Genomic DNA, 72,089 nt, shown 5'->3' with positions numbered 1-72,089 from the left:
GTGTTGCTAATGACACTAGATGTAGCCTACTCTAATCTAGCCGTTTTTAATTAACGGTTTAATTTGGTTATTTAGAAGCCTGTAGTTATCCTGTTTTTCAAGCCACCGCGGTGTTTTCAAAAGCTTCCTTGGTTTACGCGTCACAAAGTCGCTTTGATTGGTTGAGATGCGCAGAGAGGGTTTCAGAGCAGGAAGCCATGCCCATATATGTCATGGCCATGCTTGTGGTTCTCAACCTGTGGGTCGGGACCCGGACCCGACATGATTTTGGGGAGTTCCCCAGATCACAGTGAAGTGACAATTTAAGGACTTTTACGACCTTATTAATACCTAAATAAAAGGGGGAAAAGACCATTACTGAATCACAAACTATCTAACCAACTATACTATAAAAAACGATCAAACATTGGCCAAATCATCAAATACCATAAGAAGCAAAAATTGTGAACTTAGCAGATCTACAAGATTACAATGCCTTGCAACGTGAGGCGTGGTGAGCTTGTAGATATGCTATTTTCACAACATTTATGTGTGGAACCGAGTCAAACAAAATGTAATGCCTCAAATCCTACATTCCAAGTGCTTGTCAGGTGGGTGGGGGGTCCCCAGTTCAAAATTATGATTATTTTGGGGGGTCAAAAGGTTGAAAACCACTGCTTCAAAGCGTCAACTATATATATATATATATATATATATATGTGTGTACATAAGGGCTTTGCAGGGGCCCCTGCAAAGTTAATAACAGTGATGGTCATGCGGATTGATTGATTGAATATTTCATTATATGTATGTATGTATATGTATGTATGTGTGTATATGTATATATATATATATATATATATATATATATATATATATATATATATATATATATATATATATATATATATATATATATATGTGTACATATATATATATATATATATATATATATATATATATATATATATATATATATATATATATATATATATATATATATGTGTACATAAGGGCTTTGCAGGGGCGCCTGCAAAGTTAATAACAGTGATGGTCATGCGGATTGATTGATTGAATATCTTATTAGGCAGAAATGTAAAAAACAGCACAAGTACAGTCGTTTCCATTGAGGTCTTTGGTATTCAATTCATAAAAATTTAGTAGCACCAAACAGTTCGATATCATTTTTTTTCGTTTTTTTTTAAACATAAAAAAAATAAAATAAATAAATGTAATAATAATAAAAAAATAAAAAAAAGCTCAAGCTCAGCCCAGTCGGCCCGTTGGGTAATCCTCCCCTGGCGCCACTGATATAGAAACATAGGTTTTCAGAAAACTGTTTTAGAAGACATTTGTAGAATCTGCTTCAGGTCTTAATGGGTTAAGTATGCTAACTTTCCAGGAAGAGAAAGGCTGTCGTTTCTATTAGCTTGGAATCACCTTCGGTGATGTCATTGGTAGGCAGGTTTCTGAACTCTCCGTACATAGAGACGCAGAGTGAGTATACAGACATTGTGCCATCTTATCACAGTATATGAAGATAAGATTGAAAATGTGTGAAGTGCTCCTTTAACGGTAATAGGTTATATGGCAGGTTTGACATATTTTATTCAATTTGTCATGTGGTTGAACAATATGTCATGTGACCTATAGCAATGCCCCAGTCGTGCATGGAATAAAAGCCTAATGGTAAGATTTACCACGTTATACAATTACAATTTATGCATTTAGCAGATGTTTTTATAGGCTGAGTCTTATTTTTATAGGCCTGTCACTGTGGTTGGGCACACCTCCTGTCTCCATTTTGTTTGTTGTAGCGCGAAGGCACACTTTCATAGCCTTTTGCTAATGGGAAAGCATTCTCTGGGGAGGGAAATTTAACAACAACTTTAGTTGGTAATGCCTACCTCCATATTCACACTGTCACACTGAATGATGGGCTGTAATGAGGGTGTGAGCGCACACGCACACACACACACAGACACATTAATAACCTAAAAGTGTGTACACACACACACACACACTTGCACATATAGAGCTGCGCGCGCGCGCGCACACACACACACACACACACACACACACACACACACACACACACACACACACACACACACACACACACACACACACACACACACACACACACACACACACACACACACACACACACACACACACACACACACACACACACACACACCTCCAGAAATAGAGGCAGCGACACTCTCGCTGAATCCCTCAACCCACATGTTGATAATGTCACCTTCTCAGTGTTTCATTATCTTGTGCTAACAACCACAGAACATCTCTTTTACTGTTTATCCTCTCTCTCTCCCTCTCTCTCCCTTTTTTCATCTCTTATTCATATCCCTTTCTCACCCTAGCTGTTTCTCTCAAGCCAGCCTCTTTATTTTGGGATCAGTTTGATGTCTGATTGTCATGCGAGAGAAATGATCTCAGCAATGGTCCCAGTGCAGTGCAGTGTGAGTCTGCTCTTTCCTAACTAATAGCACAGGCTAGGTTCCCACAACAGCCGGCATATCCATTGATCGCCATTATGTCCCGCTGTTGCATCCTTAACCACTTAAAACCCTATTAAATGTAGTTGACCGTGTCCCCCCGGGCTCTATGTGGTCTGCTACTTTTTGCCCTCAACACCAAATCTCTTCACCACAGAATAGGAACGCTGGGGTTCATGTGGTGATATAAAGATTATGAACCCCTGCCTGCCATCGTAACAGGCTCTTGGTGAAATAATCTGCCAAAGCATGGCTGAGGGCTCATTTAGACTTTGTAATACAACTAAGTCACGCATCGAAAATAACTGATTTTCAATTGCGAAAACAAAAACAAAACCAACCAAAAAACAGCACATCACAAGGAGAGTGTGGAGAGGAGAGGTGTGCAGATGAGGAGGGGTTGTTATTGGAATAAATATGATTTGAAAATATGTCTGGAGTCACCGCTAAGGGTCCACAGTCACTAATCTTTGATGCTGTTGTCAAGGTAACCTGGCTGTCAGTAGCGGTTTACTCCTCATAATTCATATACATTTCATGGAGGCAGGAAGATATACAGTATCGACCAGGGGAGGTAAAGAGGCTTTCTGGCGACAAAAAAAAAAGGCTGGGGTAAATGCTTTCAATTTGACCCTTTCTTGAAGATAACACCATGTACATAAAGTACATTTTTTCTCTGGTTCTTAAAGGACAGTACCTGCAGTGACAGTGTTGTTATGTCATTGTCAATTCACAGCTTTGGCCGTATATCGTAAATTAAGCATACAGGAGACCAGTGACCACTAATGGGCAGTAATTGGTCGATTTCTTTACTCTATTGGTCTATTTTCGTGATCTTCGTGTTCGCTTACATTTTGTCCAATATTAAATCAAATAATGCCAATGTTGGCCAAACATTGACAAAAAAAGTCCATTTTAATAGAGTTCAGACAGTATTTTCTCCAAGACTTTTCAAAATCAGTCCACGCTTTTAAAATTCAGGGCAGTATAGAATAGGCCTAACAGTAAGTGGTTAAACACAATGTTAACTGTGACAAAAGATAACCATGCAATAAAGTTCACCGTGTTGAAGTAACTATCTCTCTAGCAACCAAGTTTCAAGAAAAGCAAACAAAGGACGTTATGCTTTGGAAAATTACTGGCATGAATATCCAGTTCTGTATAACCTAGGTGATTCATACATGGGCTAAACCTACCAGACATAATGGTCCTCAATTATGACTCATATGTTTTTATTCAGAATTACACTTTGATCAGTAACTGTTATTTTGCCAGTGACTTGGCCCACATTTCTGCAAATGTTCTTACAACCATACTTACTCACTCTTACTTACTCATCCATGTACTGTAAATATGGGTTTCTGACACCATGTGCTCTACTTTATAAAATATACTGAAGGCCCACGTATAGTACATGATGTCACTGTTGAGGCAAAACTGTCATCTGCTTACTACAGTGGTGGAAAAAGTACTCAAATGTTTTACTTAAGTAAAAGTATCAATACTGCAATGTAGAAGTACTCCGTTACAAGTAAAAGTCCGGAATTCAAAATTTACTTGAGTTAAAGTACAAAAGTATTGGCATCAAAATGTACTTAAAGTACCAAAAAAAGTACCAAAAAGTAAAAGCGTTTGAAAATAGCAGATCTGCAAGCTCACAACGCGTCGCAATGCGACGCGTTGTGAGCTTGTAGATCGGCTATTTGCAAATAGCCTAGGTATAAAATAGGGCTAAAGTGGTTAATGTATGTTTTATAATGTAATAATTTATATCTGCAAAGTAACTATTAACTAAAGTTTTCAAATAATTGTAGTGGAGTAAAAGTACAATATTTACCTCTGAGATGTAGTGGAGTAGAAGTAAAAGTATTGAAATGTGGAAGTACATACTTTAGTAAATGTACTTAGTTACTTTACACAACTGGCTTACTAGAACATCATGCTTTATATCTATTCCTATTCCTGTCTTCTTACTTCTGTACCAGCTGTGACTCACAAAGCTTCAGTCATGTCACGTGGCTTGTGCAAGCGTATATACGTATGCTTAATAAACTTTAGAAAATGTCATGCTGCCTCTGTCATCTTGTTCTCCAAGCTTGCCGCTTGTTTACAGATGAGTAACCCAACTGAATGGCACACCCTTTAATAAAGGAGTTTAGTCAAATAGGTTTCTATTCTACAGTGTGTGATATGAACAGCATGGTGTCTGGTTTACCACATCAGGTGAGGTGTGTGGTACACAAAATAACATGATACAAACAGAGTCATCTCAAATATAACAAGTTAAAGTAATACTAGGTAACTTAAAAAAAACTAAAAAAACTAAAAAAACTAAAAAACTAAAAAAACTGACACCAAAGATTAGCTTAAAGACGGGGTGCCATGATTTCCAGTGATCCCCCCTCCCCCCCCCCCCCCTAAAACATAATCATCAGGTATTATGGTTATACCAGGAGGAAGATTTTTTCAAAAAAGTGTACAGAAAGTGTTAAAATTATGTTTTTATGTGGACACGCCTCCAGTTCATTAAGTCTACCTGGTTCTCACCTTAGCACCTCCTCCACCACCTTAGCACCACCCACCTGTCCTAGTCCCTCCTCCTCCTCATGCCCACACCTGTTGTGTTATGATAATGAGGGGGAGGGTATATTTTTACTATGTCACTAAAGGGCTGTTCTTGGCACGTTTGAGCCTCAAGGTTTCAGCCTCCAGGAAGAAACTGAAAATAGTCAGAGAAGACATAAAACACCATAAAAACACCACCAGGGGGCTTAATGAAGTTCTATCAACCTCATAGACACATGAAAAACAGAAAAAGTGCAAAACCATGGCACCACCTCTTTAAACCTTGCAAAAGTTGGTATTGCTTTTGTCTTTTTGGGGGGTGAGGGGTGAGGGGGAGTGGGAGTAAGCACGTGCAGAAGAACCATGCAGTTCAAGCGTCCAGGAAAAAAAAAAATGATTGACTCGGGAACAGATGGTCAGTGAGACTGTAGGGGCCGGGCCAAACTAAACTGTTACTCGTTGGTTGGTTAAATCTCCGGGTCATAATCGGTGTTATGTAAACTGACAACTGAGAGCGCGCCGCCACGGCCTCTGCTTCAAAAGCCCCCTCCCCTGTCTGCCTGGGTGAAACGCCACTGTTGTATGTGACACAGCCAGGGCTTATGAGTGCTTATGTTTATGTGCCACGAAGAGAGAGAGAGAGAGAGAGAGAGAGAGAGAGTGTTAGGAGGATTGAAACCGAGAGAGGGAGCAAGAGAGAAGGAGAGAGAGATATGAGCATCATGGGATGCAGCAACAGACACGGTATAGTCTCATCCATTCAGAGCAGACTGCAGGAGCAGTGAAGTCGTTACATTATGCAGAAACACAGGAGCAACAAACACTGATGCTTTTCAATGGAACTGCTGGTGGCATTTCTTATTGTGCTCGTCTCATGTACAGAAGCTCGTGGGTTGTATGTATTGAAATATTCCACAGTGGTGGAAGAAGTACTCAGATATTTTACTTAAGTAAAAGTGGCACTACCACAATATAAGAATACTCTGTTACAACTAGAAGGCCTGTGTTCAAAACTTTACTTGAGTAAAGTATTGGCATCAAAATATACTTAAAGAACCAAAAGTAAAAGCGTACTAAAATGTTTGAAAATAGCAGAAGAAAATTGTAGATCTGCTATTTTCAAATAGCCTATGTATAAAATTGGGCTAAAGTGGTTAATGTATGTTTTAGAATATAATAATGTATATCTGCAACGTAACTAGTAACTAAAGTGAAGTAAAAGTTCAATTTGCCTCTGAGATGTAGTGGAGTAGACGTAAAAGTATTGGAAATTGGAAATACTCCAGTAAAGTAAAAGATACCTTCAAAGTGTACTTAAGTACAGTACTTGAGTAAATGTACTCAGTTACTTTACACCACGGATATTCCATTACAGATAAATGGAAGTTGGAATGCCTTGCTGTCGGCTCAAGCAGGTTATGCACTGTCTGACCACCTAACATGAACTGCTATCCAATCAGACCGGAGGCCTGTGTTGCAAATCATCCCTCCACTCTCCACTCTCTGAACGCTCTCAAAGCAGAGATGCCGTGTTCAAAAATCAATAACTTATCAGACACATGATAGCAAAAAAAAGTAATCCTTGATAAATATAAAGTGCCGGCCCACTGTGGAGTTTATAGGAGTTTTAATGTAGTATCTGATCACGACTTGGCCGAGTGTATATACACGAACACAACGTTCAGAGGAAGAATACTGGGATGCTTTAGGAACTGAGGAAGAAATTATAGCTGCTTATATCTAACCTTTATATTTGACCATCACTTATAATACTTCTTCAATACATTATGATATTTGACAGCTTGTAATGTCTCCACTAGGCCTGAGAGCTATTGTTTTGGTACAGCCTATCTTGTTATGGTTCAGTTTGTCCTTGAAGCAGCAACAGTATAACTACGATCTCTGCCCTGTGCTCGAGGCAGAACTACCCTACCACTGACATGAGTGTTAATGTACTTCTGACCACGATATCATGTGACATAAAGCATAACCACCACCACCTAGAATATTGTTTCGACTCCTATGTGCCTTATTGATTGCTGATTGATCCAGAATTCCACGACAAATCCCCCTGGAAGCACGATCTGGAACAATCTATTATATCCTTTAAGGTCCAACAAAAAGATATATAACATTTTTAAATAGGTTAAAAATAGATTTCTCTACTGTTGACTGTTGACCTTCCTTAAACAAAAGCTTAAAAACATAGGGAGATGTTACTGTTATTTGTTTTTCTACTTTGCATGTGTACCTTTTGTAATCTACAGCGTTTCTTGTAATGTTTCTGCTTGTTTTTATACACTGCTGTATTGGCCCATATGTGTGACTTGGGTGTGACTATTTTCATGGCAGACCCCTGAACAGCGTTTGTGCCAAGTTTGGTGCGGATCGGAGCAACGGGGTACCTGTGGCCCCCGTGGGGCCCCCAATGTGGCCCCTGGTATGACTATTCTGATGGTTGACCCCTGAACAGTGTTTGTGCCAAGTTTGGTGCGGATCGGAGCGCCTGGGGCCCACATGGGGCCCCTGGTGTGGCTATTCTGATGGCAGAGCCCTGGTCAGTGTTGGTGCCAAGATATGCTGGTCTTCAACGCAAGGCCTGCTTTGTTACACTCATCCCTCTTTTAAGCCACCCCCACCCACCCACCCACCCACACACCCACACACCCACACCCACACCCACACAGAGAGAGAGAGAGAGAGAGAGAGAGAGAGACACTGGAGTATGACAAAGTGGTCCACAGTGTGTCTTGTTATACAGGGAATCAATGAGAGCGCTGTTTTATAGCCATGAGGCAAGGATGTATTGGTCTAACCTTTAACTTTCGGTGTCAACAACACAGGAAGCAGCAGAGAGGCAACAATCTCCGCCTCGGGTCCACAGTCTATCTGTCCTGTTCCACGTGTAGCAGTGCGGCGCATCATCTTTTAATTCCATAATGCATGTGGAGGCTGTTTATAATTCATGGCATTTTGTAGGCAATCATGAATAATCGAGCGTGGAGAGATCAATCGGCCGTGTAGTGCAGGGTTTTTAAGCCAGATTTAGATGTCATTGCACGACGGTGTCACGCACCGGAAATAGCGGATCTACAAGCTCACAATGTGGCATGGTAGCGATGCCTTGTGAACTTGTAGATCTGCTATATTTATTTTTATTAGGCGTTACAGTGTTGGATTTCGCTGTATTGTGCAGTGATTCCCTGTGCTGTGCATGTGTGTGTGAGTGAGTGCGTGCATGAGTGCGTGCATGCGTGTTGGGTTGGGTATGCTCACTTGCTTATACAGGACTGCATGCCACGGTGTGCATACAATGCAACACAGAATATTTGCTATATGTGTGTGTATGCGCATGCGTGTGCATGTTTGAACAGGAATATATGCATTCATGTGAGCTCGCTCTCACTATGTATACGATTTGTGGACTCACAAGATGTGTGCACGTGAGCATGCGCTTACAGTACTGTATGTGTGTGGTTGTGCATTGTGTATTGTGAGTGTCCACACAGGCAAGAGTGTGTGTGCGTGCGCGTGCGTGCGTGCGTGTGTGTGAGATACTGGACTTGGCCTGGAACAATGAGTCAGAGAGATGCCAGCTTATGGCTGATTGCATTGCAGTGAGCAGTGCTGCTCCAAAAGGGAAGCCCCCTGTTGTCTTTTAGAAAAGCCTGATTTATTCCTCACAAAGACTGATGGAGGCCAGTCGCCGCTAATGTGCCACAGAGTGGGAGCTGCGCTGCTGCTGCAGAGTCGTCTGAATGCTAAACAGCCCCAGCACCATGTATGGAGACTCAACACACAGACCACATGTCCGCTTGTCGAAAAATGTCAACCAAAATGTCAAATGCGTCACGAACGCAGTGTGACGTTTGGGTGATACAAAAAAAGTATATATATATATATATATATATATATATATATATATATATATATATATATATATATTATATATATATATATATATATATATATATATATATATATATATATATATATATATATATATATATTATATATTATATATATATATATATATATATATATATATATATATATATATATATATATATATATTGTATATATATCACTTTGCGCATAACAAAATGCAGGGAGGGAGTCCCTGTCAGGCACCCACCGAGATGACGTTTATTAGGCTCGATTCACATGCACGCGCATCGACGTCACTCACACATACACGCCCTCGCACACTCATGTGTAAACAAACACAGTTCTCCCGCACGCACACCCACCCACCTCACTCCGTCAACTCTCTCTGCAATACGTGCAGGGGCGCGCGCACACGCGCACGAAAAGCCCTATGAATGGAATGTGATTTGGTCGCTTCATCGTATATAGCATCGTTTACGAGCCTTAATTAGGCTACTTATGACATGGTATTATAGGCACTTTAGTTGTACAATAACATTAATAATATGCTATTGTACAAAGTGCAAATATAGTATTCGCATAGTAGGCTACACACACACACACGCACGCACACACACACACACACACACACACACACACACACACACACACACACACACACACACACACACACACACACACACACACACACACACACACACACACACACACACACCGTTTCAACTCGTCCGTCCGTTTATTGACTATGCCAACAATGCATAAAAGAAGAGTCTGCATATTGTTTTAAATTCAAAAGCACACTTCGCAGGGAGTGATTATTTCCCACATAACCGGCACATCCCTGACATAAATTACCGTCATCCATCTCTCTCTCTCCTGTTTAGCCCTGCCTGCGCATACACACACCTCTCCAAATTACCACACCTCTCCTATCCGTCCCTATCAGCAGCCTATAAGCAGCGGTGTAAAGTAACTAAGTACATTTACTCAAGTACTGTACTTAAGTACAATTCTGAGGTAGCCTACTTTTACTCTACCGGAGTATTTCCAATTGTCTATACTTTTACTTCTACTCGACAGCTCAGAGGCAAATATTGTACTTTTACTCCAGTGCAATTATTTGAAATCTTTAGTTACTAGTTTCTTTGCAGATAAATGATTACATTATAAAACATACATTAACCACTTTAGCCCGATTGTAGGCCTATACCAAAGCTATTTGAAAATAACCGATACAAGCTCACAATGGGTCACATCGCCAGGCATTGTGAGCTTGTAGATCTGCTATTTTCAAACATTTGGGTAGGCTACTTTTACTTTTGGTACTTTAAGTACATTTTGATGCCAATACTTTTGTACTTTTGTACTATTTTCTTCAGGAGCTGTCTGTGGTGCTGAAGAAGAATTTCCTTCCCCGGCGAATGGGAAACGCCGTGTTTCAAGCATTTAACCCAGTGGTTCTCAAGCGTTTCAGGCCGTTAAAACCCTATTTAATCACATTTTAACTGGGGACCCCCCCCCCCAAAAAAAATAGTCATATTTGAACTGGGTAGTCATATTTGAACTGGGGACCCCCCCAAAATAGTCATATTTGAACTGGGGACCACCTGACAACAAGCACTTGGAATGTAGGAGTTGAGGCATTCAATTTAGTTTGACTCAGTTCCACATTAATATCGTGAAAATAGCAGATCTACATTTGGCCTATGTTTTTAGGTATTAAAAAGGTCTTAAAAGTCCTTAAATGGTCACTTCACTGTCATCTGGGGCCCCCCCCTGGGGGTCCCAACCCACAGGCTGAGAAGCCCTGATTTAAACCACTTGAGACCCACGCAGCAGCATCCCCATTCTGCAGGGGGAGAACATTCTCCAACATTCAGCCGATCTACAAGCTCACAGCGTGTTGCCAAGTTGTCAGCTTATTGTAGATTGGCTATTTTTGGCGAAGAGATTTAGTGTATAGGAGATGAGGGGTGGGAGGGGGGAGGGGGGGGGCCTCCAAATACAGTTACAACTCAGCTCTTTTTAAGATCAGAGGGTTGAAGTGGTTAAACGTCCGGAGAGAGACGACGTGAGAGACTATTATAGTGGCACTCCCCTCCACGCTATATATATGTGCGTCACTCACACGCCCCACAAACACGCGCGCGAGCACGTGTTCAGTATACGTATGGCAACACGTGGCCGCGCGTACGCACGCACGCACGCGCTCACGCAAAGCGAGCACAGCGGTATAGCGTCTGGGAAGTCGAGCGGTCGGAGAAACATGCTTGAAATATACAATGGGTATATTTTACTGTGGCACTAATTCTGCTCTCTCTCTGTGTCTGTGTCTGTGTGTGTGTGTGTGTGTGTGTGTGTGTGTGTGTGTGTGTGTGTGTGTGTGTGTGTGTGTGTGTGTGTGTGTGTGTGTGTGTGTGTCACATGCCTGCAGCATCAAGTTAAAGCCTTTCCATCTATGTTACGTAGTACCACGGTGTCGCTTCAACTGATGTTCAGGATAACAAGCGTGTAGATCAGTTCTTTTTGTCGGCAAGCGACACAGTCGTGCAATGGAGTATAAATTAGGCTTAAAGGGCGACATACGAACGCATTGATTGCTGCGTTGAGCAGCAGAGTGCAGAACGAGCGAAGGAGAGAGAGCTAGAGAGAGAGAGAGAGAGAGATCATTGAATGCCGTCGCATTATAAGCCCATGACGTGCCTCATAACTAATCGTGCACATGCACAATTTTTACCGCACGCACGCACACACACACACACACACACACACACACACACACACACACACACACACACACACACACACACACACACACACACACACACACACACACACACTTTGCATTGCAAACGAGAGGAGTATAGCTATTGCCCCATGATCGTTTGTACAGTCAATTATAACAACGAATACATGACTTATACATCTGTCAAGGTGTTTTTTTTGCCCCAAAACATATATCAAAATCAACAACTGGAATATAATGTCATGATGATTATGATAATAAATTATAGCCTAGGGCTAGTGTTAATACATTTGGAACTCGTGATGAAAATGTCCCCTGATTTGTAGTTTCACTCGAAATGCGCACATGAACTACAAAAATATACGCTTGGTATCATCGGGCTTCTTCTTTTTTTTTTTTTTTCTTTTTTTTTTTTTCTTCTTCCAGATGCACAAAGCGCAGCGCTGCTCGCGGCTCCGTGCTCAGTGTGGAGTGTCGCGGCTCCCCATAGCAGCAGAATATTGGGCTGTAAACATTGCTACACTGGCTGTTGTCTCCATGACGAGAGACGTGGGCTTTTAGGAGACGGTGAGTGATTCAAGGGGACTCTATTCTTTTTTTTTCCGTCTTCTGTTTTTTTTTTAAGGAAGGTGGGGGGGGCTGATCTCATCAAGGCAATCTGGGGGGAGACAACATGAATGTCTTAACAACATCCTGAAGAGTCTTAATATCCGTGGCGAGCTCTGAATTCGTTCATTGTGTTTTATCATCAGTAAGTATAGGCTACTAAGTATTCGCATCGTGATCTTTTTTGTTCTGGGGTCGGGTGTATAGTCGCGTTGTTCCAGACGGCCGTTCTTAACACAAAATATTAAATGCTTGGTTTTGTATTGTATTTTCTCTCTCTCGATGGAAATCGTCGTAGCCTACTACAGTAGTCGGGGGGGGGGGGGGGGGGGGGGGGGGGGAGAGTGACAGAGAGAAGAGGGAAAACAAGGGGATCCGGGTTGAAAAAAAAATGTAAGAGGATTTGATTTTGCAGCCACTGGAAAGAGATTAGAGGCGACAGCAGTGGAAGTTAAATTGTGCTGCATAAAATAAAATGGGGCGGATTGGTCTCTCAGATGAGAGATTGGTGCCACCTTCCATTCTGAAATGATAATTCACCGCCGGGCTTCGATCACTTTAACTTGGGGACCATGCAGGACCGTTGTGTCGTGCACCGTTTAACGACTGTTTTTGGTCTTTAAACGTATTTAGACTCGATTCGTCCGTTTATGTGGGACTGGAGCAATTTCGCTGTGGCGACAGACTGTGTAGAGAGTTCAACTCGCCACAACGCCACCACCAATGAACAGTGTGTGCGTGAGACCTGCGCATACTCAGCACCGTCAAGCAGCCGCTTCTTCTATAGCCTATACCACCAAGCCTCAAGCCGAAAAAAAATCCTCTTGATCTGAGATCATAGAGGATTTTTTTCCTGCCCCCCCCCCCCTTAAAAATACCGCTAGAAAACAAAAGGTATTCACAAAAGTTTGGGGGTGGCGGGGTGGGGGGGACATATAGGCGGGAGTCGACGCCGAATATAGCCGACTCATCTGCCTGGGCTGCCGCGTAAGTGATATGTCTTTTTTTTTTTTTTTTTTTTGCTCAAATTTCTCGCCTTTTATCGGGGGTATGAGACGAAGAGGGGGGGGAGAGAGAGAGAGAGAGAGAGAGAGAGAGAGAGAGAGAGAGAGAGAGAGAGAGAGAGAGAGAGAGAGAGAGAGGGGGGGGGGGGACAGCAGTTGAATTTTAGAAAGGGGGAGAGGCTACTTAGTTGTCGTGCAACACTGGTGTAGAACAGGTCAGTAGTTTCATTGGGAGAGAGCGCGGACTTTTAACGGTGGCGAATAAAAAAAAGCATCCCCGAGAGGCCAATTCGTGACCAAAAAAAAGCGAGAGCCTCGCTGAATGCGTGTCGTCCGTCCGAGGCGGCTGGATTTTCAGCACCACGGACAGCAGCTGGATCTCAGCACCACACCACCACGGACAGCGCTTCCTCGGGAATGAAAACACCAGTGTGGGCATCGCACATTTCCCCTTTAATTACTCGTTGCCATCACGCACGGATTGATGCGCCGTGCATGCGTTAGCAGCCTTGTTGCAGGGATGCCAGTTGCATGCTAAATATTTGGTCTCAAGACAACCGTATAGGCTATGTATAGCCCGTCGGATGATGGGGGAACGGGTTGCCACCACCACGGAATGGTTTAGATAGAAAGTGTGCTTGGTTTTGCGGGATTTTTTCTTTTGCTCTCGCATCTCGTCGTCGTCTCTCTCCGCTCCATCTAATCCCTGTCAACTAAAAACGGAATATTTAATAGAGCATCGCATGCCCTTCGACTCCCAGCCGTTGTTACAGTACGTGCACCTTGGAAGAACACGAGCAAGTAGTAGGCGTATTTGCTACAACACAGGGGTATGTTTTTTTTTGCTTGATGGAATTGTGCAGTCTTTGACGAAATGGTGTTTGTAGATTGCTGTTCACAAGTAGCCTATGATTATTTCAGTCATGGTAACATCGATTATACATAGTCCCCCCAAAAAATGGACTCCGAATTGGGGTTAACGTTTGGTTCTGTGTTCTGTGCTACACCATAGCGCATTATATCGCCTATACTTTATGCTCATGATGCATTATATAGCTGGTTCAGGAGGACGCAAACACTCTTGTTTAAGGGGATTTGTCTTGATATTGCGGTACTGTCGTGTCTCCCATTGCAGGCTGAGTGAAGCCTATACTGTATACAGGTGCTACAAGCCTATATTCTCGGTCTTGTGCTGTCGATGCTGTGATGCCTTGTTAATTCTTCACACCTATTTTGCATCCATAAGACATCGTGTGTGCACATGCACCGAATGCCTTTGTAATCTAAAGCCCTATGCTTACACTATACTGTAGCCCCCTTTGCAGCAGTCGGGTATAATATATCCGGAGGATACAGCCTCTGCATTCTGCTCAGGGCTTCCCAATTTCAACCCGGTCTCCCTCGGTGTTGGGGTGTAGGCTCAACACATCATTCAAAATGAAACATGATGTTGACGGTTTTAACTGCTGCATGTTTGTTTCAGGTGACATGCGATAGCCTACAGTGCTGGTGGCAGGGCCATTTGCTTTGATTCATGAGCCTCCAGTAGATCAGTGGAAGGTTGTTGAGAATGCCTTTAATGTATGTGAGGGAACCAGATCCCATATATCCGGCAGCCAGAGCAACATGGCAAAATCCTGGATGTTAATCAACCCCTGAGAGTATAAAAACTGACATTTAGTACAGCATACACTAAATCAGTGTAAGACCTTCATAGATTGCTCCTTAGCATGTGTTGTTATTGCATAATCATGTGTAACTTGAATGGATGTCTGGTCATGGTGGTGTAAAGTTTCCTTTCATTTCCAACATTCACATAAAATTCAGATTATCTCTGTTTGTTCTCTCTCTTTGGAACCTCCAGCAGTGAGGTCCTCATATTGCAACCATGTGTGGACGGACCAGGGTGGTCTTGCTGTGTTGGGGGGCCTGCTTGCTGGCAGCCAACAGCGTACTTGGTGCAAGCAAAAGGTAAGAGCAAACTTTACCTCTGAAATACAGTATGTACACAGTAAAAGCTTGAGTGTTAATTTAACTCTGACAGTGTAAAATGGACGCCTAATTGACGCTTTGGTTCCATTCATACACAGCTAAACGTCCATTTGGTTCCTTTCACTTAAATGAACACTGAGAATTTCACTGTGTACTTTCCAAAGTATGTATTTCTTATAAGAATAGCTAAGAGTTCATGGTCAATATTTGCCAATGCTGATCGGACCAACCATGTTACGAATACTGCATTCCTTTTAATGGTTTGTGCATGCAGCCTATGCATATTCGTGTTGATGCGAGTTCAAGCCATCATATATATGCATGCGGAAACGTGGACAGGTGGGCAGGTGACAAATGCACAGCGGGGCTCTCTGTGAAGCTATAGGTCTAAATATGGCCTATATATATGGCCATGAGAGAATGCTGCGATGCTCAGTGATGGAACACACAGTTATGCATGCCCGTGGTCTACTTCCAGAGGAGCCACCATATTAATCTCTCAAGAGCCCCGACAAGGAGCAGAATTAGAATAGACTTTGAAAAGCGCAGTCATCTTTTCATGAGGGAGACCATTCCTCATCGCCATGCAGCCAGGCGGGCGGCCAACGTGTTAACACACCTGGCGGTCACGGTCAGTCATGGTCAGTCAGTTAGTCTGTGAGTTAGTAAGTAAGTCAGTCACTCAGTCGTTCGGTTGGTCAGCCGAATAGTCAGCCAAGAGGATAACCAGATATAGACAGCCAGCCAGTCAAATAACTCAGTGGTTCTCAGACCTTTTAATGTTAAGGATATTATGTTTTTGGTTGTGGACCCCCATTTGAAAAGGTTTTGTAGTGGAGAGCCCACAAGAGAAGATACAGTATGTGTTGTTAAAACGTTTCTAAATCCTTCCAAATTGTGCACAATTTGTCAGGATTTGCCCTTCCATTTTTTCTCTGAAAATAGCAGATCTACAAGCTTACAACGCATCGCAACGTATAACATAGGGTTAAAGTGGTTACGCTGATTGTGACGCTATATTAGCTCATTTGGCTGGGGACCCCCTGGAACACCCTCAAGGACCCCTGGGGGTCCCAGGACCCCACTTTGAGAGCCACCGAATTGGCAGATCTACCTGGGAGGGCTTCCCATCAATCATTTTCCACAGAGGAGGGGCTTTTTGTCGTGTAATTATCACATCTTTAAGCCAGATGACTAGATTGCTTTTTTTTTTATCACAGTTTTGTTTGCTTTGTTCTCGTTTTACTCTTATGCTCCACTGTGGTTATAATTGGGGCATCCCTGGATCCCTCCGTGTGAAGGTAACAAGTACAACAAAGAGAGAAGATGGGGGAAGTTTTGGAACCCAAAATAGCAATTATCCATGTTACCCGTCGACCGGGCTGCTTTTTGGCTGGCCATGCCTTGCGGGAGAGCACTGAATCACGTTGTTTAAAGTTGTCCGGGTTGTGGCTGCACAGTCATTGTGTCCCAGACCCTGCTGTTTATGGCAGTGGTTCTCAACCTGTGGGGCGGGACGCCCCTTCCCCACACGGTTTTGTTTTTGGGGGGGAGGGGGGGTCCCTAGATGAAAAAAAAGACCATTGCTGCATAAAACGCAATCAACAAACTACACATAAAAAGCTGGTCAAACATTGGCCAAATTGTTTGCGAGGCGTTGTGAGCTTGTAGATCTGCTATTTTCAGGATATTTATCTGTGGAACCGAGTCTAACTAAATTGAATGCCTCAACCCCTACAATTCCAAGTGCTAGTCAGGGCGGTGGGGGGGTCCCCAGTTCAAATAGGATTACTTTGGGGGTCACGGCCTGAAAAAGTTGAGAACCACTGGTTTATGGCACAGATAACACAGATGCTTTTCTTGTGGCATGTTTGAACAATGGCCATGGGGATAGTAGGCCAGTGTAGAGAGTCCCACTTCCCAATGTCAGCACAGGGGCCACTGGATGTGATCCAAGCAGTGAGGTACTGTATAAAGAGAAAGAGGCGAGGGAGGGAGAAAGAGACAGGATGAAAGATGACAGCAACATGACCCACCGTCATGTGACCGCAACAGCATTAATCCCTGCATGATTCAAGCGGCGACCGGCATTCACGTGCAGCACACCTCACAACATCATAATCCCACTCCCCTCCATGGGATTAATGTGGATAATTTTGCCACTGCGCCCAAAAATCAGTGCGCGGACAAAATCAAGCATTCACCACACGCAAAAAAACCAAACCTGCAACATGACGAAACCCAAACGCAGCGTCTGCTGAGAGCATGCATGCATGCATGCATGCATGCATGCATGCATGCAGATAATGTGGGACTCTCCTTCCACGCTTATAGTGGCTACTCTCGTGAAACATGTTAAGAGATTGGATCCGACTTTTCGGAGAAGGCTGAATAATTCAGCGCCACTGTCAGGAGTTGTCATCGGAGTTGACTCAAACGGTGATCTATTGAGATGGTCCAGGCTGCTCTCCCTTCTCGGTGACAAGGCGCGCACGTGCCTTTCGGAGACACCCGCTTCCACACATACCTGTTCCGGTTTAGATGACACGGCGCGATGTGCATGTGCGCAGATCCCTGATGGCATGTTGCCATAACGTCCATTGCCTTAAGGCGATGGCATCCATCTGAATTAGCTAGTTATATCTCCCGCTGTTGCCATGGTATCAGCTATGTTGTTTTACTTTATTTGGTCTTATGTTTGTGGGGGAGGGGATGGGACCAGCGAACTGAGGGCTCTAATTTACTGGGTTTGATGTACTGTTAGTTGAACAACCCTCTTAGGGGATATTTCACACCCGGCTGGAAAAAAAAAAAACCCTCACTGATTACTTTACTGAATAACTGTCACCAAAACCTGCAGAGCAATTGTCAACAAAAGATTTACTGTATAATCCCCTGCTCTTGGAGTCAAACACAGAAATGCGCACACACACACACACACACACACACACACACCTTGGAGGATTTCAAAGGGGCACAGCAATCAGGAAGAATTAGTGATTTGCCATAATATGTTGCCAAAGAAAGAAATGGCCTCATAATTAGATATTCACAGACTATGGAGGGAGGGGGTGAGAGAGAGACAGAGAGAGAGAGAGAGAGAGAGAGGAGGGAAAGCAGAGCGGGTTGCAGTGAGCAGCACTGTTGCTGTTAAGATGACCTGTAGATGGGGATGGTGTACAATATTTTATGAGGAGGTTGCCCCTGGCTTGTCAGCATTGTGTGTATTCCTGTCTTTTCTCATATCACGTTATGCCCCTTCCTATCTCTCTCTCATCACCGTACCTTCTACAGTTGCCGTGACTACTAACCCCCCCCCCCTCCCCCCTTCTCTCCAAAACCCCCACACTTCCCTTTTATTTCTCAAATCCTCTCCGTCGGTAAAGTATGTTTTGGCTCTTCAACCGGAACAAGGCAGACTAATTATAATAATTAATTCGTTTTCGGAGAACGGCACGGCAATTACCTCCAAATTATACTATGCCAGACTCGCGTGAAGCAAAATGGGTGTTTTAGAGCTCGTTTCGGTGGCGGCGTTTTTGTTCGTTTTTTTTTTTTTTTCCAGACTGGTAGACTTTGGTGAATTATGGTAACGCTGTGGTACAGAGAGCGCTAATCCGTGTCCGTGTGTGATATGAATGGAGACAATTGGGAGCTAATTTGAATCAGCTGCACACGTTGCAGTCGTGGGCTCTGCCACGGCCCAGCGTCCCCGCTCCCCCATTTCTGTTCTGTGTCTTTCCTTCCCTCGCCCTGCGTTTCTTTCTCTTTCACCCATTCTCTCTTCTTCATCTTCCACTCCGTGAAACATTTCCCAGTTTCTCTCTCATTATTTCTCTTTCACTCATCAATATCTACACCTTTCCTTCATCCTCGCTCTTTCTCTGATTCCTTTCTTCTCCCCCCCCATTGCGCCCCCCCCCCCTCCTCCTCCTCCTTCCACTCCATCTCTGTTGCTTTTTCAACTCTTCACTCTTTTCTTCTCTGCTCTGCTCTCACATGTGTCTTTGTTTTCTCCCTCCAACCATCTTCTTTTCCCTTCACTCCACTTCCTTCCTCCGCAGGTCTTTGCCACTTTCAAGCTGACGTACCTATATTCTTGTCATATACAGGCGAAGATTGTCTAAAATTCTTCCAAAAATGTCCAAAAAAAAGCTGACCTAAAGCGCACGACGATCGTCACATCGCAACGTTCTGTGAGATTGTAGTCCGGCTATTTTAGCTACAGTGGTTAATGACCTCCGCCCCCTTGGCACCCTTTTACGAGCAGAGCTGGTTTCCAAACATTCACCAGTGTTTATTTATTTAGCATGCAATCAAACCAGCGAACCTCAGACATCGTCAGAATTAAAAAGAAGTGGAGGTTATATGATTGCCTGGGGCGTACAATTAATTATGTGAGAGATCATTCAAAGTACAAATGCACACACAAGCATAGGCGCAAATGTGTTTGCTCCAGCACACGCACGCAACAAACACACGTGAGCGAATGTATTACGCAAGCATAACACACGCGTGCGCACAATTGTGGCCGCAATCGCTCACACATAGAAACACACAAACTCACCATGATAATATACGATAATATATCCTGTTGGGGGCCAGATATAAATTCAAACAGTGATTGAAATCAGTATTGCTGATGATGAGTTTGTTGAAATATGTATGAGTGGAAAGGGACAAACCATGCCCACACAATTACTGATTGTGAGCGTTTTGGCATCGCTCTAAGCGTTTAGTTTCATGGTGTTCAAAGAGCACGCTCAATGAGGCCTCTCCGCTGTTTAAAAGACAACATTATGGCCTAAATAATGCATCGCAATTTCTGCTTCTCCCTCCGTCTGCTATCATTTGTGCGCGCGTATGTGGGTGCATGTGTGTGGCAGCTGATTGGTCGATGATCAAAAGGAGCTTGCCCAGCAGGACGCTCCCGCATCCGTCCCCTTCCGCACATCCAGCACTCGGCAATTTTCTCATCGCAATAGGAGATCCAAATCCTGTTATTCACATGCAGCGCACTGTGGTACAGCGGCAACACATCTGTCGCCATCATCCACTTGAACATTTCACAGGGAACAGCATTCATTCATCGCCAATACCGTACATGCTTTACGCCACGTCCACTACATTCAAATGTAGACATCCTGTTAACCCATTAAAACTGGGAAAGCCATTTTAGATTTATTTGGCTAATCAAAAATAGCAGATCTACATTTTCATAGCGCTATGAGCTTGTAGATCTGCTATTTTTTTTTTAAATCGTGGACATTTTTGCAAATCCTTGAATATGTATACTTTTATAGCGAACATTTTAAACTCAAATCTTTGCTTCTGGGGGTCTCTGGAACAAAATATTTTGAGATGGGGTCCGCAGCCAAATACATAAAATGTGGGGGGTCCTTGACATGAAAAAGTTTTGAGCACCACCAATGTAGCAACAGAAAACTGTTAGGATTCAGAAGACATTTTTAGAATCGGCCTCAGGTCTTAATGGGTTAATGTCACACGGTAGTTATTTGGAGTTTGTATTAGCTCTGGTGTGGTGTGTGTGTGTGCAAGCCTGCAAGGTCGACCTTACACCCGGAGATGTCGAGTTTGGATTATATGTTAGTATGTGTTCATGTACATGTCTTTAGCACTTTGAATTTGATGGAGGTTGTGCTCCTTGCTTTGCCAGCTCCAGTCAGAACGGCATGACAGATGAACAGAAAGATAACACAACCGTGTTCACCAAAATCTTAGACAGTCTTCTGGATGGGTACGACAACCGCCTCCGGCCAGGACTCGGAGGTAAGTCAAGTCAATTCAATAAATAAATAGTGTCATTTTAGCGTTCAAATTTTACCAAATGAACCCGTAACTGTCCATTTGGTTACATTGGTACACTTTTGGAGTCGCAAATGGATAAATGAACAGTTAACACTCACAAGGTCACAACGCATCGCAAATGCAACACGTTGTGACCTTGTGGATCTGCTTTTTTTGCCAAACGCGTGCCCCCAGAATATGGACGCTTGTGTGGTTAAAAAACACCCGGAAACTCGCTCAAAGCACAGTAGTTGCCTCACTTGCCTGTACAGACTCCCTCTGTAAAGTGCATCACTTTGCATAATATTCATACTCATGCGACTAAATAACAGAGAGATATGTGTATTTATATGCCACCATTGGAAAGTGAATGAGTTCATCCTCATGATGGCTCATTTATGGGAGCGTGAATAGGGTGGATATTCTCCATAGAACCAGCTCTGTAATATAACACAGTAAATGTCATTGTGCTGTATTGTGTGGTGTGTCCTACTGTGTCGCACTCAATTACATGGCGGTCCATTATGAGGAAGAGACACAAAGACGGAGGAAGAGAGAGAGTGTGTTGAGTATGGGGAGTAGCGAGAGATAGAGAGAGACAGAGACAAAGAGAGGGGGGGGGGCACGTAAGAGAGAAACTGAGGGAAAAATGGAGGGAGAGAGAGAGAGAGAGAGAGAGAGAGTAGTATCGGTGTGTGAAGGACACAGCAGGCATCAAACAGACACAAACAGATGCAAATGAGTGTAAATTTAAGTGTAAAGATGAGAGTTAATTCAAGTGTAAAAATGAGTTAAATTAATGACGATTTTGCAGTGGGACGGGGGGAGGCTTCAGCACAGCTCCTGCAGGTGGGCAGCCGAGACGGAAAGGAATTACGGACTGAATTATGGATGGGAATCATTCATGAATCAAACTGCTACATTTCAGCCTAAAAAATCCCAAAGACAACCACTCCCCACACACTGAATGAGTACTGCATGAATAGATTGGGGGAATCTGCATTAAGTAAGGCAAGCACATTTCAACATCACAGCAATTTGAAGTGCTTTGCACAAATAATTAAGAGCATTAAGAAACACATTATAAAATGACAGTTGGATACAGTTAAAAATTGTTATTAAAGAGGTCAGAGATTAGAAATGAACATTTAAAATTCAACAGAAGAATAAGAAATAGTTGTTTTTTTAAAACGTCAGTAAAAGGCAACAACACAGAAGAATCTTCAGCTTTGATTTAAAATAACTGTTGTAGCAGACCAGCAGTTTTCTGGGAGTTTGTTCCAGATATATGGTGCATGAAAAACTGAAATTGACTCTGGGGGCCATAAAGCACACCTGCCCCCAGAAGACCGGAGAGGTCTGGGATAGCTATAAAGTAGCAGAAAGAACAAAAATGTGGTTTGGCCCTAAACCATGCAATGCTTTACTTTATACACCAACAGTAGTATTTTGAAATCATGACTTTCACAGACAAGGAGCCAGTCCAAAGAGCTGAGAGCTGGATTGATATGGTAGTCCGCTTTCTTGGTATTCGTAAGGACTTGAGCCTCAATGCGGCTGTCTGATACATTTCTTAGAGAGACCTGTGAAAGACACCGTTACAGTGGTTGAGGCTATTGATAGGTGCACCGTCTTCAGATGCAATAAAGTGTATAATAATGTGATTTTATTAAGAGATCGGGCGGTGTGTTGGATACTGGGACTGACAATCACTGATGAGAGAGATATTGACTTCTGACAGAGGCAATAGATTGTTTATTTTAGCGTGCAGCTGTGTGTTTGTGCGTGTGTGTGTGCGCACGCGTGCGCGTGCGTACGTGCGTGTCCCCCACACGTGCATCATTTTCATTACAATAACGTGTGAACAGTGTGAATAGACCCGGGGCTTTTAGCCAGGTGGTCTTGGATTAACAGGTAGTTAAAGTGCTAATGAGACGCACTGATGGACACTCACTCTCCCAATTTCCTGCTTCAACAGAGCGTGTAACCGAAGTCAAGACTGACATTTTCGTGACGAGCATCGGGCCCGTCTCAGACCACGACATGGTAAGCCTTCGCCTTCGTTTTAAATGGCACTCCCCCCCCACCTCCCCCTCCTCCTTCTCTCCCCCTCCTCCTCTCCTAAACCCTCTCTGGGCTCTGTGGTGTTTGCTAAACGGACAAAATGTTTATTAATTTGATTACTCATGCCATGAATTTTGCACGTGTAAATAAAAATGTCAGGAGCGATGAATGGCTGTTGCCTTTTTATCTTTATTTATTTTTTGTGTCGCCCCCATAGCCCGGTAATCCCTGCCTATAAATGCCATTCGCAGGTCGTGAACGCGGTCACACGTGACTTTTAATGCGGATGTCGATATTTATCGCCGACCGTGAACCCCGTGCCGTGTTGACTGGTGTTTGTGTATATAGTGGCTTTGGGATCTTTTAGGCAGTGCATTTTAGAGAGAGTGTTTACTTTTCTTATTGTAAGTCGCTCTGGTTAAGAGCGTACTGCTAAATGCCAAAATTGTACATTGTAATTACAAATTGTGATATACGGCTATTGTTTCAGCTGTGTGTCCGTCATGCCGAGCTCACATTATTAAACAGGTTATTTTGGGAGGACCCAACACTTTTGAAGAAGCAATATGTCAGAACTATCTAAATAGCTGTTTTTCACTTGTATTTCATCATCGCTGGCCTATAAGTCATTTTTATGTCTTGAAAGGTCAACGTGACCTTTCAAGTCACCAAAATAACCAGGTCAGCTGTGAGACCCAGATTCATCTAATTTAAACACCAGTACTTATGATTAGATAGATATTTATTGCAGTCATTGACGACTCCTGATAACGAACAGTTCACAATAAGTGAGAAGGTTGGGGTTGAGAGTCTTGCTCAAAGGCAACGGGGCACAACGGCTGTTGTGGGAATCAAAACGGTTTCCTCCCGTTTCTCCCCAGAGTTGGACAGGTATTTAATTTCAGGCCAGATATACAGTACAGTAGTGCTTTGGTCTACGGCTTCCGTGATATGACACGATAAGGCGTAATCATGCTGTCAGTCATCACTGATATATGAGTCAAATGCAAAAACTAACAATGCTCATTTAAGTGAGAAGAGCGTATTGTTAGTATGCAAACTTTATATATCTCTGCTGTCCGGCAGCAACCAACTAACTCCAAAATGTTCATTTTTCAGGAAATGACAAAAAAAGTGGAGTTAGGAGGTTTTGTTCATCATTGATAAGAACAGCTGAATAGACCATATTCACATGGCGGCCATGTTTCTATGAAGTCAATGAAACTAGCCACCCCGGGTGGCGGCACTTTCAATGTTAAATTCCAATATGGCCGCCGTGTGAATATGTTCTATGGACCTCCAAGCTAACAATGAGGTTGGAGGTCAAAAGGGGGTGGAGCCTGGAGTCAGCTAAACCCGCTAACTCCACCCCCCTTTGGTGGACTTGGCTGGTTTTAGCAGAAAGTTTGAGGATCCAATGGAGTTAACTGGTTTTGTCAGAAGCGCTTTTTAATGCTTTTCATTTGTTCAATATTGTTTTAATCAACACACAGATGTAAAGGGTGTTCAATGGCCCTGATTTATGGAAAAAAAATGCGAAAGCGGAAAAATAGAGTTAGCTGGTTCCTGCCGGATGATCTATCTCTACATGCACTAGGGTAGTAAAAAGCACATTGATGGGACACGGTTCAGTTCAGGATACACGGCTTATTGCATGGAATGTTTGTATGACCTAGGTTAGGTAAAGGTCGGCCTGTAATCAATGTGATTGAGGATCCCAGATGGACGCAAAGCTTCTTGTGTGAGTGAGGCGTATATGAACCCCTGTATGCTCTTTGTTTGTTGGAGAACTCCCCGGACCCGTCCGAACTGACACAGAGAAGGACTTCTTGACGTTTAAATTCATTTTATCAGTGCCATGCCACGAGGGAGTCATATCATCACATATCATTGGGAAGATAAATGATAGCATATCAAAATAAGAAAGGCTATTGACAATGGTCAAATTGATTGCCCTGTTTAAATATTGCCTGACTGTGGCACATTCACAGATGTGTCCTGAATCAATCCACTAATCTTCACACGGCGTACGTAAGAAACCCACTTATCTAAAGTGTGATTGCTTCTCTGCCACTCCACCTTAAGAGAAGAAGGAGAGACTCCCATTTCTCTCAGTCGAAGCATTTGGACTATGCTGACATAATCTCAGTTAATTGCATCAGCTGGCATAGGGGCCTGGAAGAATTCTGCCGCTGCGTTAAGCCAAGAGGGAGAGAGAGCTCTCTCTAACTAGGTAATTCTGACTCTCATTCCAGTTCTTCTATAAGGCCTACCTTGAAGCTCTGTTTCAGTTCACACTAATTATCTCATGTGGATAGGAAACGAAAGGGGGAAAAAAATACAACAAAACAAAATAACAGACCGCACTGTAATTTTCTCTGTCTCTCATTGCTCAGGCAGTGGTGTGGAACCATTAAGATCTGCTCTCCACCATGATCATTAGTGGGCTTCAAAAAGAAATGTCCCCCCTACTTTTTTTGGCGAAGAACTAGGTTTCAAGCGAACACCGACTTTCAAGCTAACAACGCATTGAGTTGTGACACGTTGTTAGCCAAAGTTATTTTCTCCAAGCAACGCCATCGTGCAATGGAGTATAAATTAAGCTTGAGGATTTGCTTTTGTGTACAGATCACTGAGCTCTGATTCATACGTACAATTTTAAAAAAGCCACAATGATCATTTGTGGCATTCGGCTGTTTACAGAAGAACTGTGTAATTGTATCTAGGGGAATAAATACACGAAAACCACAATTAGCCATTTGACTATGAAACATATAAATAGAAAATCACCACGCTCTAATAGTAAAGTGTCCCCCCCCCCCCCACACACAACGGCACAGGCGCTCACAGCCTCCATTGCGTTGGAAAAGCCGTACCTTTAAAGCCTCTAATGTGAGTAGACAGTAACCAGCATGGAAACTAGGCCATCGCTACCATATGGAAGCCAGAGTGACAAGAGAGAAAAACAACATAGGATATAAGTTAGAAGGGGAGGTTGCATTACTCAGCATTCTCGCGAGGCTAACTCTGGCAGATTACCAGCTGCGAGGGGTTCTGACATCTGGCTTTGCCTCTTGCCTCTCACACCCAGCTGCAAAGGATGGGAGTTCTGACATCTGGCTTTGCCTCTTGCCTCTCACACCCAACTGCAAAGGATGGAAGTTCTGACATCTGGCTTTGCCTTTCGCCTCTCACTCCCTCTCTCCCTTTTGCTGAAGTTATACTCCATCGTATGATGGTGTCGCGCACTGAAAAGAGACGATCTATAGTACCTCAAAACGCGGCGCGATTTGAGCTCGTTTTGAGTCACGTGATTCAAGGTCAAGTTTATTAATGTGTCCCAAACTGGGCAATTTATGTTACAGCAGATAATAAAAGCTCTAAAACACAGTAAACATACATAAACAAGACACAGACATAGACATGGTCACAAGATCCAGATAATAATAGTAGTATAAGTATAAGTGTAACAACAATCATCCTTCCACCTCCATAATTGTGGCCAGCAGACCACAACCATATTGCACCATAGGAAACAAAAGAAAAGGCAAAAAAAAAAAAACACATCAGCCCATCATTATACCATCCTCAGTCGTACGATGAAGTATACATCCGGCTTTACTCAGCATTCTCACCGAGGCTGACTATGGCAGATAACCAGCTGCCAAGGGATGGGAAGTTCTGACACCTGCCGTTACCTTTTGCCTCTCACACACCCTATATAGTGTCTCACTATTCTCTCTGTCTGTTTTGTTCTCTCTCCGCCGCCCACCTTCCCCTTGGTGTCCAACAGGAGTACACCATCGATGTGTTCTTCAGACAGAGCTGGAAGGACGAGAGGCTAAAGTTTAAGGGGCCCATGGCGGTGCTGCGTCTCAACAACCTGATGGCCAGCAAGATCTGGACGCCCGACACCTTCTTCCACAACGGCAAGAAGTCCGTGGCCCACAACATGACCATGCCCAACAAGCTGCTACGCATCACAGAGGAAGGCACGCTGCTCTACACCATGAGGTACGCTGGACGATTGGGGCTTTTGTTCTAGCTTCTATCCCAGTGGTTCTCAACCTGTGGGTCGGGACCCCCAGTGGGGGGGGTCCCCACATGATTTTGGGGGGGTCCCAGATGACAGAAAAGTGTCAATTTAAGGACTTTTAAGACCTTTTTAATACATAAAAAAAATGAAATGGAAAAAAGACCATTACTGCATCAAAAGTAATCAACAAGCTATACTATAGAAACTGGTCAAACATTGACCAAATTGTCAAATAATATAAGAAAAGGGCAAACATTTTGAAAATAGCCGATCTACAACAAGCTTAGAAGAAGCTTGTAGGTCTGGTATTTTCACAATGTATATGTGGGAACTGAATCAAACTAAATGTAATGCCTCAACTCCTACAATTCCAAGTGATCGTCAGGGTCGGGGGGTCCCCGGTTCAAATATGATTCTTTTGCGGGGTCGCAGCTTGTACATTTTGAGAACCACTGATATATGCTCCACATTTTGCTAGGTTAAAATTACAAGTGGGAGGGAGAAGGGCTCATTTTTGTATTTGTATTGATTGAATACGTTATTAGTCAGATATGAAAACACACAAAAAAAAGTCCTGGGGACTTGTTTCTATTGTGGTCCTATGTATTTAATTAATTAACATAGCATATTAACATATAAATACATGTCATCTACAAATAACTATATGTACAAAGGAGAAGGAGGAAAGGAAAAACGGAAAAACGGCGGCAGTGAATAACACCTCATTTATATGGGAATTAAAATCCTCCCCTTGTGGTCTCCCAGAGATGCTCGTAGGCCTGCGTCCTGCGTCGCTGACGCACCATATTGCGAAAGGACGCATTCATGACAACTCTAGTGCGTCCATGGGACGCAGCTCCGATTAGCTCCGATAATATATAATATTTGTCAGCTGTGATCTACATGGACTCTCTCGGTTAGGCACCGTTGGTGGAGAAGTATAACTCTCCGTTTAGACACCGTTGTACTGGAGAAGTATAACTCGGTTAAACGGCGTTGTGTGGCAGAAGCAGCAGCACAGCCCCTCGCTGTTAGTCTACGCTACACACAGAGAGAGAGAGAGAGAGACGGCATGAGGACCTGCTCTTAAACGTGTTAAAACGTCTTGGATAGACCACTGTCTGGAATAATAACTGATCATCATACATACAGGTCTACTACTAATCTTTGTTGCTGTTGTCATCTTAAATTGACCAGCCAAAGTAAAATCCCCGATTTTAGAGTGTTCTCCCACTTGCTTGGAGATCAGAGTGGTGGATTAACGCATGTTGCCAATCAGCTGTGTAACATTAGCAGGTTAACGATGGCTCGTTGATCCTATGCATTTGACCCTGATTTGACCACAAAGGCAAACAAAAGCACTAATGGCAGCTGTAAGTAACCGGTTGTCTATCGTCTGTGTCTTGTGTATGTTTAATAGGCAACTGGATGTTTTCTGTAGCTTAGAGATATCATAACAATTAATTCCCTGAAGAGGGTAGACCCTCTCCCTCATGCTAAACTTAAAGTGACTTATAAGGTTCCACTTCTCCTCAAAAAGACAACTTTATTTTCCTTTCTCAATGACAAGCCTAATAGTATTATTGCATGTTGACTATGTGCAATAACTGCAAGCCAATGTTCATAGGCATTGTCAGTATTTGTCTTCATTATTTCTTGAATTCCTATTTCTTTATTTGCCAATACTTCCACTGTAAGCCAGTGTTTTCAGTCTACACAATAAATAGTAAAAATAAATTCTACATTCATAAATAATACAAAATAAAATAATAATAATGATTAAAAGGTTCTATGATTAAATGTATTCTATTGGTCAAAGGTATGTTAAATCCACCTGTTGCCCACTACTAGTATTTCTTACCATAAGGTGTGCTAATACTACAGAATCATATACATTTGAAAAAATATATTTATGATTTTTTAATATATGTATATATATCGGTATCGGTCTTGAAAAGCAGGAACGGGTCGCACTGATCTAGATCTGCTATTTTCACAATATGTATCTGTGGAACTGAATAAAACTAAATTAAGTGCCTCAACTCCTAATTCCTCAGGGTGGGGGGTCCCCAGTTAAAATATGATTATTTTGGGGGGTCGCTGCCTGAAAAGGTTGAGATCCACTGCATCAGGATATAATGTACACAGTCACACACGCATAGAAGATATGGAGATTGGAGATCAAAGAAAACGATAGGGGGGGGACGTGTAATTGGGGACCCATAAAATGTCCCTGGGACCCATCTAAAAGACCACCCTTGCATCCCAGGACCCATTACATTGAAAACCTAGCAACATCACTGTCTCCTGATAGATGTTTTTTCCAGGCCAGTTGTGAAATAAACCAGTGATTCACAATCTTTAATGGAGGATGTCAGGGCATTCCACATTGTGGTGGCAGAGTATAGAATGAGAATTGTCCCATGTTTATTCTAAATTTGGGATGTACCAAATCGTGGTTGCTCCCTTGTGGCTGTGGGTGTCACTTTGGAGAAGTAGCTAGACAGGTATGAGGGCACTGTCCTGTTGAGTATCTTAAATACAGTAGCAATCCCATTCATATTTGCTTAACCCTATCTTCCACCCTGGGCCATCCCAAACTAGCAAAGTGTGTTGGACTTTGACAATTGGACCTTTAAGGCAAAGTAGTAGTCGAATTGGTTTGTTTTGGGAGGTCTGAAGCTTGGTTTTTAGTGACAATGAGGTGTTGGAGAACCGAGAGGTGCAAGCATAATTAAAATGGCATTGAATGAGGGCTCCAGCTAGAGTCTTGAGTGCGCTTTTGTTGACAAAAGAGGAAATCCTGCCCAAGAATCTTGTTCTTTCTTGATCACCTTTGATGCCATTTTTGATCATTTGATCATTTTTTATACCAAGACCGTTGTGTATATTCTCTGATGACAAGCTCAGTTACCGTCAAGAATAATAAAGTCTGTCGTAGGGAGTAAGCAACACTGGAAAAAAAAAAGTAAAGGAAAGAAAAAAAGGTCATTTGTTATTTTGTTTTACAGATTGTCAGTATAGTTTAGTCCTGTACACTATTTATGTTTTCCAGTGCCCGATCGACCAAAGTTATCAGCTTCCCAGTAAAGTACAACGGTTCTCCCCGTCATGATTTATCACCACGGGGACATTTTGTGACAGTAGGCAGCACTATGATGAGGTGCTGAGAGAGGACCGCACGTGGTACCTCGGCCCTGTGGAGCTCGTACTGTACTTGGGCTGGAGGGGCCGTAAATACTAAGAGCCTTAAGATGACGCAAAGCCCCATATATTCACTGCACGGCAAAAAAAGCTACAGGGGGGGGGGCGGGTTATAAAGCCTCTTTTATTTTATTTTCGTCATTTCTGTCAGTGGAGGAGGGAGGTTTGTTGGGGGGTGGGGGGGGCGGCTGTTTTGCTGTCACAGATGAGAGAGATGAGGGCCCGGTCGAAGAGATTAGGGCGTCACGGATGGCGTGACGCTCTGGTTTTCCCAGCGAGCGGGAAAAGGGGGTGGAGAGGCACAAATCAGAAGGCTGGCAGAGAGGGCGCCATGTGTTGCTTTATGTCTCAGTGGCTTGTTATGTCAACCCCCCCCATCCCCCCCACCATCCCACCAGCTCCACCTCCCGCGCGCGCCTCCTCCTCCTCCTCTGCCGTGCTGTAAGCCTCCTTGGTTCTGCCACACTGCATCGATTTCTCCATCCGTCTCCATATTGAACCTGTCTTCTCTCCCTCTACGCAGGCTGACAGTGAGGGCAGAGTGTCCCATGCACCTGGAAGACTTCCCGATGGATGCCCATGCATGTCCACTAAAGTTTGGCAGCTGTGAGTGTCCTGCCTTTCAGACACACGTGCACACACACCCACCCACCCACACCCCACCCACACACGCACACACGCACACGCGTGCGCCCTCCCTCGACCACACTGTTTGCCAACCCCCGAACCGACTAGAAGCCCGCGACCCCAGCACCAGTTCCCTGATAGGGGCTGACAGGCCTGGTAACAGCTGTTCTCCCAGAGGATCTGACCCCCCCCGCCCCCTACTCCCCCCCCGCCCAGTCCCCCTCCGTTCGGCCCCGCCGGGGCCCCGTAAGACCCCGCCAGGCGTGCAGTGCACAGACCTGTGTTTATCCTGGGCAGCGCTCTCTCTGTCATATTTCCAGAGCGTTTGCGCCAGCTGCTCACCGCTGCCAGCTACCCTGAACCCAAATCATCCTTGAGAAGGCAGAACGGCGCGGAAGAGAGAGCGAGGGAGCTTAGTGAGAAATTAGAGAGAGGAGTGGGTGGGTGGGTGGGTGGGTGGGTGTGGGTAAGGGAGAGAGAAGTACGGGGGGAAGGACACACCAAAGAGACAATGGAAGGAAGTGAAGAAAAACAGACAGGGGGTGAGCAATGCGTCTGCTCGGTTCTGTTTAAATAAATAAAAAAAAGTGAAAAAAACACAGCACACCGTGAATATTAAGAACGAGCTTTCAACCCCATCACTTTAAACAGGCCCCGGTGTGTGTAAATCTTTCAGCGATGCTTTTCTCCTGCTGCAGTCTGCAGTCGACCCATCCTCTTGCCTCTGCAGTGCTACAGCCACACACTGCAGTTTTGACAGGTCGGTCGCCGGGGAGAAGGAATGTCTGACTTTGCTGTTTTAAGGTCATGTCATCCTGTTGGTGGCTGGGGGTGCTTTAGGTCTCTACCTGTTGTAGATATGAGGCCTGGGATGGTCTGAGAGAGGGGGATCAGAGGCCATGAAAGGAGGTTTGCTTAGATCAGTGGTCAGGACTCCATTTAAATTAAGCATTTAATTTAAGGACAATTTAATGCCTTTTTAATAATACCTAAAAAAGGAGAAGAAAATATAACGACCATTACTGTATCAAAAGTAATCATCAAACTATACTATACAAACTGGCCAAATTGTCAACCTTTGTGAAAATAGCCGATCTACACGCTTGTAGATCTGCGAGCTTGTAGATCTGCTATTTTCACAATATTTAACTGTGGAGTCAAGTACAATTTAATGGCCCAACTCTTATAATTCCAAGTGCTTGTCAGGGTGGGGGGGTCCCCAGTTCAAATATGATTAATTTGGGGTGTCGTGGACTGAAAAGGTTGAAAACCACTGGCTTAGATGGGAAGACAAAAGGACATAAGGCGAGTTGAGAATTGAGCAAACCACGACGTGAGGTGAGACGAGATTGGATGCGATGAGAACAAAATGGGAGGAGTCAAATAAAATAGAGATGAGATGAGTGGGGAACACAAAAGAATGATTCAACGAGACGAGATGAAGGGACTCGAGATAAGATGACATGCAACAATGGAAGGAGACAAAAATAAAAAGATGCAGGCGACATGAGATGACTTGAGAGTTTGTCGTTTCCCTGTAATCTCAAGCAAATCAAAGTTAGCCTGGAAACCAGACGAATCTGCCATTGCAACCAAAAAAAATGCCCTAGGCAGATTTGGTCTGGCAACGCTCAGTTGTGATTGGATTTCACTCCCTCCGAAGTAGTGAGGGACCAATCAGGGTCCAGTATGCAAATATGGGGTGGGTATGGAGGCATTTTTTAAATTCGCCCCTTGGAAATGCAGGTTCCACACCGAGATTCCACACTAATATCTACGCAGTGATATTAGTCTGGCCATGCCAGGCTAAATCAAAGTGTCTGCCACAAGGCAGCGCAATACAAAACTCTTGAGTGCAATAATTGTATGACGACTAAATCATGTCTTTGTTTCTCTACGTCCGTCAGATGCCTACACCCGCGCAGAGGTCGTTTATGTGTGGACCAGAGGTGCCGCCCAGTCTGTGGTGGTGGCCGAGGACGGCTCCAGACTGAACCAGTATGATCTCATGGGACAGCATGTGGATTCGGGCGTGGTGCAGTCCAGCACAGGTAGGTTCCAGTTCTGACCTATAAGATCTACAAGCTCGTTGCGTGGCACAGAGTGCCGCGCTACAAGCTTGTAGATCTGCAATTATTTGAAAAATTGTGAAAATGTGTGCAAATCTGTGAATATATAAGCGGACATTGTTAACTCAAATCTTTGCTTCTGGGGGGTCCCTGGAACCAAATATTTTTGAGATGGGGGGTCCGTGGCCAAATACATATCATTTTGGGGGTCCTTGACAATTATGCTGAGGTTTGAGAACCACTGATATAGCAACATACGTTTTTTTATAAAACTGTTGGGATTTAGAAGACATTTGTACAATCGGCTTCAGGTCTCAATTGGTTAATCTCTCGACCAGAGTGCTCACATCATTGTCCACACTGACTGCACACTTGTTGTAGCTTTCTGAACAAACTTGCTAATTTCCGCGTGCCTGTGCACTTCCAGCCCCAAAAAACTGAGCAGGACAGTCGGATAGAGCCGTCGTCCGCTCAGTTGACAGCCTCCAGCATATCGCTGCTGCACAAACACAAAGCCACTAACAGCTCATTTAGTCATGCTAGCTGCGGCTTACTCCGGCTGTACTTTTTGGACAGCTGCATCGCGTCTCTTCTGCATTGTCAAAGAGGCGCCTTACAGCTTTGCTAACCAGCGACCATGTCCCAGATTCATCATCGTCCCTACCGGCCACTATACAGTTGTCCTTTTTCCTCTCCTGCACTCTTGGTCTATTGATACTGGGGGAAAGAATTGTGACAGCATAAAATGGGTGGCCCATTTGCGGTGACATTAGCTATTAGCTCAAGTTAGCTCGAGCAATACGATACTTGAAAAGGCCCTACACAAACAAACGCTCGCTCGCTCGCTCGCACGCACGCACGCACGCACGCACGCACGCACGCACGCACACACACACGCACACACACACACACACACACACACACACACACACACACACACACACACACACACACACACACACAAGGCCTTTTATTGGCAACATGCTCCCAAGTGCCAGTACATAGCAAGTGCAATTCCATAAGCTGATTCAGTGCCTAGATTGATTTATCAAAGCAAATTTAATTAATTTTGCGTCCCTATCAACTAAGAGCGCATTGATTCCCGGGTGTTTGCTGGCCTCAAACATAAATGCTGCCTATTTATTACAACCTAATTAATTTCTATTGATGTTACAACTACTACTTCCCCACTGTCTCTCTCTCCCTCCGTCCCCTCCCCCCTCTCTCTCTCTCTCTCTCTCTGTCTATAAGTGGCTCTGAATGCATTGATGAATTGGGTTAGGCTTGGTTATCGAGTTAGTTGATGAATGGCTCTCATAACAACACCAATAAATCTTTGTTGCAATAAAACGGCAGCCTGAAAAACCATAAACCTTCGGCAAAAGCACTCCAGACCAGGGACAGATAGATGTCCCATCTGCTGTATGTTATTTTTGGTTTTGACAGCGCAGCCCAATAACGCCATTTAAAGTACACTCTGGAGGTACACTGCCAGGACGCCACTGAGATAGATAAGCCACCATACAGCATATCCATATAGTTATTTTTTCTTAATAGAGCTTTAAATTCGGTGCAGGAGATAACAATGCCTAGAATGTCGGCGAAATGGTGTTAACCCATTAAGACCCGGTACGCATCTGTGTCATTTTTAGATTTGAGCTAAAAAGCATTATTTTACACTTTAGCTATTCAAAAATAGCAGATATACAAGCACGAGCTTGTAGATCTGCTATTTTTGAAAAATCGTGAAAATGTGTGCAACTCTTTGAATATATATTCTTTCAAAGCAAACATTTTTAACTCAAATCTTTGCTTCTCGGGGGTCCCTGGAACAAAATATTTTGAGATGGGCGTCAGCAGCGGCCAAATACATATAATTTTGGGGGTCCTTGACATGCAAAAGTTTGAGCACCACTGATATAGAAACACACGTTTTTCAGAACACTGTTGGGATTTAGAGGGCATTTGTAGAATCGGCTTCAGGTCTTCATGGGTTAAACTTGCATCGGAGTGCACTGGGTCGAAATAGTTTTCCTGCGATTCATACTGTATGAGTCGACACCATCGTTTTGTCACTATATCCCTGCACTTGTGTGCTAACTGTCTCTCCGTTGTGTGCCGGCCACAGGAGAATATGTCGTGATGACCACCCACTTCCACCTGAAGAGGAAGATCGGCTACTTTGTGATCCAGACCTACCTGCCCTGCATCATGACGGTCATCCTCTCCCAGGTGTCCTTCTGGCTCAACAGAGAGTCTGTTCCCGCCAGGACTGTGTTCGGTGAGTCGCCCGGCCTATACTGTAGGCTCTATTCACAGCAGCCATATTATCACTTCCTTCACAGGTGTTACCAATGATACCAATGAAGGCTCTGTTCCATTTAGTCTAGCACAGTGGTTTCCACGACCCCCACAACTCTGAGAGTGTACAAATGGAACCAAATGGACCCTTACAGGTCCATTTGGTTCCATTTGTACACTCTCAGAGTTACACACCTGTAAGGAGCCATTTGGAAGCCCATGACCCCAACTGTAGACCCACTGGTGTAACAGAGTGTTTCCAGTGAGCCAACATGCACAATACCAACACCCTGACTCTGTTTGACCAGAATGGAACAGAGCCTTCATTAGTATCATTGGTACCACCTGTGAATGTCTTCATAATATGGCTGCTGTGAATAGAGCCTATTAGTCAACGCAACTCGGATTTGTGCGCAGCGCGCTTTGAAACGAACCGATTTATCACAGGGTCATCGTAGCGAGTTCTTTGCATAGCACTAATGCAAAAACGATAACAATAAAAAGAAAAATAGAACACACACGTCACATTATTATTTTGTTTACTAACATTGAGACTGGACGCACAGGTGATTGTTTCACGCAATCAATTCTCAACCTGCTGTTTCGGGGTGCCCCGACCCCCTCTTGTGTGTTGGCTAGTGCTGCGCGCCCTATAGCGAGACCTGATAGAATGGGTTTCATTTGGAGCCAGTATGACGTTTGCAGCCAGTGTGACGTCGTCTGTTAAGGGGTCTATACTCTAAGATGTAAGATCACGAGTCAACCCCTGCCAATCTCTGCTAGCTCTTGCTAGTTTTAAATCTAGCAACGTAGCGCAGTGATGAACTAAGCAATTTTAACAACTACGCAGTGGCAGCCGAAATTGTGTCAGGACCCCACATGTATTCGCCATATAAGAATCAGATTAAAACAAAACTGTTGAACATCTTATCTCAACTTGGTAATCAATCAATTATAAAAGAGAGAGAGAGAGAGAGAGAGAGAGAGAGAGAGAGAGAGAGAGAGAGAGAGAGAGAGAGAGAGAGACTTGTGTCTCCATTGTTGCGTATACATATCCCCCAGATTGTAGCATCTCATGTAGCCCTATTCTATTCTATTCTATTCTATTCCGGAGCTGTCTCTGCAGCAGTGAGATGAACACAAATTCTCTAATGAGCTGTGGCTGGCTGCAGTGGAATCTGAAGCACGTGGCTCAGTATGAATGGAGATTTGCTTGCTCTGAATCTGTGTGCACGAGGGCATACAAGTGTGCATGTCTATGTGTGCAGTACCTGCGTATGCTCACTCATTCTACGCATGTGTGTAGAATGTGTGTGTCTATGGGTGAATACAGGCCTATGTATAATGTGTGTGTGTGTGTGTGTGCGTTTATCTGTCTGTCACAGCGAGGTCTTACATAACACAGCCCAAAACTAACACTCTCTCGCTTGTCTGCAGCATGCTCCCCAGCAGCATAGCAGTTGGCTCGATGTCCTTGAGTTACCTCATCTCTCTCTCTCTCTCTCTCTCTCTCTCCCTGTCTCACTTTCAGTATGTCTCTCTCCTCATCCTGCTCCCTCTCTCTCCCCCTCTGTCTGTCTGTCTGTCTGTCTCCCTCTTCCTCCCCTCTGTCTGTCTCTCTGTCGTTAGTGTCTCCCCTATCTGAGCACTTAAAGAGCTTTCCCAGAAACATAATACAGACCGTCTTAACTACGGCACCCGAATTTCCTCATTCTCCTGCAAGTTTTTCCTCCCGTTCCCTGCAGTGCGTGTGCGTGTGTGTGTGTGTGTGTGTGTGTGTGTGTGTGTGTGTAGGATGATTTCATTATTGCCTTAAGCTAATGGCGTGAGAGTGTATGACAGAGAGAGAGAGAGTGAGACACTGAGAGAGAGAGATTTTGTGTGTAAGCAAACACACATGTAGCATTTTGCGCAAGCATCTCATGTGCTGTACTACTGTATGTATTGAATCTGTATATATACCGTAGCTCTGTGTGTGTGTGTGTGTGTGTGTGTGTGTGTGTGTGTGTGTGTCTGTTACACTGAGGTGTTACATAACGCAGCCAAAAAACGGCAGTGTGCATATGGTAGTGGGCTACCTGCGGAGCTCCGCACGTGTAGAGGGGAAGTGAGGATGGCCTAGATTCCATTGAAACCATTATCTAGGGCATGCGTGTCCCTTATGCCATCAACTTTGGTTCTGCCTCATAGGCGTGCATGCACAGGGGAACGTGCGCACACGCACACACACACACACACACACACACACACACACACACACACACACACACACACACACACACACACACACACACACACACACACACACACACACACACACACACGTACAGTACACACACACACACATGTGCATGCACACACAAATAGTACAGTATGTACCACAGGCAGTGGTGGAAAAAGTACTCAAATGTTTTACTTAAGTAAAAGTACCAATACTGCAATGTAGAGGTACTCTGTTACAGGTAAAAGTCCGAAATTCAAAATTTACTTGAGTAAAAGTACAAAAGTATTGGTATCAAAATGTACTTAAAGTACAAAAGTAAAAGTACTCATTATAGGCATTATGTCCTATTTCAAGTTTTCAAATGTATAAAAATATTGTGAAAATAGCTGATCTACAAACTCACAATGCGTCGCGAGCTTGTAGATCGGCTATTTTCAAATGGTCAAAATATGTATATGGCTGGAGTGGTTGTATGTATGTTTTGTGATAATAATCCAAATCTACAAACTAGTAACTAAAGTTTTCCAAAAAATGTAGTGAAGTAAAAGTACAATATTTGGATCCGAGATGTAGTGCAGTAGAAGTAAAAGTAATTGGAAATACTCAAGTAAAATACAAATACCTCAAAATTGTACTTAAGTACAGTACTTAGTTACTTTCCACCACTGACCACAGGTATGTAATCACACGCACACGGCAAGGCACGCAAACATACATCATGACGCACATGCATGCGCACATGTCTACGCGTGTCTATGTGCGCGCGCACATAGACACGCGTAGACATGCACAGATGCACATTAAAGAGCGCGCATGCATGAAGACGTGCATGTACACGCGCATACGCAGCTAGGTAGGTCATTGATGTGATTAGTATGCATGATTGGAGACAGGAGATGATCGAAGGGGCTACAGAGCCAACGCCGCTGTGAATGATTCATTAAAAAGACGTACATGACAAGAGAGGGTCTATACTGCCTGATTTAATCCTCTCATTACTGACCGGAGACAAAGCTGTGTGTGATCTAGTGAGAGTCTCCTCTGGAATATGTGCGGTTGTTATGTCATCATGCAAGTTCCCAAGGTCTTGTACTTGCGATATTTGATGCTATAGCTACGGTATTGTTTGACTGTATGCTGTCAGTGTACGTTTGCGTAGGGATGTAATGGACCGGATCTCAGCTCTGGTCACAGAGTTTCCTGTGCTGAGTTTACACGGTCTAGAAAAGGGTCTGTCTGAGAGTCTGGTGTGTGTGTGTCTGTGTCTGTGTCTGTGTCTGTGTGTGTGTGTGTGTGTGTGTGTGTGTGTGTGTGTGTGTGTGTGTGTGTGTGTGTGTGTGTGTGTGTGTGTGTGTGTGTGTGTGCGTGCGTGCGTGCGCCACATTTCTTGTGCCCGCTGCCAGTGGGCAAAAAAGAAAGCACCTCAATGCACCTCCATTTTTTCACATAAGGTTTTGCATTATGTGAAATAACTGTAAATGTCAACGGCGGTCGGATCGTGCTGCTTGCCCAAAGATTTTGTCATACGTCTCAGATGACTGGAGTCCATGGAAACCACACCGTTATTGGATCCTGTCATTCTACTGTATATATGATTAAAGAAAAGCCTGCATACTAGACATTTTTCTTTTCAACCAGAAATGCGACGTTTCAGTGTATCCTCAGCGAGACCCGAGATCTCGTCCAAGCATCTGACGAGGGGCTGTTCACATGGCAACTATTTCTACTGGTTTTCATTCTAGACATGTTATCAGCGAGTAGGGACTCATTTAGAACTTCGAGAACCCCAGAGCTACAGTAGCAGAGCTGAGAAACACGGGCCTAGAGCATATGACAGTAACCTTAGTAATTATATTCACGCTGCTGAGAGAAAATATTCTGGAACCTTAAAAAAAAAAAAAAAAAGGTGGCAGCTGCATCTCTCGAGTGCCAATTAGCCCTGTGATCTTCTCAGATCTGAAACGCTATCCAACGCTAACGCGCAGGCTGAATAGCAACCAGGGTTATGCAAACCCAGGGGGAAAAAAAAGAGTGCTGCACATGAAATTGCAAGTTTAAGTAAGGTCAAAAACAACTGCTGCTCACTGCAGCAATGCTCCCTGCACTTGTGAGGCTCACTGGTTATTTGTCTTTGCCACTTGATATTGCTGAAGCATGCTGTACGACGTGATGGTAATGTCTCTTAGAGGCAATTACGGTCTTTGACATTATAAACAAAAACATTTCAAGGAATGATGTGCTGCAGAACAGAAGGAAAACAAAAAAACAAATAGCAAGCTTTGAAATATCTGTCAGTTGTTTTTGAATGCTGATCCGAACAACTTGTAAAATGGATGTTTTCAGGTGTACAGAGGTGTGGAGAAAGATACATCAAGGAAATGCTGCTGTGTGATTCCTTGTCTGGTGGTTCAGAAAGACAAAAATAAGACAGGGTCCAAAACCGATGCGGCTCCCATGTGGATCTTTGCAGTGGTGGAAAGTAACTAAGTACATTTACTTAAGTACCGTACTTAAGTACAATTTTTAAGTATTTGTACTTTACTTGAGTATTTCCAATATCCAATACTTTTACTTCTACTCCACTACATCTCAGAGGCAAATATTGTACTTTTACGAAAATACACAATGCGAAAATACACAATACCAGTGACGTGTTGTGAGCTTGTAGATACTTTAAGTATATTTTGATGCCAATACTTTTGTACTTTTACTCAAGTAACATTTTGAATACTGGCCTTGTACTCGTAACGGAGTATTTTTATATTGTGGTATTGCTACTTTTACTTAAGTAAAAGATGTGAGTACTTGTTACACTACTGGATCTTTGAAATCATACTGATGTTGACGTTAGTCTTGCCCAAATATGGAGACGGCGGGATGTTTTTTGTTTTTTTTTGTACGTTTTGCATGATTTGATTGGTAGCGAGGCACTGTGTTGTAGACTAGAGGTCTTCACGGGAACAAACCTAGATTGACCTGTGAAATCTGAGATATTACAGAACCAATCCATGAAAAAAAGAAGAAGCTATTCTACCAGTACATGCCGGTATGGGCTACTTCACAATGGAATCTAGCAGCTGCGTACAGTAGCAGCCTACAATAAGAGACACTGACATTAAATTGCATTTGTGTGCACCTTTGATTCCATGGAGACATAGTTTGATGTGCTCTCCCAAGTCGGTGAACTGACAGCTGGCAGTCTGGCAAGCATGCGTAGCTTAGTATTTCTGCATTATTTTACACTGCAGTAATCTGATCCTAGGTCAGCCTAATCATCGCGCCGCACTTCATGCTTTTCCCATCTCATCAGCACTGAGTATGGGTTTTCTCGGATCCACTCGGGTATTACACATAATTATAAACAGATCCGGGGTCCAAGGTGAAATAATTTGAACCGACCCGGACCCGAGAGACGTCGATACAAAAATTGTGCATTTATATAGGGTCTTTATCCAAGGCGCTTTACAATGATGCATTACATTCACCCACACACTCATGCACCGGTGGCGGAGGAAACCATGCAAGGCACCAACCGGCTCATCGGGAGCAATTAGGGGTTCAGTGTCTTGCTCAAGGACACTTCAACACAAACTTTTGGGGGAGCCCGGGATCGAACTGGGCACCGGCTTCGAATGCTATCAATGCATTGAATGGGAGATTATCACGTTTTATCGGACCATTGAATGGGCGAGTAGGTGACGAATAGGCGATACACGGACCTACCCGCGATTTGTCAGACCATTCATTGGGCGTAATCAGGAGCTACTGACCTACTTTGGAGGCGGAGCAGTCCCCACAACAATATTTACGATTCTGTGCCTATCGGTACATAACTCCAACGGCGCTGAGTAGGCTCAGGCGAGCGTTGCACCGCTCAGGACGGCAACTCCGCTTTAGCTCCGTCGGTGGTCCTTCGCGGGGCTCCAGCTCGCCTGAGACTGCGCGCCTCCGTCATGGTCCGAAACCAAAACAACCAAAACCAAAACCGAAACTGAACTATTTAAGTCATCTCCGTTGGTAGGTCAGTATGTCTTGATAACACCCAATGAATGGTCTGATAAATCGCGGGTAGGTAAGTAGGTCGCCTACTTCGCCCATTCAATGGTCTAATAAAAGGTGATAATGTCCCATTCAATGCATTGATAGCATCCGAATCAGGTGAACTGGGAACCTTCCGGTTTCCAAGCGGTCACTCTACCTCCTAAGTCACTGCCGCTCCAAAACATGGACCCGGATGGGTCATGGGTCCTGTCGGGTACAGTATTTTCGGTTTGGGTGGACCCATAAAGAACTCTACAATAGACAGAACTAGCTCTTCAAGGTGCTTGCACTCAACTTTTGGCATTACAGTCAGTCAGCTTCAAATTTGGGCATGGTTTCAGCCCCATCCAAGCACCTTTGACTCCGAGCACCTTTGACTTCCGTTATAAACTTGAAAACCACCTGAAATGAAAGATATGTTCTTGAAATGTATTTTTTATGTTAAAAGTCCCATCTTAATTACTTCCTGTCAAACTAAAATGTACTGTGTGATTACATCAGCAAGCCCATGAATAATCATCAATCATGATTCCCATAGCTCAATGTTCCTCCACACAAAGCTGATTATCATTATGGAGACACTACAGGGCTCTGAATCTAATTCAAGATGACGGCCGGACGGTGCATAACACTTTAAACTTAAACAGTACACTAAAATATGTACAGTATCTGAAAACATTTGAGGTGAGCTATAAGCACTGCATACGCATGCTTTGGCACTGGCTCTCTCTCTCTGCCTCGGGAGAAGGGATCCCAGAAGGGATCCCATAGCCGAGGGAACGGTGGGGTTGGCCGTGATAGGCTGAGACACAACCAGCCTCTGTTTTTCTGGCAAATTTCACAATAAAGGTCACACAAAAAGTTGAACTTTAAAGTTAAATATTTAAAAAGATATAAAACATGTGAATTACTATTTGGCTTACTAGCAGTGTGCACAAGACATTAGACGCTGATCAGTCCAGCGGTTTGTGAAATCAGCTCCGGACGGACAGCCAGACAGACAATATAACCCGAAAAAAAAAGAAGAATTCAGTGTCATACTACATTTGAATCACGTATGGTATGAGGTTTTCAACTTCATTACCCCTGCAAATACCACTTTTCTGCCTGGGCACGCTTCTTCATTTAGCCTCAAAAATGGGATTTATTTTTGTAGCGTTCAACCTCCATCTTGCATGAGCCAACTGGCGCCCATGATAAACTTCCACCTCCTGAAATATGAGCTCATGTTCATGCTATGCACACACGCGACCTACTTTGTGCACCGCCAACATATATCCACATGGTCCAAATCTGACACAGAAATCCCATTAAGATGATCAAATGAAGCACAAGAAAACACAGTATGAATTACATTATACCTCTGTGGAGCAAAGACCCCAACATGAAATCCTAACTAGCAGCGTGCCCCGTAGAGATGGATAGGCAATTTAAAAACACAGCAGTTGGTAAAGTTACCTAATTTTTTGTGTCCCAAATGAAAATAGGGAATAGAACAAAATCCGTCAGTGATGGTGATAATATTGTGGTCCCTCATACACTCATATTCTGATTCCCTGTGTTTTGAACTCAACAAAATGTGATCAAATGGACCTGTAAGGATCCATTTGTTTACTTTTGTATACGCTCTCAGAGTTAAATGAATGCTGAGGATTTTATTGTGTACTTGCATCAGCCCTTTACTTTGTGCTCTCTCTCCCTCTTACCCTGAGCTGTCAGAGCAGTGATCAAAACATTACAATTCTCTCTGCTCTCTTCTTAAAAGCAGTCGGCTGGGTATTTGTTGTCTCTGCCCTGGATGTGGTTTTGTGCGTCTGCTAATTAAGGGATAGCATCCTGTGTGTGTGTGTGTGTGTGTGTGTGTGTGTGTGTGTGTGTGTGTGTGTGTGTGTGTGTGTGTGTGTGTGTGTGTGTGTCTCTATACATGCATATGCTGCAGTATTCGTATTTGGCATGCATGTGCACATATTCAACTCCACGTCAGTGTCCATGTGTTTATGATTGCAAGCTGACATCAAGGTTGGCACAGCCGCTGGCAAAAAGTGTATGCGTATATGTGTGCGTGTGTATGTGTGCATGGGTGCTTACGTAAGTACGCATGCCCGCACGCACGCGTGTACGTGTGAGTGTAGTGCGTGACTGCCAACAGAAGCACAGCTCTCTCAGCAGCATCGTCACACTATTCTAAAGCGTTGACAATGTCAATCCATGTCTTCTCTCATACCGGGTCCAGAGTGAAGCTGTGATATTGGAAGTAATGGTTCAATGTTTGCCGTTGGCAGCAGGAGGGAGGGGGGGAGAGAGAGAGAGAGAGAGAGAGAGAGAGAGAGAGAGAGAGAGAGAGAGAGAGAGAGAGAGAGAGAGAGAGAGAGAGAGAGAGAGACCTAGATGAGGCTTTCGATATTGATATGAATGAATCACTCGCCTACAGGGTGAAACATGATAGATGGACAGCAAGGACAGCCTCACTCTGTGGTGTGATTGTCAGAGACTGATTGACGGTTTTGCGTGCGCAGACTGCACACACACACACACACACACACACACACACACACACACACACACACACACACACACACACACACACACACACACACACACACACACACACACACACACACACACACACACACACACACACCTTTTCATCAATAAGTAGTACGAAATACACAATACCCGTGCAATCAATAAATCTAGATGCAACTCCATAACTCATTTGCAGTTGACCTCAACTATAAAAAATAAATCTATACTGGAGAGAGAGAGAGAGAGAGGTGCAGTCCTCGCTGTGCAGCACCTTACTCAAACAATCTGTGGTGTTGATGAACGTTTTAGTTGCTTTTGTGTGGAATAACACTTTAGATGCCGATGGTGGTGCTGTAACATTTCACCAGCCTTTTAAGAAAGCCGTGGTCAATCATAAAGTAGCAATAGCTTGTGTGCTGTTGGAGTAGCACTGAGGTGAATGCAATGTCATTTTAGAGGCCACGATGCAGCATTTCAGAAATATCTAAAGATACAAGATAAACGTACAATTCTTTATTACATTTTTTATCCAGGCCATTTGTTCTGCTTGCCTAGCAGCATTGGTAGTACATTGGTAGCGGATTTTTTCTAGTTTAAAAAAATACGTATTTTTCTTTAAAGGGGCTACACCATGAATTTTAACTTTTCCTTCTTTTTTTGTCGTTTTTTTTTTTTTTCTCCCCTACCTCTCTTCTATCCCAGAAAATACCCCAGTTTGAGCATTCAGGCTTTCACAGCATATCTGGGGTTTTATGTAAATTGGTCTCAAAACAGGCCAAACTGATTTGCCCCCGCACGTAACGTCACAAGCGATACAATCCCTCCTGTTTTTCAGTTCCAACATAAAAAAAATAAAATAAAAACAAAACATTTTTATTTATTTAATTTTTTTACTTTTTCCACACAGAACCAGGAGATAACATGCATACCAACTGGCTCAATAGCACCACGTGCCAAATCAGGACACTGTGGTATTGCAGGTGAAAGTGCTTTATAAGCCAGAGAGAAGTTAGTTGGAATGAGTATATCTGAGGCTTGATTTAGGCTCAAACCTTTTGAAAAACGTTTGAGGGACATAAACAATATGATATTAAATATATATATATATATATATATATATATATATATATATATATTTTTTTTTTTTTTGAAATGCATGGTGTAGATCCTTTAAATGCTAATAGTTTTAGTTTGTTTTAGTGTTAGATTTAGCTTTTTATACTTTGGGTTATTTGTCAGGTGCAGGATCGAAAAGAGCCAGAGTAAGTGTAGGCTATTTTGTACTAAAAACGGTAGTGCCGACAGCTGGTATAAAGCTGGTGCAGTATAGTGAAATAAATAGATTAAGATTTCATATCATCCCAAAAACAAAAACTAAGGGCATTTTGTCTATAATTTCAGTTTGTTTTGTAAACACACAATACAGTTTCAGTTAGTTATCGTTTTTATTTATTTCAGTTAATGAAAAGTTTTTTTTTAATAGTAGTTATTTCGTTAGTTTTAGTTAACTATAATAACCTTGACACACACACGTTTGTATTACTATACTTGTGAGGACATGAAAATGTTTAACCCTAACCCTAAACCCTGAGCTTGGTTGCGCGCCAGTGTCACACACTGAACATAGCCGATCTACAAGCACACGCATCGCAATGCATCACAGTGCGATGAGTCGTGAGCTTGTAGATCTGCAACTTGAGATCACCCCTCTTAACCTTGTCATTCATCACTGGAAAACTCTAATATAGTTCACTCCACAATTTGCCTTCCTGTGCCATCCCTCTCTATATCTTGACATTTTTCATCTTTCGCCGTAGTGTGTGTGTGTGCGCGCTTGTGCGTGCGCGCCTTGAGTGTCTGCCAGTGCACGCGCAAGTGAGTCTGCACACACAGGCAAAAACCTTGTTAAAAGATATGTATCGTATAAATCAAGTGTCAGTGCTTGTGCACACAGAGCTAAATCGAGTGGAAGGGGCTCCGAAGAATTGAGTTACACCACTATTAATCCAGTTAGAACTTTCCACGTCAGTGACTTTGTTCATTAACAGCCTTCAAACTGACTCCCTCAAGTCTATTAGCCCAACATGTCAAATGGAGTCATTTAAAGCCAGCTCCATATGTCCTAATGGATCAACTTGCTTCTGTTCTAAATTATTCCTAAAGGAGGCCCACCATTGAAAGGTTTGGTTCTCAGTGGATGTTGTGAAAACACACACACACACACACACACACACACACACACACACACACACACACACACACACACACACACACACACACACACACACACACACACACACACACACACACACACACACACACACACACGTGAAAACGCATGCTGCTGTGCCGCCCCCCTGCCCCCCACGAGTAACCAACTTTGTGGCTCTGAGTGCAATTCTCACACTGTATCATCCCAAATTTTAACATCAGCATATATTTCCCCCCCCCCCCTCTCTCTCTCTCTCTCTCTCTCCTCCGGTAAATATAAGTTGGAGGAGTTGTTTCCATGACAACTGAGCTTGCCATCGTTGCACGGCAGAATAAATATGAGCCTGGCCAGCAGAAACCATTTGAGAAGAAGACTCGCGCTCCGAGGCTCCGGGTTGTCTCGTCTTCATCCTCCCCCCCCCCCGGTTTCACAACCACCTGCTTTACCCGCTAATAAATTACCCGATAGATTGACACCCCCCCCCCAGCCCGCCCCACCGCTCCATCCATCTCTCCCTTCTCTCCCCTCCGTGACAGCGGCCCCCGTCTCTCCAAACGAGCTTACATATCCTCCACCCACACACACGCCGTCTCTCTCTTCATCGCAACGTTCCTCTCCCTCGCCAACGCTGGCAACGGCGCCTTCCAACGCCGCTTGTTCATCATCTCTCCCACCATCTTTTACTCCCACCGCACCGCTATACGCGCCCCCGTGGCGCTCTCCTCAGTGCAGAACCCGTGGCGCTGATGTGTTTCTCCCTATGGGCTTCGGGCTCCACCGGGGTCCCCCGCTGAGCTTTCTCTCCTTGTCACAAAACAGTGGGCCGTGGGGGTGGGCGGTGGGGGGGCCCTAGTCTGTGGGAACCTTTGCTGGCTCCCCCACTCCAAACTAATCTTGTGTGTAACGCGGTGTGCATTCTCCCCTTCACCTTTTTCTAGCGTATACTGGATGCACAAAGAGAGCACACTGCCTGCCTTCCTGCCTGCGCTAATGCAGTCATTTATTCATGTGGTTTGCGAGGCTCGTGTTTAACCCGTCCAAGCCGGGAACGCATCTGTGCCTTTTTTTTAATTCTTTGGCTATTAAAAAAAATAGCAGATATACAAGCTCATAGCTCAGAGCTTGTAGATCTGCTATTTTTTGAAAAATTGTGAACAATTGGTGCAAATCATTAAAATGTGTATATTGTTTAAAGCAAACATTTGTAATTCAAATCTTTGCTTCTGGGCGGAGGGGGTCACAGGAACAAAATATTTGTTCCTGCGTATTATATATAAATATTTTTTCCACGGCCCAATACATATCATTTTGGGGGGGTCCTTGACATGAAAAAGTTTGAGGACCACTGACAAGGAAACGTTTTTCAGAAAACCGTTAGGGTTTAGAAGACATTTGTAGAATCCCCAGAAGCAAAGATTTGAGTTACAAAATGTTTGCTTTAAAACATTTATGACACATATGCTTTCCCAGTCTTAATGGGCTAACATGGGGATGTTTCTAAAGATGACAACTAGAATTTGGCACTTGTGCAGTGGCTGTACTGTGCTGTCGGCTTTGTTTTTTGTTTTTTTTGCCTTTATTTAATCAGGGTAAAAGCACATTGATTTTCATTTTTATTTTTTATTTTTTGGCCCTGGGTCAAGAAGGCAGCATACATTTAGTTGAAAACCCATAGGTCCCTATTCTGAGGGTGAACATTTGGCCAAATTAGCAGATCTTAAAAAAAAAAAACGTTTTCTCCCCAATTTAGTCGTTATGCCAATTAGATCCTCCCCACACACATTTCTGTGTGTTGTCACTGTGGTTGTACACTGCTGGCTCACCTGCCAGTGAGGAGCCCCTACCGGGTGGCCACACTCCTCCCACCTAACACTCCCTGCTGACAGGTACATTCCAAGAGCATAGCTGAAAGCATGTTTCCCCAAATTCAGTTTTCACAGTGGGAACATGATATATAATATGACAACATTTTGTGATTACGTGCACATTTTGGGGCAGGGTTGGAAAAGAAACAGAGTGAATTGAATACTAACACCGCGTTTCTGCCGAAATGCTAACGGAGCCCATTAGCTGTTTTGAAAAGCTCCAAATAGACCATTTTTAATTACACCAGCAAATAACATTCTTGACCTACTTACAGCTTTGTAAATCGCATGCACACCTCATGCCCTCCTTGATTATGAGCAGCATAAATATACAAACACACACCCTGTGTGCTTGTCACTCTGATATCCAACAAATCCATCAGGTACCTTTCTCAATTATGGTTAATGACGAATAATTTATTTGGCTCCGACTAATGAGAGCATTATCAATCCATTATGTCTCATGTAGCGGGGAGCGTGCTCAGTTCTGCCAAAATGCGTGTGAAGAGAGAGTGCGAGGGAGGATGGAACGCACATGATTCATCGCTAGCTCTTCATCAGAACAGAGGAAGAACAAGACAATTTCATGACTCTGATGGCAAACTAACATTTTCGGGGCTGACATAATCGTTCACCGCCAGCTGCTTTCGAGATAATGTGGTCTGTGCACTTTCATCTTACCATCTTTCTTCTTTTTTTTTTTGCCCGGGGGATAAAAAGAGGCTTCTTTTTCTGGACCAAGAAAGGACTTCTAATAATAAGTTGTGGTCATATAAGAACAACGCTCTCAGCCAGAGAGCGGCTCCGCGTAAAAGATTAATTAAAAAACAAAAGAAAAAAGACCTTTGTTTTCAGCGGGCAGAAATGATTCTGTACAAAGGTTTTAGGCACACAGCCCACGGAAAGGCAGGTGATTAATGAGAATATTAGATCTATAACAGCTGGTTAGAAAACGGACCACATCACACAACTGTGCGTCCAAGAATGAAATGAGTTGTGTCAGTTGTCCAGGGTACCTCTCTGTGTATCTCTCTGCTCAAATGGCAACCACAAACTCCCCCTTGAGTTGTGGTCGCCATTGACTCCCGGTCGTATAGATCACACAATAGCGTAGATCATTACTTGCAGAAGTCTATCAATGTGTCAGTGTGTGTGTATGTCTGTCGTACGCGTACCACGTGCGCGCATGGAAGCGTCCTCCACCATAATTTATAATTAATGATCGAGCCAGCTGTTCCTTAGTTCCAGCCGTTTGGGCTGTGTGCGCCCAGGCAGAGGGGTGTGTGGGTTGTTTGCCGCAGGACGGATGTTGTTGTTTGGTGTGTAAACATCTGCAGCGGTCCGTGTGGATGAGCAATGCACCGTTAGATACGCGCTGACCTGCTTCCTCTTCTCTTCCCATACAGCTTCTCACCTCCGCCATCGCTAATGAGCGGGCCTGTCTTATGCTTAACAGCAGATCGCATACTGCAGTGATTCTCAACCTTTTAAATTGGAAGGGACCCCAGTTTTATATGCATTAGCCCATGGGCCCCGATTTGATAAAAAGTGTAGTCTAAGTGATATTTTTGTTTTTGTTAAAAGGTTAAAGCACTATATTCTGATAGTAATCATTGCTATAGAGTGTTCAGTAACAGGGGTCTCCGTGTCTCTCCAGCTCTTTAATAAACAGATAATACATTTTCAGTGGTTTTGCATTTTTTCTGCCAATCAGGAGAAAGTACCCATTTATCAACTTGAAATGTATACAGCTCCAGTTGTAATTTTGCCTGCTCATTTCTTGGTGTCACCACTTCCAATTTCACTTGTTTAATCTGTATCCTGTGCTGATTGAACAAAATTGGTATCCTGACCTGAAGATGCAAGTTCTGTTCACTAAAGAGCTGGAGAGGTCTTTGTTCAGTAGCTCCCGTTACTGAACAAACACCCTATATCAATGAGGACTATCAGAATATAGAGCTATGTAATAATTTTAGCAAAAAAAAATATCACTTGCCTTAAATTCCCGAAAGACCGAAATAAACCCTTCATTCATTCATTCATTCATTCATTCATTCATTCATTCAAATTAATCTCTGGGATCCCTGGGAATGCATAGGCCCCACCAGTGGCATACTGAGTGTACAGGATATTGCAAATCCACGTAAGAGCTACTATGCCTTATCTGTTTCACCCGTTCAATCCCACATGGGAAACCACACCTGGCAGATGGCAGATCCCACCCCTGTATGACGTTACGTATGGAGGGGAGGCTGCTGAGTTTGAGTGAGTTTTAGAGAATTCAGAAAGGTGTCGTTTGCGCTTTCACCTCGTGCCATACTTGCGAAATCTCCAGGCAGCTGTGTTGATGTGGCATTAAGTACAGGGCCTTCAATCTTGACATTTAAGATAAAAAAAGAAGAGACAGCGTACAGAGTATTTCATCCAGTAAAACAGACATGGATTTCTCAAGAGGGAACAAAACTCGACTTGACCACTCAAACCCGATACTTAGTTTACCAGAGACCCCCAGTTTTCTATGAAGGACCCCTACTGTTTTTGCTCAACTTATATCAATGTATCTTTGCCAAAACATAGCCTATTTACAAGCTTACAAGCACAATGAATTGTGAACTTGTAGATTTGCTATTTCTACTGAATGTTAAAGTAAAGAGCAATTTAGGCATTTAGCAAACGCTCTTTATCTAGAGCGACTTACAGTGAGCCAAGATAAACACATACAGTACAGTAAATCAAATGCATAGAGACAGTGTAATGCCTCAGTAATCTATGAGTAAACCAAGAACCTAGCATCAAAACTATTGGATGCCAGGTCAACAAATGAACCTGGCACCTGTCTAAATAACATGCTCTAAATTACATTTAAACCTTTGCATAAGACTGTATGGTCGTCAAGGAGAGGTGAAGAGGGTGAGTCTTCAGATTACGCCGTTGAATTGGGAGTGAGGGTGGAGTGTTGTCCCGGATATTTTAGGGAAGGCTCAGGCAGCTTCCCTGTGTTAGCCGATCTGAGTGAGCGGGGGGGGGGGTTGTAGGGTTGGATCAGACTTTGAAAATATGGGGGTGCCATACCTTGCTTTTGTGGGCCTACATCAGTGTTGTGTACTCTTTGTGGGCAGTAACTGGGACCGGGAGCCAATGGAGTGAGCGGAGAACGGGGGAGACATGTGAACATTTTGGCCGGTTGAAGACCAAGCGTGCTGCGGCATTCTGGACCATTTGGAGAGGCTTAACCCATTGATACCTGGAACGCATCTGTGTCACTTTAGATGTCTTTGGCTATTCAAAAATTGCAGATATACAAGCTCATAGCGCGGCACCGAGTGCCGCGCTATGAGCTTGTAGATCTGCTATTTTTGAAAAATCATGAAAAAAATGTTTTTATATTTTTTTCCGATTTTTTTTCCCGATTTAGATTTTTTTAGACGCGGCCTCAGGTCTTAATGGGTTAAGTGCACATGCTGAGAGGCCAGTCAGGCGGGAGTTACAGTAGTCAAGTTTTGATATGACTGAGGCCTGGATAAGGAGCAGGGCTGACTCCTGGGTGAGGAAGGGTCTGATCCTTCAAATGTTATAGAGTGTGAACCTACAGGATCGAGTGACCGCTGCAATGTTTGCCGCTGCAATAAGTCACTATCTGAGCATGTTCTAGTTTACTCCTTTCTCTTCATATGTAACTCTGAGTCTCCAATGCTCCATTTGGATCACATGCTGCTTTGATCTATTGATTATTTATTCTTTTTGGGACAGCGGTGGCCTAAATATTAGAGGAGTCTGTGTGTGTGTGTGTGTGTGTGTGTGTGTGTGTGTGTGTGTGTGTGTGTGTGTGTGTGTGTGTGTGTGTGTGTGTGTGTGTGTGTGTGTGTGTGTGCGTGAGCGTGCGTGAAGATGAGCAGCTCAGCTACTTCCCTGTGTAATTAAAGAACTAAAAAAACACCCTGGTGTCAGGTACAGACACCTTCTGGTTTACTTGCCCTGCCGGAAGCTCATAAGCCCAATATCTCCCTTGGCCAAGCGGGTATTCCCTCTTGCATGAGCGGCGTATGTTTGTTTTCCCATGCTGGGTGTTACAGTTTGCAAATACCTCTCTCTCTCTCTCCATCGAGGACATAAAACTTGCAGATTGCAGCTTTAAGCATATGGCTAATTGACCTGGTACCAATTCATGTGATTCACGCGGTTATCACAATGTGTTACATGATGTGACAGTGAACAGGTTTGCCTCTTGGCGTAACACTCCCATTCTGGAAATATCTCAGCATGCTCAGGCTTTTTTACCTGTAGGGCACTGTTTTCCTCCATACAGTATAACACAAACAAGACAGCCACGGTACAGACAATGTTTCAATATTAAATATATATTTCTATCTAATCGCATCAAACCTCCTGACAATGTATTGTATAAACATGCAATAAAATATAAAAAAAGAAAAACTGACAATTATGGCACAACAAGCCGCTACAAGCTGTACAGTGAATGTGTTTCAAAGGGCAGAGCAGTGTTAATTTCGTCGACTAAAACTATGACGAAAAATGTTCATCGAGTACCATTATTCACTGACGAAAACTAAATAAAAACTTCGGCTATTTTCAGCATGAAAACAAGTGTAAAATCTGCCATTACGACGCCATCAAGGCCTGCCAAAATACACTTTTGTCGACAAAATCAACTATAGATTTAGTTGACTAAAATCTTATGTTTAGTCGACTAAAACTAAAACCTTTCAGATGACTAAACTAAATGACATTTTGTTCAAAAGACCATGACTAAACTAAATCACTGGGGCAGAGAATGGCCTCCACAATGGCAAGTTTCGGAACCGATGGTTGCTACTGGGGATAGCCATGCTAAAATCCTTATTGTGTTATTGTATCACCGGATAAACATGTAACGACATGCTATACTTTCCAAGACCTGAGTTTCAATTTCCTCACTCTTATTATCTCTCTCTCTCTCTCTCTCGTCTCATACAGGGGTAACCACTGTACTGACAATGACCACCCTCAGTATCAGCGCTAGGAACTCCCTCCCCAAAGTGGCTTATGCCACCGCCATGGATTGGTTCATCGCCGTCTGCTATGCCTTCGTCTTCTCAGCACTTATCGAGTTCGCCACAGTCAACTACTTCACCAAGAGGGGATATGCTTGGGATGGAAAAAGTGTTGTGCCAGAGAAGGTATTTCAAGCTCCATTAATTGTCAATTATGAATTATGTGCAGACAATATAAACCCCTTAGCTTGTAGATCTGCCATTTTCACCCACAATGACATGATCAAAATAGGGACACTAGGTTGAAAGTGGTTATATAACTACACATCACATCTTTACATACTGACATATGAAATATTTAGCTAATTTGTGGACTTGCTATAAGTTTCAAGTAACCAAACATACAGTATTTATTTATTTACTTTGCACGTATGGTTTATTTCAATTATAATAGTACATCATAATGGTGTATGAGAATGAAGCCATATATTTCAAAGAGGTAATTCCCTCTCCGACTAGGACAGTTAGCACTTCCTTTGTTGGAGGGAACTGGACCAGGAAACATTTGTTGTCGCTTACTCATCTCACAGCAAATGAGATTCATGAGACATGACGTGAACATTAATAGTTTATTGTTTCTCTGGCTGCTCGGCTTGTCTCTGCGCTGCAGTTAGCGACACACAACTTTGTCTCCAGCTGGTTTTAAAGCAAAGAATTAATGGCTAAGATTTGATTCGAGGCAAATGCTTGGCTTTGTGGATTTAGTGAAAATTTCACTTTTTGCTATCCATATGAATAACGTGTAATTACAGTGCAAAGCTGCTGAATGCCACCATGTTTAGTTTTTGCTTTGTAAACTCAGAGACCCTGCAGTATAGTTTTCTCCTGATGTCAGAAAAAAACATCAGCATTTTCTTTTCTTCTTTTTCTGATGGCAAGTAATAAATTCAGCCTTAACCACGACCATTTCACACACACTGCTCGTAGCTACATACATATTCTGCTCAAGCTTTGATGATGGCTAAATGCTGAACTTTTTTTTTTTATCCTTGTTACTTTTCCCAACCCCACCCCCATGTAAAAAATAAAAAAAATAAAAAAAACAAAAACAAAATATCAGCAAAAGAAAAAGAAGGAATCCCTCCTGAAGAAGAACAATACGACAGCCTACCCGGCAGCCACTGCTACAGCCTTCGCGCCCAACATCGCCAGGGACCCTGGACTGGCCACCATCGCCAAGAGCGCCCCCCCGCCCCCGACCGAGCCCAAGGAGGAACCCAAGCCCAAGCCTCCAGAGGCCAAGAAGACCTTCAACAGCGTCAGCAAGATCGACAGGATCGCCAGAATAGCCTTCCCCCTGCTCTTTGGAACCTTCAACTTGGTCTACTGGGCAACTTACTTGAATAAAAAGCCCAAATTGCAGGGCGCCATGGGTGGCCATTAATCCACATTTGATCCCCTCTAACTTCTACTTGTATTTTTTTTTTCTCTCCTTCTTCCTCAGAAAAAAAAAGTGTTTATTTTCTGATAAAAAAAAAATGGTGTCCATACTGGTCTGATCTCCCAGTTGCTGCATCGCTTCTACGTTCACATAAATTCAAATATTTTGAAAAATAATAAAAAAAAAGAGAGCGAGAGAAAGTAAAAAAAAAAAAGAAAAAGGTGTGAGAGAAACATGGTGACTTTTGAACGTGTATTGATGGAAATGGGGAGAATGCTACGAAGAAAATACTGCTATAAATAAATATATACCCAAGAGAATGCTTTTCTTAAACTGCACATAGCCCAAAATTGTCAAGGGTCTTTTGTTTGTCCGTTTGCTTTCTTATCTTTTGTTTTGAGTTGATGTTGAACATTAAACCATTGACATTGTAAAAGACAATTGTGTATTTGCATGGGCAGGCCATCGGTTTGTTTTAATATATTTATTTCAATGACAGGTCAACACTGACAGGTGGCTTAGTTTGGCTTAGTTTATTTATTTTTTTGCTATTCCATTTTCTGTAGATGTTGCTGTTTTTTGAGGTTAATGATTTTTTATTTAAAAAAATGTTACTTATAGGGTTTCTGCAATAGCAATAAAACATATCTGTGGAAACATTATTTATTTAAAGATCCAAGAAAATATGAGACAAATCCATCTATCTTTGTGCTCAGCGTTAATGATACTAGCCATTTACTTTGAAAGTATTGTAAATATGATCAAGTTTTAGAGATGTCAATATTTTGTTCTAGCTTTGCTTACGTGTAACTAAAGGGTATGTTCATTCAAAATGTTTGCTTTTTTTCCCCACGGCCATGATACTTTCCATGAGAAGAGTGATGACTTGTCTACTTCACACCCAAGTGACTGTTTCTTGCAAAGTCTGAATTATACTTGGTTGCGTTGCCACTGTCCCGTGACGAAAATACCTGTTCTACAAGCTCACAACGCCCACGTATACCGTGATGTGTTGTGAGCTTGTAGATCGTCGCAACAAAGTATAAACCAGGCGATAGCGTTCCATTGATCATTTGCTTTCACGATCAACGTCTGAGGTAGAATGCAGTATTATTCAAATGCATATTTAACTGTCCACTCGTGAAAAAACAGGAACGATAACACTAACAACAAAAATGTCAAATTGGGATGGGCGGGTAGTGTGAAAGAATGTAAAACTCATCTTACATGTCGGAATGCATTTTATATTTAAAAATTAAAAATTTGTTCTTTACTTTTTTTTTTGTTCTTTGGCTTTTGTGGCAGACATGACACCAGAGTTACAATGGCCAAGCGTCTTGGGCTTAATAACATTTCCCAAAGAACATATAGCATCACCGCAACGAGTACGGCAACATCACAGGAGTATAGGTACCTATTGCGTGTAATAGAACAGTTCTGTGTAGATAGTGTCCTTTTCTAACCCCACCGTGTACCCCACCCATCCTGTTCACCACCATTCCCATCTCCCCCAGTGTTGAAAATATACCCTTTTCATGGCAGCCGTATTAACACAAATGGTTGCGTAATATTACTTTCCTCACATGTGTTACCAATGATACTGATTACCCACTTTTAGGCGGAAAAAAAGAAAAGAACATTTGAATAGCAGATCTCTGAGCTCACAACACGTGGCGATGTGATGCGTTGTGAGCTTGTAGATAGGCTATTTACGCTATTTTTTACAAATAGGGCTTAAGTGGTTGAGGCTCTGTTCCATTTACTTATTGTAGCAGAGCCGTTTCAGCGAGGCAACATGCACGATGGCTGCACCCTGACTCTGATCTGAATGCAACTCAAGCATAATGAGTATCATTGGTAAGATTGGACTATTGAACTATTTTTTGTGAATATGGCTGCTGGGAAAACAGTCTATTAAGACACAATGCTCAGAAAGTACCAGCTACACTGCCTTTTAGTATCACATGCCTGTTTGGAAATCTTTTGTTGCTGCTTGTTAGTGTGAGACACTGAGAGACATAGACAGGCCAGAGAGACAAAGTGGCACAATATTCTTATCTTAGTGGGAGCCGTGTTTTTGCACCGAGGATTTGTAGTTCTATACGATGGTATTGGAGATTATTTTTTTAATATTTTTGTAGCATGATGTCCAATTTGTCTGCTGATAAAAAACAAAACAAAACAACAGAAACAAACACGTGACATAAGTACTTGTTTTTACTTTGCTTACATGTTTTGTCGATTTCGTCTATAAACGTATGCATAAATGTGTACGTTTGCATCTTCTCAAAAGTGACATGCAGATTTAGAACGGTCTAGAATTACGTTAATGTAGCAATATGAATTAGCAAGGGCTTTTCTAAACACCTGAACCTGACACAATCTGCGGGGCAATCTCCATTGCAGCTTTACATTACCCCCACCACACACATGCACGCACGCACACAAACACGTGCATACACGCACACACACACACACACACACACACACACACACACACACACACACACACACACACACACACACACACACACACACACACACACACACACACACACACACACACACACACACACACACACACACACACACACACACACACACACACACCTATAGATTCATCTGTATGTTGAGATCTAGACATTGTTTGGATAGGATCCATCTCCAGCTCTGAAGCCATCAGCGATCGCTTCTTGTCAGGAAAAAAAAGGGAAAAAAAGAAAGGCTCAGAATTGTCATTGGAGAGCAGGATGGGACATTGTTAAAGGCATCCAGGGGCCTTTGGCCAGGCTTTTTTTAAATAAGTTTCACAGGACCCAGCAGACTGCTCTGTGTGTTTGTGCACTGGGGGTGAAGAGGTCATGCTATCCCCAGCGGGAGAAGGCCAGAGAGACAGAGAGAGAGACTGGCAGTTGTTACTATTGTTAGAAGTCCCATTACCCTTTCGAACAATACAGAATCTGTCCCCCTCGTGGCAAAAAAAATCACGCAAGCAGTCTCAGCAAGTCAACTGTGCGGTATGCAGCCAGAAAGTCAAGGAGTTCTAAAGTTCGGGGTTGAAGAGTTGTACAAATATAAATATATAGATATTTCAATTCTAAACTATTGTATGGATGTTTATTACCATGATGAAAAGAATATATATACATATGTAAAATACATAATGCATAACGTATTTGACTCTTTATTAATGAAGACATTACCTAAAACGATGATGATGATGAATATTGTTTGTATTTTCAACTTATTGTTATGCATTTTGCACATTTAGAAAGTACAGATATCATTACATTTACTTAGTCAGCTTTGTGCTATGCAAGGACAGCTTTGAACCATGTCATCTACCTTTTTATCTCCTTGAACATTTATGTTTCAGACATATTGTAAAAAAAAGAACAAAAAGAGAGAAAATAAAAAAGAAAGAAGAGCTTAGCTCCTTTATCAGCTGTGCATCCATTAACTATTTATTTTTGTTTGTTTTTTTGTTTTTTGTTTATTTTTATTTATGTATTTATTTACTTGTCTTCATTGTTATGCAGGGTAATCTAAAAGATAACAATGTGATATGATGACTTTAGTTCAGCTTCTCGGGGTCAATGTTACTTGATGGAGAAATGCTTTCACTGCTGGTTGCACTTGTTTTTTCCAGACACATGGCAATAACGAAAATGAAAATCTGGGGCAGACCTATAATAACTTATAACCTTTTTTTCCTCAATTATTTAATCTTGTGGAGGGGGGGAAACAGAATCAGATCAAAATAACTTTTAGATATATATATATATCAACACCATTATTTGTTTTTCTTTCTTTGTAAAACTTGAGGACAATTAACACAATGTGTCCAAAAGTATGGACAATCACAGAAAAGTATGTCAAAGTCAAGTATACTCATCTGTGATTGGCAACATAAATGACAGTATCCTCATGCTTTAAACCTCACCCCTGTGGTACTACAAGGTTTAAAAGAAACACTACTTTTATTATTATTATTATTATTATTTGCAGATAGGATTTGGCCCAGGTCAGGTCTGTGTACACACCATACATTATATGAATGTGAATTATGTGACACACTGCATTCCTGAGCTTCCAACTCTTACGTTCGCACTCATACACAGCAAATACAACATGTAAATAATTGGCATCCATGGGTGATCTTAAACCATCCCTGTGGTTTCATGAAACGTCCATTGCAGTTCTCAGCAGCACTTGCTCTACAACAGTGGCTCTCAATTTCTTTCTTTCTTTCTTTCTTATTAAACAAAACCATTTGAGTTTGAATTCCATGAACAGTTTTACTGTTTCATTTTTTTCTAAAGCACAAAGGTTGATAAGAGAGAGTGTGCGCACGCACACACACACACACACACACACACACACACACACACACACACACACACACACACACACACACACACACACACACACACACACACACACACACACAGAGAAATGTGTTGGTGGCATCACGATTGACTACAGACAAAGGGTTCTGTTGAATTAGATGAAAGGGCGAACCCTTTGTAAATGGTTCTGTTCCATTTTTATTTTTATTTTATGGTTACTGTACGGCCCTGTAGAATTCTATTCTCTGCATAAGTCTTTCAATAAAAAGAGGAGAAAAGAGAAAGTGTGGCCTCATGTCTGTCCTTGTGATATGCATTACCACACTGATATTCTTCAATATCTTTCTTCTAACCAAGAAGTGGTTTCTCTAACAATGCAAGGACCACAGCTCGGGTATTAGACCAACTTTAATAGATTGATTGATTGAATATTTTATAAGATGTAAACAGCACGGATGTAGTAACTCTTGGGCTAAAAGGATAACGCATAAAAGTCCTGGGGACTTGTTTCCATAGGCTCTATGCACAGCAGCCATATTGGAAAGACATTGGGCCTCTTCTTACTTCCTTCACAGGTGTTACCAATGATACTAATGAAGGCTCTGTTCCATTCTGGTCAGGGTGCTGATATCGTGCATGTTGGCTCACTAGAAACACTCCATTTTAGTTCCCAAATGGCCCCCTATGGTGGCTGTGTACACTCTCAGAGTTATGGGGGTCCTTGAAAATAAGACAACCACTATGCCACACTAAATGGAACAGAGCCTTAATTAGTATCATTGGTAACACCTGTGAAGGAAGTAAGGAAGGGGCCCAATTCATTCCCAATATGGCTGCTGTGCATAGAGCCTATTGTGGTCCTGTACAAAACCACTTAAATCCTCTATACTTACTAAACTTGACCTGAGTTGGCTGTGTACTTGGTCTGCTCTTTGTTCCCTTTACACCAAATCTCTAGCTTGTAGATTCGCTATTTTCGGCAAATGTTCTCCCTGGAATAAGGATGCTATAGGGTTCAATTAACGCTTTCTCATAAGCCTGCCTTCATTCCAGGCTATTTTTTTTCCTCTGAAGTGGTTTAATGTAATGGGTTCATTTAGAACACCATAAATGTCTATAAATCTCAACGTATAATCATGTAAAAGCTAAATGTTCCCAGCAGTCATAGTTTTACCCAGATGCACAGAAGACTGTGCTCTCCGGCTGATAAACTCAAACGATTGACTCTCATCAACGCACGACAAGAAGTGAATTAGTATAGCAGATGGTTCTAGTTGTTAGAACATGATGTGACGGATCATGCGGAGAATAAATCCGTTACGTTCTGTATGCTGAAATCCCTCCTCAAACATAGACAACCTGCTCTGCGGAACAATAATCATTGCTCCTTCGGCAACCAAGGACAAACACGAGTTATACTTCAAAGAGAATTGTAATTTGAGTCAAATGATGCTATCGTGTTTAGCAGGTCTCTCTGCTGAAGCACATGTTTCTTCCTTCCAATGTGGTCTTCCTCTATCAGTCAGTCGACCCCCCCCCTCCCATCTCTCTCTCTCCCCCTTCATGTTCACCCCCTTCTGCAACTCTTAGCAGGTGCGTGTAACACTTGAAAGAAGCTGACTTTTCTTCTTTCCGATGTGGTCTTCCTCTATCAGACTGTCTCTCTGACACACACACACACACACACACACACACACACACACACACACACACACACACACACACACACACACACACACACACACACACACACACACACACACACACACACACACACACACACACACACACACACACACACACACACCCTTCTGCAAGTCTATTGTCGCCTCTTTCATCCTATGCTGCTTCCCACAACTCATTGACTTCCCTGTCCTCTGCTTTTCTCTGATAGTCTCTCTATCACTCGCTCTCTCCCTATCTTATGTTATTACCCCAATGAATGTATGAATGTATTCCTTTTCTCCTGAAGTTAATTGGCTGAGACCCCGCGCACAGCCCCAGACAAAAGGGAAGTGAAGCAGACTCTGATGTACTTCTCTCAACCGATGTCGGTCTTCCGTCCATGATCACCCCCACCCTCTCTCTCATTCTCTCGCTTTCCCTCTGTTCTCCACCCATCTCTCCTCTGCCCACTCTCTCTCTCTCTCTCTCTCTCCTCCATCGGCGCAGCCACGAGTTTTCCAGGTGCAGGGGAACGTGCGCGTCTTCCTTAAACGCCATGCATTGCAAGCTGAGCTGAAGCTGGGAGCCTTATGTAATGCAGTGGCTTCTGCCTGGCAGACTGGAGAGAGAGAGGGAGAAATACGAGAGAGAGAGAGATAGAGAGAAAATGGGAGTCCAGGCAGTGTTGCCAGATTATGTGAGAGAAACAAGCAACCAGGTCTAGGAAAACCAGCCCAAAAGAAGCGCCTATGGGCCACATGAGCACTTTAACATATACCTCAGCTATTTGAAAATAGCAGATCTACAAGCTCACAACGCGTCGCGATGCGACGCGTTGTGAGCTTGTAGATCGGCTATTTTCAAATAAAATCTTGCAGGGAAATTATAATAAGCAGATCTGGCAACCCCGAGTCCAGGTTGTCCCACATCAGTACCCAGATCAGCTAAGAGGGGGGCTTGGTGGATCACCTGGGGTCTCTCTGCTAGACTTTAGAGGTCGGCCAAGGCTGAGAGTATAATTCAACTGTTTCTGTCTCATCCAGCCGCCTAGTTTCACACGCGAAAAACTCATATCTCCCGCGATTTCAATTAGATTGCTTTCCACTCGCTCAATTTTCTGCCTCTCTCATTCAGTCTCTCAATCCTTTCTCGTGCTATGCGTTCTCCCCCTTTCCTTCCTGACTCCCCAATTACCCTTTTGGAAGATTCTGTGGATTACTTTGCCAGGTATCGGGGACCTGTGATTTGTTTTCTCCTTCAACTGAAATGAATAAATGAATACGTAAACAGCGAGGAAGCAACGATTGGAGCACAAGATAATTACTCTACCTTGTGCGCCCTCTGCAAGTAACTGCTTCTGTTAGGATAGGTTCTGCAGCCAAAGGCAGCATTGTTTTTTCTCCCTCCCCTCTATACAGTACTTTCAATTCAAACAAGTTTGGAAAACAGTTTATTCAGAATGCCAACTTTCCAATAGGCACTAGGTGTTCCTATGGTCTCGTGGGTGTTTAATAACAATTCAAATCAGTCATTCTTTACTTTGCCCAAGGGGTCAACATGCCTTATTGGGTAGATCACTTGGAAGGGTGTCATTTACAATGGGGATGCAATCCATTGAGAGCTGTGGCTGAATGCAGAGGGGGACACAAGCTAAAAGGCCATGGTTCATAACAACAACAACATGTCACTATCTGTATGTAGTGCTGCACAAAGTAAATGGGAACTTTACAACAGCAACCAGCCAAATTGGAGTATTCAGCTATGTACCGTATACACTGTGTGTGTGTGTGTGTGTGTGTGTGTGTGTGTGTGTGTGTGTGTGTGTGTGTGTGTGTGTGTGTGTGTGTGTGTGTGTGTGTGTGTGTGTGTGTGTGTGTGTGTGTGTGTGTGTAGATAGATAGATAGCGTTTAGTTTTGCTCAGCAGGTGTCTGACACCCACCCAATCTACACAATACACACCATTTCAACAAAGGAATATGGGAGACAGGGATGACTTTGTCAAATACGGTACTTTTCTCCACATGATGCTGTAGCCCACACTGAACTCAACGGTGTCTTTGTTGTTACTGGGTGTATCTCTCACTATAGCTTCCCCTGGAGGGTCTCCATCGCATTGAGGGAGATTTAACAAGATATGAGAACAGCCGTGCGGACTGATGAAATCAGCTTCAAATGTGCAGATTTTTGTTTTGGAAAATAATGGAATAGAGGAGCAGTGCACAATATAAATCCCCTGAATAGTTCATATGATTTGTGCCGATAATGGTCTGCAGAACACTAGTGCATTATAGGTCTTGAGGCCATCACGATATCTTCAGCACACTGCCTCATAGAGAATAGAATGTCTCTGCTGTCCGGCAACAACCAGCTAACTACAAAATGTTCATTTTTCAGGAAATGACAAAACAAAACAAAAAGTGGAGTTAGGAGGTTTTGTTCATCATTGATAAGAACAGCTGAATGGAGCTCCAAGCTCACAATGACGTTGGAGGTCAAAAGGGGGCCTGGAACCAGCAAACTCCACCCCCCTTTGGTGAACTTAGCTGGTTTAGCAGAAAGTTTGATGTTCTAATGGAGTTAGCTGGTTTTGTCAGAAGCACTTTTTAATACTTTTAATTGGTTCAATATTTTTTTAATCAACACACAGATGTAAAGGGTGTTCAATGGCCCTGCTTTATGGAAAAAAAATGCAAAAGCGGAAAAATGTAGTTAGCTGGTTCCTGCCGGACAGCAGCGATTGTATGCTACATCTCCACCGTTGGGGAAAATGATCAGTTGTGGCCATAGAGTTAGTGAACAGTGGTGGATTGTCAAGAGCGTAAAAGTGACGCGAAGTCGCAGCCATGGCCCTTTACTAATAAGAGCCACCCATGGTCTTAAATGTGGTGTCCTCCGGAGTAAAAAGTATTTAAGCATTTAGCAGATGCTTAAGTGCATGAACCCTAGGGTAAAGCAATAAGCCTGCAATAAGGCTGTGGTTTACCATGAATTTTAGAACAGCTAGAGGCATAGTGAGGCATGATGCGTGTCGGAGTGCCTCCCTCTTACTGCTATTAGTTACTCAAATCAGGTAACATTTGTGGAAAAAAAGGACACTGTTTTAAGCCTACAAAGATCAATTGTTCTAACAGTGTGTACCAATGGAGTGAACCTCTGACTCATTCTGTCTATTCTCTCCTTTCAAACCTCTTCCTTTTTCAATCAGGCTCAGTCAGACCCCCCACCCCCTCTCCAACCTGTTTCTCTCACTCTGTCTGCCTCTCTTTCAGTCTGTTTTTGATTGTGAAGTTGTCAGAGTCTTAACTGCTGAGTCATTGATCGCCGAGTTAAAGCATCCCCGAAACATTTTCATTGCAGCTTGCTGCCGTTTCACTGCGTTTCTACGGAGACATGGGGTATAGTGATCCGGCGGGGCCGGCGATCGAAGCGCGAGGTGAGTCGGATATACCGTGCGAGAGGAAAGGGAAAGGTGGACTTTGTGAGAGCAGGGCGAAAGGGAGCACAAGGTGTTGAGGGAGGATGGCGGTGGGAACGAGCGGAAAGGGGAGACAACAGAAGGGGGGAACATAGCAGGGTGAGCGGGGCGGAGATGGTGAGATGAAAGGTGCACGCATACGCGCACACGCGCACACACACACACACACTTTTATGCCCAGATTGGAGATCCCTCATTTTATGCCCTATATGGGCATAAAATCTACACACCATGCACTGCAGTCCCTCGGGTCCTCTGCGATACACAGAGCAGAGTTTGTTGTTTTCAAAACAGCCACATATAGTGTATCTACAAGCTCACAACGCCTTGTACATCAATTTTTGCCCCCCCCCCCCCCATCTCTGCTTTTCTTTTCTTTTCCAAGCCTGGCAGGAGGCGAGTATAGTCGAGGCAGGAGAAGCAGGAGTGAAGACAGGAAGGGAGGAGTTGAGAGACTGGAGAAGACAACAGGGGGAGGAGTGGTTGGGGAGAAAAAAGGCAAGGGAGGGAATTGAAAACAAGTGTGGTGCAGAATGGGAAGGAGCAAGATGGATGGTGTGTGGGGGAGGGAAGAGAAGAGGGGAAGGCGGAGAGAGTCCAGACCATGGACAGGGTGATGAGGGATGAGCGAGCGGATGGGGTGAACGGCAACAGGAGGAGAAGACGCGGGGGGAACAGGACGAGCGTGGATGACATTGGGGAGAGCAACAGCCACAGGGATTCAAATGGAGGCCACCTGTTATTTGTCGAGCAAACGTTTGCAGACTTTTCCCAGGTGTGATTATCTTCGGGGCGCTTGGGCCTCGTGCCTCGTGTGATATTGCTTAAAGAGGCACTTCTAGAGCAGGGGTCTTCAAAGTTGTTCAGCTCAAGGACCCCGTAGCTGAGAGAGAGTTGAAGCAGGGACCCCCACTACATATTGTGCAAAACTGTGTTGCAGATTAAACTATTTTATAGATTTCATAGATTCATAGACTTGTTTGACAGAACTAATCATTGTGTAGCGTTGTTGGATTCATGTTAATGTTTGACACAGACATAACCACAAACAAACCCGGTACACCCATATATAGGCATGTCACTATGACACAGACATAACCATAAACAAACCCCATATGCCCATATAAGCCATGTCACTATGACTCAGCCATAACCATAAACAAATCTGATACACCCATATATAGGCAAGTCACTATGACTCAGAAATAACCATAAACAAACCCCATATGCCCATATAGGCATAACCCTATGACTCAGACATAATCATAAGCAAATCCGATAAGCCCATATAGGCCTGTCACTATGACTCAGACATAACCATAAACAAACATGATATGCCCATATATAGGCATATATGGATATCCAGTTGTCCAGAACCGCCGATCCAACCAATTATGCCCATATACGTATGAGTATGCCAATATACAGGGTGTGGCCATATATACGAATGACTTCGGGGATCTCCACACATGGGCATAAAAGGGACAAGGACTGACAGATACATAGATCTCCATATATGGGCAATTTGGGCATAACAGGGTCACATAAAAGGACATACGGATACAGAGGGCGGGCCACTGTATCTGTGGTATTGAGAGTGCCAAGGAAATGGGAGAAAGGTTTGGCAAGACATTAATAAACTATTATTAGGCAGACAGAATAATCAAAACAGTAATGAGCTACAGCTAAATATTAATGGTACACTGGTGAAGGATTACATACCCTTGTATACCCCATGTAACTTTTAATCATTTTTTTCCTGAACTCGGTTTCTGAGATTACACAACTTTTTAAACCCTCCAAGTTTCTATCCAGCCCTATTAATAGCGAACAACCTGTTCTTAAGCTAGAAGAAATCTCAGAAGTGGCAAAAATCTTTGGAATACTAAACTGCTTCAACTTTGTCTGGAGACAAACGGAATAAAGAGCAGACACCTTCAAAGACACAAAGGGCTCTGAGCTGCAAAGACTTGAATTGGTCTGTCTGTCTGTCTGTCTGTCTGTCTGTCTGTCTGTCTGTCTGTCTGTCTGTCTGTCTGTCTGTTAAAGTGTGACCTACTGCTGACGGTGGCGACACATTGATCTGAGCTGCTGTGTTGTGTTCCCAGCTCAAAGTCCTCATCTTCCAAAATAAGTAACCCGTGTAATCAACATCTGTCTCAGTGAAATTATTCTGGGATGGGTAGCAGGCTCTACTAATGCCGAAAGTCACTAAAAGCTCTGAATACTGGACGGTTGTTGACAATTGAAAGCTAGGTCAAAATGTGTGTGCTGTGTTCTACTACTGCCACAATAAGGGAAACTTTGCAGATTTTTTTTCTAACCTAAATACAATTCTTCTGATGTGAGGATATCATTAATATAATTCCCTACATCTTCACTATAGCTGCAAAATGTTAAACGATGACATCAAAACGCGTTGTTTTCCATCATCGGGCTTACATTACATATGCCTGATGAAGCCAGCTGGTAAATCAAACTCCTAAACTAAAGCCTAAGTCAGTTGGGAGAAGAACAACAAACATTTGTTCTGCCTTCAGCCTGCTGTGCCATTCTTTGCTCTTCTTTCAATTAAAAAAAATGCCCTTCACTTCCGATACAACTTACGCATGTATAGCCGACTGTAGCTCTTACTTTCTAATTCTGTACAACACGTCCAATTACACTGTCGTTGCTTCTCATTGTCCTCACCTAAACCACGTGCTACAGTTCCTCTAAGCCGCTGATTGGGCAAGACACCTAGATTTCATACAGAAATGCATAAGCTGACACCTGACAAGATGGACGGCGTGGAGAAGAACTGGGATTTCACGACGCCAGCTGCCGTGCAAGGTTACTCAGCACGACGAGTAACCGGGTTCCCGTGTCTAAAAGTAAAACTGCCGCAGTGGCCCACTCTCTGGGCAGTGTACCGCAAAGTTTGATTTAGTCATATTTTAATAATCTGAAAGGCTTTAGTTTTAGATTCTCCACTTGGTTGCGTGCTGAAAATAGCTGATCTAAGTCGCAGCGCGACGCATTGTGAGCTTGTAGATCTGCTATTTTCAGAGCGCAACCAAACATAAAATGACTTGTCTTTTAGTTCTGCTGGATCTTTTCTCCACTAGTCCCTACCTAACATTTCTAGTTTATAGTCACATTTTTATTTGTTGACGAAATTGTGAATATATTTAGTCTTAGTTTTAGTCATAATAGCTTAGTTTTCATTTAGTTTTCGTCACTGAAAAAAAGTAGCCGACGAACATTTTTCGTCACAGTTTTAATCGATGAAACACTGGCCTAATCCCCCTCCCCCTATTTCTTTCTTTGACATTTTCATTTCCACACGGCTGTCCCTGCGAATATCCTGGTGAAGTGGCGATGATGACCGTGTCACTTGGCTGTCAGGATTCCCGAGGCAGGAAATGACAGAGTGCGAGCGGAAGTTGTCAGGGGACTCCTGTCTCCTTGAGGCACAGGCGGGCAGCCATTGTCTATGTCGGCGGCTAAGACAAATCTCAGCGGAGGCGTTAGTAGTATTGTGAGGCAGGCTCTCACAGTATTACGTCACTGTCAGGCGCAAACCTATGACCAAAACAGTTACTTTTCAGGAAATGGGAAAAAATGTTCAAGTGTTCCATTGGATCCAGTGTAGTTATGATTTAGTCACACGCTCTTGTTAATACGTTTCATTGGTTCAATATTTATATCCATAGACAGACTTAACCACTTTCACGTATGAAGTGAATAGATTTTTTTGGGCAGATCTACAAGCTCACGACGCGTCGTGACACAACGCGTTGTGAGCTTGCAGATCAGCTATTTTCGCTACTTTGGAGTGACACAGTAGTATGATGAAGTAGGGCATTCATTTACAAGAAATATAAAAGGTTTAAATATGGAGATACAAGGTTTCTGCCCAACAGCAGCGATTAGAGAAATAAAGGCATCCGTAATACATCCTTCTCTCTCTCTTCTTATCATCCGTTCTCCTCCGCCTTCTCCCCTCACATCTCTGGTATTAACACATGTATTTTGGACTCCTTAATTAGACGAGAACCACAATTTCTTTCCTCTCCAGATACAACTACACATTGTGTGTGCGGGGGTCATGTTATATAACGACTGTTACATAAGATAATTAAAAAAGTTCCATTTCTTCCATCATCAAGTTCCATTTTTTTCTCTTTCCACCACTGATACTACCGCACACGCACACGCACACACACACACACACACACACACACACACACACACACACACACACACACACACACACGAGACAAATGACCCCATGCAGGTTTCTGGCATCACACGGACATATTTATTTATGGACATTGTTGAAGGGGTGGGGGTTAATTTGGCTTAAATCACCGAAAGCTCCCTGTTCCATTAAATTGCAAGTTGAGTGCTTTCATGTGGAAGAAACTAGTTTTCTGCCTGCTTACAGAAACACCATTTCCAGCCCGTCAGTTAATTAGACTCTCAGACACATTACATCATACAGACATATGGCACTCTCGTTTTCCATTTGCCGTCTCTGGACCACTGCCACGACACGATTAGGTTGAGGCTTGTGATATAACGGTTCATTTGAAATTAATAGCTCCGTACATGCTATGATAGCTGTAGGATGTAAAATGTTCCACACGCTGGCACAGCTCATGGTGTTCTGAACACACAGAGTCAATGAACTCTGTAGTTGTCATATAATTTGTGTGTTTTACTGACGTGTACAAGTTCCTTTTTACGGCCAAGTGAAATAATGCACTTTTCTTATTCTTTCTAAATAAAGACTAACACGGGTAACACGTTCAGAGGAAAACTATTCCTCCCAATAGGCTCTATATGCACAGCAGACATATTGGAAAGAAATTGGGCCTCTTCCTTATTTCCTTCATAGGTACAGTATTAGCAATTATTCTATATGAAGGCTCTTATTCTATATGAAGGCTCTGTTCCATTCGGATCAAACAGATTCAGGGTGCTAATATTGTGCATGATGGCTCACTGGACTCTACACCAGTGGGTCTGAAATGGTTCCTTAAGGGGGTTCCAAATGGCCCCTTACGGGTATGTTTCAAGCAGTGTGTGTGACCACAAGTGGAGGAGGACCATGTATACGTCACAGGAGAAGGAAAAAAAAACGTGTACACGAGATGCGGAAGTCTTCCGCGAGGAGATGTTAAGAGTGGTCGAGCGTACACTTCATGTACACTTGCTCCATGCACACTCGGAGAGCCCACTCGACTCCTCCAAAAAGCAAATGACCTATTGGGACCAAACTATTTCCGGGTCAAGCTGGAGTGACCGAGTGGGAGTGAGTGAGTGGTCGAGATTTGGGGTATTGGAATTCAGCTTGAGAGTTTTTACGGGTCCATTTGTACACTTTCAGAGGTATGGGGGTCCTTGAAATTAAAAAGTTTGAGAACCACTATGCTACACTAAATGAAATAGAGCCTTCATTAGTAGCATTGGTAACAACTAGTAAGTAAAAAAAGAGGCCCAATTTATTTCAAAAATGGCTGCTGTGCATAGAGCCTGTTTCCGCTCTCTGCTGAATAAGTGCCCCAACCAGTCTGTATAGGAGTCACTAGTGCAACAGCCTCAGGGGGCTGCTCTGATGACTCACGTGCACAGTGCATGGAGGGGAGCTGTTAGGGGTTAAGTATCTTGCTCGACTCATAGATTGGGCGAGCCAGGGGTCGACCCTCCGATTCTTGGACGGCCAAAAGCATAAACTGAGTTTGACTGCATGCAGAACAATTGCGGTTCAAAAAGCAATGACTGTGGTTTCAGCTTTTTGTAAACAGAATGCTGATTGTCGGCTGGTGTGAAACAATTTGGCCTTGTTTTCTATCTGGGAATCAGGCTCCTTGGAGAGCATCAGCATTAGGCTATGTGTGCAGACTGGTGTTTTGTAGTAACCTGATTAGGCATGGCCGCCGGCTAGATAACCTCCTAAAATGCTGGCGATACGCTTGTGGGACTAACTCATATAATATGCCTTCAGTTACTAGCAGCACAGTCACATTCAGTTTTGTCAGGAAGTGTAACCTTCGAGGAGCAAAAATAATTGCTTTTGTTACAGTTGTCTTATGAAAAACAGAAAGAGAAAGCTGAAACTGGAAAGTTAAATGGAAAAGAGAAGCTAGCATTGCAGACGGCTAGGATGGGTTTAGTTAGAGATGGTTGGCTCTCTGTGGATGTTTTTTGCAAGGGTAATAACGTTAATCTTCGCCATCGGGATCCCTTGATGTTGTTAGTGAGTAATTTGAGTCTCTTGCCTCAGTTCAAAGAGAAGGATCTGGGTGTTATTTCCTCTCTTTTAGGAAAGATTGCACAGACCGGATTGGTTGGACAGTTGGACTCTGAACAAACTTTGTTGTTGCAGTGCATGTTGTCAGGAAAAGCACAGGCCTATACGTTAAGTGACGACAACATCACCACTAAATCAGTCAACGCTGCTGTAATTAAAGCGTATATGAGTTAGTCACAGAAGTGTATTGCCAGCATTTTAGGGTGTAAGAAAAGCAGTTAGATACGGAGTTTGCAAGGGAGCTGACTAATCATTAATCGGCCTCTGATGAGGAGTTTGAGAGGTTGTAAAATGTGGTAATCTTAGCTTTACTGGGTTACAGCTTTCCACTGAGGCTGATTGAAAACGTTGTGAAAAATTGCCCATGCGGTAATTCGTCAGTCGCTGTTTCTGATGCTGTTTCTGTGTTTTTCCCCGTGATGTTTCCTTGTTTTGACTTGTCCTTTGTTGTGTCTCAAATGACTTTGCCCTGTTTTGGCAAGGAGCACACTTGTTAGCGAATATTTCTCTCCTGCGGTGCAGTCCTGTTGTGGGCTAGGAGGACACCTCTATTCCCTGAATTCAGGTCTCACATACTTTGCTTGGATCTTGATGAGATGATGAGAGGCTTCTAATTAATTGAATTTGGTTGGCTTGCCTACAACTCGTCTTTTTGCTTTGGTAGTGGTCTGTGGTGCTTGGATTTTCTATTTGTATTATCTGTACGAGGCTGGATTAATGGCTAGAAAGTCCTGCCATTCACTCTGCAGCCTTGTGTCTCTCCGGTACCCCTGATTTGCCTCCCTTTAGGTTGAGTGGCTGCCATGCCAACGGAACTCGTTGCAAGCAGCCCAGTTTCTAATTGCATCAAGGCATTGGCAGTAATAACCGCAAGAACAACCTCTTGTGTAATATTGATTAACTGCATATGAATCTCTCTCTCTCTCTCTCTCTCTCTCTCTCTCTCTCTCTCTCTCTCTCTCTCTCTCTCTCTCTCTCTCTCTCTCTCTCTCTCTCTCTCTCTCTCTCTCTCTCTCTCTCTCTCTCTCTCTCTCTCTCTCTCTCTCTCTCTCTCTCTCTCTCTCTCTCTCTCTCTCTCTCTCTCTCTCTCTCTCTCCCCCCCCCACACACACACACACACACACACACACACACACACACACAGTGTAATAATCCTAGAATTCTACTTAGCCTGGCTCTGGCCTGACCTTGTACTGTTCAAACAGTAGCATTGTTTCAGCCCTCAGGGACTTCGCAGGGATCGCTTGTGTTCTGTGTTCGCTGCCACCCCTAATTATTATGACTCCTTTATTATTTCGCCTCTCTCTCTCGAAGGATTTCCACACGTTCTGTGTCGAGGCCGATAGCTGCGGCGCGCACCTCTAACAAGTGCAGCAGTTCAAACGGCTCTCTAAGCTCACTTCTGCTCAGCCACACATTTTTCATTCAATCATATATCCCGTTATGAGGACATGGCCCTTTGAAATCTGTCTGCTCCAAAGGGCATGCACACTGCGTGGAATTCAATCATCGGAGCGTAACAAGTATTACTGTTTGTCCCCCCCCCCCCCCCCTCCAATCGCTATTTGACACGATGATGTTGCCATTCAGAGA

At 43.3% G+C, this 72,089-nt stretch overlaps 1 protein-coding gene across 2 annotated transcripts; it reads left to right on the top strand.

The window, feature by feature from the left end:
* Positions 1 to 23,135: 23,135 nt before the first annotated feature.
* On the top strand, positions 23,136 to 54,799 carry gabra1 (gamma-aminobutyric acid type A receptor subunit alpha1). Of its 2 annotated transcripts, none has more exons than XM_084073210.1 (7): positions 23,136 to 23,153; positions 26,965 to 27,185; positions 30,935 to 31,017; positions 32,946 to 33,089; positions 35,236 to 35,388; positions 53,251 to 53,453; positions 54,394 to 54,799. In XM_084073210.1, the coding sequence occupies exons 1-7, from the start codon at positions 23,151 to 23,153 to the stop codon at positions 54,709 to 54,711; spliced, it is 1,125 nt and encodes a 374-aa protein (XP_083929336.1). In that variant the 5' UTR covers positions 23,136 to 23,150; the 3' UTR covers positions 54,712 to 54,799. The 2 variants fall into 2 exon arrangements, with proteins under 2 accessions (XP_083929336.1, XP_083929335.1); XM_084073209.1 differs by having other exon boundaries at positions 54,391 to 54,799.
* Positions 54,800 to 72,089: the final 17,290 nt, after the last annotated feature.

The sequence above is a fragment of the Gymnoscopelus microlampas genome (assembly GCF_963454915.1).
Source record: "Gymnoscopelus microlampas genome assembly, chromosome: 12".
NCBI classification, from domain to species: Eukaryota; Metazoa; Chordata; class Actinopteri; order Myctophiformes; family Myctophidae; genus Gymnoscopelus; species Gymnoscopelus microlampas.
This window is presented reverse-complemented; position numbering and strand designations above follow the sequence as displayed.

Coding starts and splice junctions, on each gene's coding strand:
- gabra1 (XM_084073209.1), top strand. Junction 31,018..32,945: donor TCCACTAAAGTTTGGCAGCT/GTGAGTGTCCTG, acceptor TACGTCCGTCAG/ATGCCTACACCCGCGCAGAG. Junction 53,454..54,390: donor AAAGTGTTGTGCCAGAGAAG/GTATTTCAAGCT, acceptor AAATATCAGCAA/AAGAAAAAGAAGGAATCCCT.